Source organism: Dermacentor albipictus, chromosome 8, assembly GCF_038994185.2.
Source record: "Dermacentor albipictus isolate Rhodes 1998 colony chromosome 8, USDA_Dalb.pri_finalv2, whole genome shotgun sequence".
Taxonomy (NCBI): Eukaryota; Metazoa; Arthropoda; class Arachnida; order Ixodida; family Ixodidae; genus Dermacentor; species Dermacentor albipictus.
In genome coordinates, this window is record NC_091828.1 from 66724817 (window position 1) to 66796905 (window position 72089).

Sequence of the window (72089 nt, forward strand, 5' to 3'; positions counted from 1 at the left end):
TTGCATGTGAGCGCCACGCCAATACTGTAGAACATTGGGGAAGGCACGCGGGTCCCAGTGATTACTCTAGAACATTCGACGACTCATGTATAAACGCCGCCGCGCTTGACGCGATCATCAGATTTTCGACGATCACCGACTGTGTTCACCGCTTTTGTAGTGCTTTAAGCGTAGCCTGTTTTGTGGGCACAGGTTTTCCCAATAGCAGCTAGCTTTGTCGTTCACTTTATTGGTACTGTGTTATTTACCGTCACTACGACATGACAATATATTATAGCGTTGACAGCTTTCTTTCAGTTTTTAACTATTTTCAGTGTTCGCACTGCTCATTCTTACTCCCTTGAGTCTGATTCCAGGAAATTCGTTCCTTAATTTAAACATTGCTATTCCAATGATGCGCTTTCTCAGGCGCACAAGATGTGCTCATTCTAACGCCGCGTTAAATATGAAATTGCGTTGCACACCATGCTTTCTGTCCTGCAGCATCGACAACATCGCTACACCGCTGGCCTTCGTGTCGTACCTGCTCTCTGAACACCAAGAAGTGCAGGACAAAGTTCGAGCAGAGGTTCAAGCCCTACTCCAGAAATAGGTACCCGCTTCTTACGAGTCATACTTAATATATTCTTCGCGTAATAAAAAACACACTATGTGGCAGTGCGACCGTGAAGAGGTAGTGGGGAGTCAGGCAGCTCGTATATGTTCTGGCGATCATTCATAGAAATCTCTCCGTGCCCATAGTCTTCATTGCACTTATGTCTATCTTTGAGAGTGCACAAATTAGCCCAGTTCTCTTTATTAACTACTCACGTAATTTTCACTTTCATATGTGTAGCCGCGATGTGTATAGTAACTATACTGACATGACGACGAAATTCAATTTAAGTTATTCGACTTACAAATTACTCGCGCGCTATATACATATGTCAGGTAAGGGTATCGTCAAATTCGGCCCTCACATTTATGCTTTGTCAGTTCCGCCGAGTGCGATGGAACACAAATAAGAAATCGCTGCCGAAATGTGCAATCATTGCTGATTAATGAGGTAATTACCAAGAAAGTTACTTCAAATATTTTTCTGAGCGTGTTGTTTTGTAGCTAAGAGGCCGGCTAAAGTTAGTCATCTGATAAAATCTGTATTCACGAGTAAGTTCTCGTGCTACAACTGTTCCTCATATCAGATGATAATTAGTAGTGTTCTAGGCGTATCATTGGCGATGGTGTCTGGTCAATGACAAACAGCACTTACGTAGTAAAAACTTTGTGAATCCGGCCCCGAATTCCCTCAAGTTGAATGCGCTATTACTTATCGTTTTCAAAGCAAGAAAAGCAAAAAAAAAAATGGCAAGCTCACCAGCTCGCAGGTTTGACAGAGCGAAATTGGTCATTTAGGCGATATTCCGGCTACAGTTAGGTTGTCAGTCGGCTGCTCCTAGATTGAAACTTTGGGTCAAGTAGTTGCATCTCGTCGTAGTCGCTGGCCTCCGGGAAGATGTCTCGCAGCATACATATGCCTTGTCGACGTTTCTCGACAGACCGAACCATGTCGTGCGTCGATATGTTTGAGTCAAACCACAGTCGATCGCACACTGGGCAGGAACGTCCAAACTCCAGCGAGAGGAACTCCCTTTGAAACTGAGCGATGGCACCCCTGGTTGAAGCGCGAGCTCGGCGTCTCTCATACTAGGCCTCCGGCACTGCAAGGTCTTGGCACAATCGTCGATGCTTCGCAGCGGTCATGGCTCTCTCTCGACTGGCGTATTGTGGATCTTCCCGTAGTCGCCACGAGCACGTGATAATTAGATTTCTCCGCTATTTCTGCGCATGCGCGAGGAGCATTAGTTGCGAGAGAGAAATGGGGGGACTTTTGGTGCTTAATATATCATTTCGCGTAGGTACTACGGGGAAGAAAGTCGTTAGCTCCGTTTGTCCCTAGCCCAGCTGGCAGCACAGAATCGGCAGAATGCGTGGCCGGCAAGGCGAAGAAGCCGTGTCCGAGGTGAGTTGTTATTTTGTTAAGACGGTAGCATATTAAATTTCTTTATAGTCGCAGGGGGATACCTTTGGATATGCGGTGTCTTCTCGGATAACTTTAGCGGCAAAGCATTACATCGTGCCGGTTCATTGTTTATTAGTGTCGTTGAGCGAGGTCAGTCTACCCCACACTTCAGGAGATTCTCGGGAATAGAAACAGCTTATGAATTCGACTGCCGTTCCGATGCGAGTTTGATGCTTTTTTTCGGCAGTAGCATATTAAATTCTGATAGTCGCAGGGGAATACGTTTGGACGTGAGGCGTTTTCTCGGATGACCTTAATGGCAAAGCATTGCGTCGTGCCGATGCATTGCTCATTAGTGTCGTTGAGCGTACCTCAGACTTCAGGGGGATCGTGGGAACGGAAACAGTTTATGAATTCAACTGCAGTGCATCTGCATGAGTTCTTAATGCAACTGAGCATACAACAGGCTTGGAGATTCGTGGGAATGGAACATTTTGTACTCTGTATCTGAACGTCAGGCACGTACACGGGGGGGAGGGCCTAGGAAGCCCGACCCCCCCCCCCCCGCTTACTCCACCACTCCTCACACACATTCCTAAAGCGCTGACAAATCCATCTATTCGGCAGTCAACATTTTGCTGCCTGTTACAGCGAGAGCCGTATATGATTAACCTTACATAGTTTTTTTCGCCATCCGTCAACAGAAAAAAAACATCATGTGGGCGCATGCTGGTGATGCCGCGAGAAGGGACCAAGCTCAATGGCACATAACCCTGTGGGCTCGGGAACTTGTAACGTGCCCTTCGAAATCTTGGGGATGGACCGACGTATGGGGAGCACTCAACGCCAGCTTCACCTCCGCCGCGGGCCTACCCAGCATTTCACTATCTTCGGTATCGGCCCACGTAGGGGGAGTGCTTAATGCCTGCCTCATCTTCATGGCGGGTCGGCCCGGCACTGAAGTGTATACCATCGGGCGGACCCGCGGAGGAGGTGAAGCACTTTGCTTTTCGTTTGAGAGCGTTGACTGTCGTAAGCTCTCGCTGCCATTCCATCTTTACAGAGTGAAATGGTTGTCAGTTTTTTCACTCCTTTTGAATGGCGGTAGTTATCGTCATCTCCTGGGGTTTGAAGGCCAGTTTCTCATCTATTCGGTGCCCGCGCGATTAACATGATATGAGTTCAGTTGTCATCATCTATTCAACGATCACGCCCATCGCTGCTGTTTTGTTAGTCCAAGCTCTGTTTAGAGTGATCCAAGTACCAAGGAAAGGATCCGGTTCGTAGTCAGGTGGTTTCTGTGCTAGTGTAACGAGTTGCGGCCGGGGAAAACGTCAATTGCATTAAAAGTTTCTGTTTGCTTCATTATTTCCTCGAGTGACTGCTCGCCATGACGCTGACAGACCCTTGGAAGCATATGCCCGCGATATGGTTTGGATAAGGTGGAAAATAAAATAATGCGATACAGGGTCCATCTTCAGACCCTGCAATAACCGTTAAAAGCATACGCAATATGATTGTCACCCATTACTTCGTCTGGCTTTTCCCTACTTGAACGGCACTTTTCGTGCAAAATTGGCAACAGGAAAAAAGTGCCGCAAGCAGTTGAGAAATTAAGCGATCAACTAACGGAGAGAGCCAAGACAACAGCCAAACAGGAAGGAAACGCGAAAATTAACCAGGCTAACGATTGTTTCTGAAAAATATTTATGGATCAACATCTCTTTATTGAAAAAGGAAGTAGAGAAAACGCCGCAGGAAGTGGAAAATAATTCCATGTGTTTTGAATCACGCTTCTACAGTTATCGGTAGAGCCGCCTGACAGCCACTTTTCTGCTGTGCTAATGTGAGCGTTTTCCTAAGCTTCTGGCGGTGGGCGAAGGACTTATAGAACCACAGTGTCCTGCGCTCAACGTGGTTGTACTAGACTGGGGACCATGCATCGTTACGCAGTGCCCCACATGACAACACGAGTTGGCTTTGCACTTAAATTGGTGTAGCAATAAACGAGGGATATAAGATAACTGTGATAGTTCCGCAAGCGTATATATTGACCTATTATCCTTCCAGGACTAATTTAAATACCGCTACTAGAAATCTTTATAGTTTCGCTTGTTTACTTGTTCCTGGTAGCGTTGTTCCTGCGCTTCTGTCATGCGCGAGTCCATTTGATGTTGTTCTTTGTTTGCTAAATAAAGGAGAGCTGTATCTCACAGGCGTACCTATGAGGAGCACCTTATATCAATTCTCTTTTGCGGGTTTACGCATCATTATGGTGAATGGTGGCCATTATTCAAATCTTTACTAGTAAAGCACCTGCCCCCCCTCATTTGATTAGAAAGAGTTACCTTCAGTTAGCACCCAACCCTCCGCAAAAATATTCTGGGTACGTGCCTGGTGAAAGCACTAAAACTTGGGTCGCCATGCAATCTGAGCTGTAAATCGTTGTGAGAGCTGTACAGTCACACTGACAAAACTCTATGCCCTGCGGATGAATACGGATGTATGCTAAAGCAAAATGCTCGTCATGCGATTTCTTAGCAGTAGACCCTTGTGAAAGGTGTACAGTAAAACTGATTTTGGCTGCGTGGTGCAGATTCGTAGCGATTCTGAGGTGCTTGTGCGCTATGGTAATTAATGAAGGAGCGCGTATTACTAATCCCGGCTGTTACGATGTCTAGCTCATATACAGGCTGCTCTATGTGGGCCAAACAAGGGCTCAGATCGCTAAAACCGCGTGCGAAATACACTTGTCAGTACACTTGTTCGGCGTCTCCATGCTTGTATTGCGACCGGAGACGTGATGGCAGGCGGGCACGTATATCACACTATATCCTCCGACAGTGGCCACTTTCCACTCTTGGTATACTTGCCGCAATACACGGCGCATGCTTGAGTGCGCAACAATGGTGCCTTGTGGCAAAGCTGATTTTAGGCAAACGACATTATGCAACGCTCGAGTCATCTTCTCCATCACTGCGGATAGAAAACACATACACGTTCAAGCTATTTGAGCTGCATCATTTTGTCGATGTTTACATCTCTTTAATAAATAAAGAGGATAACGTACGCACGTGTGGGTGATATAAAAGATTGATAAAAAGCCTCGTAACCTATGTGCAATTATTCAAAAAACACTATTTATGCAGTTGTCAACGCTCCCGTAAAAAAAAATCAATTCAGTGATGACCCTCTGGACGTGGATCCGCTCCTTTGTAAGCACAGCCGGCTCATCAGTGACAAAATAGTAGCTCAAGAGAACATTTTAATGCTCATTATGCGACATTGATAGCGATTAATTTGTGGTCAGTGTAACGGTTACAAGCGCATGAGAGAGCAATCCGGACCGATACACCAAACACATATATAATATATCACACCGATAAGTTCTAGTCACATTGACATACTTCCGCAACAATGGTTACACTGAGTTTGATCTCTCTCCTTCACACTAATATTTGTCCACAGTTCTAAAATCGTCTCACAAGTCCTCACGTCCTAATAAGTAACGTGCGGTGTGGCGCATACATGTCCGAGTCGGTGCAGCTCCTCCGCGTTGCTGGGTACACGACTGGCATCTCTGCTGAGGGCCTTATCCACTGAACAGGTCGGGCTTGAGCGTTGTCATCGGTGGGGTCGAGGTTGTACCCGTAGCATAGGACGGGAGCGTTGTCGTCGGACGAAGCATTATCTGGCGACCACGGTGCACAGCAGCGGGCGTGGAGGATCAAACCCGGCTGGTGCAGGGCCACCGGTGTCCTCCTCTAGCTCAACTCTTCGATCTCGACGTCCTTGGTTTAGCGCCTTCTACGCCCGGTGCTTTAGCTGACTTCTTATTTCTCGATTTTGGCGGCTAGCTCCCCACGCTATGCGTGCGGCCCTCGCAGCTTTTTAAGCTTTTCCTAGACGCTAGAGCTATACTATTGTGCCCTCGCAACCTTGAGCGATCGGAAAGCGCGTTTCCCCCTCTGGGCCGGCGGAGAAGGGAGGCTTCGTTCCGGCCGCGAAGTTCCCCCAGATCTCAGTAAGGTGCCTGGTGGTGGTCCCGTGCTGACGATGCCTTCTCGGTGAGCGCATATTTCCCACCTCATCTCTTAAGAGGTTCAATACTTACAGGCATTTGTCTCGCAAACCATATTTATTTCAAGGGAATTTTCCATGTCTCAATAATTTCTCTCGTCGTATTCGAGTGCTGATTGCCGTGTTATAGTTTGTTACCGAAGCTTTCCCCTCAAGTCTAAATATTTTAACGCAGTGTGTCGTGTGCGTATCATGGCCACGCACGCTTATATCGCCTTAAACTGGCTCTTTTAACTACTACACGCAGAGACAAAGCAACAGCGCGCGCATTAGATCCCATAGATGAGATGAATATTTAAAATTATTATTAGGGCTATAATTATATTCGAATGCTGATTGCTGTGCTATCGTTTGTTAACGAAGATTTCCCTCAAGTCTAACTATTTTGAGGCAGTTTTTTGTGTGCGTATCATAGCCACGCACGCTTATATCGCCTTCCGTTTCTCTACCACGGGTGCGCTTTAAAACCACGGCGCTGCAATTTTGCTTTCCTTTCCTTGATTCTTAGAGACAAAGCAACACCGCGCGCATGCGATCCCATAGATGAGATGAATACATGTATATATAGAAAATTATCAGTCATAGCTCTCGTAGTATAGCCCTCTGGGCCGTTTCCTTTCTTTTTTTTGTTCTTTCGAAAGCAGTCCTATTAGGGTTATAATTACACGAAGGTATTTCGCCCTCGTCAGCAGCAGTACTTGAGATAGCTATTCTGGCGGCTAGCTTCCCACGCTATGCGTGCCACCCTCGTACCTTTTTAAGCTTTTCCTAGACGCTAGAGCTATACTATTGTGCCCTCGCAACCTTGAGCGATCGGAAAGCGCGTTTCCCCCTCTGGGCCGGCGGAGAAGGGAGGCTTCGTTCCGGCCGCGAAGTTCCCCCAGATCTCTGTAAGGTGCCTGGTGGTGGTCGCGTGCTGACGATGCCTTCTCGGTTAGCGCATATTGCCCCCCCTCATCTTCCCCCCCCCCTTTTTCCTAAGAAATAATGAAAAGAAACCACGGCGCTGCAAGTTTGCTTCAGAGACTTTCCTTTCCTTCCTTCTTCTCCGCCCTTAAACTGGCTCTCTTAACTACTACACGCACAGACAAAGCAACAGCGCGCGCATTAGATCCTATACATGAGATCGACTGTCGCGGACATCAGTTTCTTTCCACGTAAGTATGAGGCTCGCAGCAGGAGCTATGGCGCTTGAAAGTAACATGGGGCCTGACGAACCAACCGACTGAGCTATCTTTCCGGGCAACATCCAAGGGTCATGAGTTCAAATCACCTGTCATGTTCCTTTTTTTCCCCCTTTTTTCAATTTTTTTTCTTTCTTTTTAATGTCTTTTCCTTTATTTTATGACTGTACGGGAACCCTCTTAACATATATATATATATATATATATATATATATATATATATATATATATATATATATATATATATATATATATCCTCAATTAGGTATGACGACACATGTGCAAGTCATAAATACCAGGTTCTCTAGTCGAGTGCCATCGGTGCGGTATAACCGATCTCAGGTTGGTCAACCTTGACTGATCAAATAGGGCACCGCTGTAGATTAAATGAGGCGTACAACTCCTACGGGACCCGCCGTGGTTGCTCAGTGGCTATGGTGTTAGACTGCTGAGCACGAGGGCGCGGGATCGGATCCCGGCCACGGCGACCGCATTTCGATGGGGGCGAAATGCGAAAACACCCGTGTACTTAGAATTAGGGGCACGTTAAAGAACCCCAGGTGGTTGAAATTTCCGGAGTCCCCCACTACGGCGTGCCGTATAATCAGAAAGTGGTATTGTCACGTAAAACCCCATAACTTAATTTTTTAATTTTACTACTGCGGGGATGGTAGAGTATCTGTCTCCCGTGGAAGAGGACCGTGGTTAAAATCCCGGTGCCGCGCTATTCTCCACCGGAAAATAAAAAAAAAACCGTGTGTTGAGAAAATCGCACAAACAGGCCTGGAGTGCGGCCTGATCCCGGCGACCAGAACCGGTAACGCACTCTCTCACCAGAGCAGGATTGGCCACCCTGGTGCAGTACTTGGCCACAACCTCCCATATGAATACAACAACCAAACCCCGGCCCTCAGTCCCCAGCAGCCGCGAAGCAACTGACCACGGCGGCGGTCGGATCTGTGACGCTGCAGAGGGTGCAAAGAATACCTGGCCCCCGGACAGGCCGCCATTGGAATCTGAACCTGGCAACGTTTAACGTTAGAACGTTATCTAGTGAGGCAAGTCTAGCAGTGTTATTGGAGGAATTAGAGGGTAGTAAATGGGATATAATAGGGCTCAGTGAGCTTAGGAGGACAAAAGAAGCATATACAGTGCTAAAAAGCGGGCACGTACTGTGCTACCGGGGCTTAGCTGAGAGACGAGAACTAGGAGTCGGATTCCTGATTAATAAAGAAATAGCTGGTAACATACAGGAATTTTATAGCATTAACGAGAGTGTAGCAGGTCTTGTTGTGAAACTTAATAAGAGGCACAAATTGAAGGTGGTACAAGTCTATGCCCCTACATGCAGTCATGATGACCAGGAAGTCGAAAGCTTTTATGAAGACGTGGAATTGGCGATGGGTAAAGTCAAAACAAAATACACTATACTGATGGGCGACTTCAATGCCAGGGTAGGCAAGAAGCAGGCTGGAGACAAGTGAGGGGGGGAATATGGCATAGGCTCTAGGAATAGCAGAGGAGAGTTATTAGTAGAGTTTGCAGAACAGAATAATATGCGGATAATGAATACCTTTTTCCGCAAGCGGGTTAGTCGAAACTGGACGCGGAGGAGCCCGAATGGTGAGACTAAAAATGAAATCGACTTCATACTCTGCGCGAACCCTGGCATCATACAAGATGTAGACGTGCTCGGCAAGGTACGCTGCAGTGACCATAGGATGGTAAGAACTCCAATTAGCCTAGACTTGAGGAGGCAACGGAAGAAACTGGTACACAAGAAGCCAATCAATGAGTTAGCGGTAAGAGGAAAACTAGAGGAATTCCGCATCAAGCTACAGAACAGGTATTCGGCTTTAACTCAGGAAGAGGACCTTAGCGTTGAAGCAATGAACGACAATCTCATGGGCATCATTAAGGAGTGCGCAATAGAAGTCGGTGATAAAGCCTTTAGACAGGAAACCAGTAAGCTATCGCAGGAGACAAAAGATCTGATCAAGAAACGCCAATGTATGAAAGCCTCTAACCCTACAGCTAGAATAGAACTGGCAGAACTTTCTAAGTTAATCAACAAGCGTAAGACAGCGGACATCAGGAACTACAATATGGATAGAATTGCACAGGCTCTCAGGAACGGAGGAAGCCTAAAAACAGTGAAGAAGAAACTAGGAATAGGCAAGAATCAGATGTGTGCGTTGAGAGACAAAGCCGGCAATATCGTTACTAATATGGATGAGATAGTTCAAGTGGCTGAGGAGTTCTGCAGAGATTTATATAGTACCAGTGGCACCCACGACGATCGTGGAAGCGAAAATAGCCTAGAGGAATAATTCCCGCAGGTAACGCCAGATGAAGTAAAGAAAGCCTTAGGTGCTATGCAAAGGGGGAAGGTAGCTGGGGAGGATCAGGTAACAGAAGATTTGTTGAAGGATGGTGGTCAGATTGTTCTAGAGAAACTGGCCACCCTGTATACGCAATGCCTCATAACCTCGAGCGTACCGGAATCTTGGAAGAACGCTAACATAATCCTAATCCATAAGAAAGGGGACGCCAAAGACTTGAAAAATTATAGACCGATCAGCTTACTGTCCGTCGCCTACAAAGTATTTACTAAGGTAATCGCAAATAGAATCAGGAACACCTTAGACTTCTGTTAACCAAAGGATCAGGCAGGATTCCGTAAAAGCTACTCAACAATAGACCATATTCACACTATCAATCAGGTGATAGAGAAATGTGCACAATATAACCAACCCTTATATATAGCTTTCATTGATTACGAGAAAGCGTTTGATTCAGTCGAAACCTCAGCAGTCATGGAGGCATTACGGAATCAGGGTGTAGATGAGCCATACGTAAAAATACTGGAAGATATCTATAGCGGCTCGACAGCCACCGTAGTCCTCCACAAAGAAAGCAACAAAATCCCAATAAAGAAAGGTGTCAGACAGGGAGATACGATCTCTCCAATGCTATTCACCGCATGTTTACAGGAGGTATTCAGAGACCTGGAGTGGGAAGAATGGGGCATAAAAGTTGATGGAGAATACCTTAGCAACTTGCGATTCGCTGATGATATTGCATTGCTTAGTAACTCAGGAGACTAATTGCAATGCATGCTCACTCACCTGGAGAGGCAAAGCAGAAGGGTGGGTCTGAAAATTAATCTGCAGAAAACTAAAGTAATGTTTAACAGTCTCGGAAGAGAACAGCAGTTTACGATAGGTAGCGAGGCACTGGAAGTGGTAAGGGAATACATCTACTTAGGGCAGGTAATGACCACGGATCCGGATCATGAGAGTGAAATAACCAGAAGAATAAGAATGGGCTGGGGTGCGTTTGGCAGGAATTCTCAAATCATGAAAAGCAGGTTGCCACTATCCCTCAAAAGGAAAGTGTATAACAGCTGTGTGTTACCAGTACTCACATATGGGGCAGAAACCTGGAGGCTTACGAAAAGGGTTCTGCTGAAATTGAGGACGACGCAACGAGCTATGGAAAGAAGAATGATCGGTGTAACGTTAAGGGATAAGAAAAGAGCAGATTGGGTGAGGCAACAAACGCGGGTAAATGACATCTTAGTTGAAATAAAGAAAAGGAAATGGAGATGGGCCGGACATGTAATGAGGAGGGGAGATAACCGATGGTCATTAAGGGTTACGGACTGGATTCCAAGGGAAGGGAAGCGTAGCAGGGGGCGGCAGAAAGTTAGGTGGGCGGATGACATTAAGACGTTTGCAGGGACAACGTGGCCACAATTAGTACATGACCGGGGTAGTTGGAGAAGTATGGGAGAGGCCTTTGCCCTGCAGTGGGCGTAACTAGGCTGATGATGATGATGGTGATGATGATGATGAGGGGTGTTCTGCCATTTGGCACCTCGCTCCTTGTGGGCCTCGTCAGCCTTCTTCCTCTTCCTTCTTCTCTCTCTTCTTTTTCTTCTTCTACTTCAGCTCGTGACCGTCAAACAGTGAAAAATGCAATACACTAAACAGTGAGTCTTCGTCTTAATCCGCAATGCTTATGTGGCGAACAGGAGAGCAAAAGGTGAAAAAAAGTTTTCATACTAGGCAAGTGACCCATGTAGAGAAATTGCGCTTATTATTGGTTTATATGTTGACGCGCTTACTTTCTGAAGTCCAAATTTTACTGCAACTTAGATTCTGTTGGCGCAGGTGCTTCTATTGCAAACATCCAAACTATGATTCATCAAATCAGGTGGCCGTCTTGTAGCTTTAGAAATGTTTCTCTGGTCCTAAGTCTTTTTTTGAATCTGGAAGAGCTGGATGATCGCACAAACCATGTAGCCAATATCAGTGTTATTGTACAGCTTTCTCAAAGGTCTACTGCTATGAAATTACATGACGACCATTTTTCTTTAGCATACGTTTCTTCCGTATTCATCCGCAGGGCGTAGTGCTTTGCCGGTGTGGCTGTAAAGCTCTGACAACGATCTACGGCTCAGATTGCATGGCGACGCAAGTTTTATTACTTTCACAAGCAGAGTACAAAATGTTCCATTCCCAGGAATCTCTACATTAAGAACTAATGCATCGGCACGGCAGTTGAAGTCATTAACTGTTTCCTTTCCCGCGATTCCCCTGAAGTATGTGGAATGCTCAACGACACTAATGAACAATGCAGCGGCACGACGTAATGCTTTGCCACTTAAATCATCCAAGAAAGCGCCTCACTTCCGAACATATCCTGCTGCAACTATAAAAAATTGGAGGACGCTTAAGCTTCGCCTTCAAGAGTGGAACGTGACAGCGTTCCCGTCGACCCGCCAAGGGGTGTAAGACAATGGGCTACAGGGCAGCTATCACTTACGAGGCGCCCCGCAACGGACGCGGTGTGCGTCGAGCCATATGGTCGAGCAACGCGGCGTTCCGCGCAGCAACGAAACGTGCGCCTGAGGAAGCGGAACGAACCGAAGAACTCGGTATCTCGGAGGGGGAAATGATGCACGCCAGCCAAACGTCGTGATCGGCACGGGCAGAGAGATAGACAGATAGCGATCTAAAGAAAGGAAGGACGCTTGATTCTGCAGAGGGAGCAAGGCGAAGCGTTGTCAGGGGAGAGAGAGTCCGGGCCGCGAACCGCCTCGGACCGGTCCTCGCAGCTCCAATGCGCGCGTGGCGCGCCATCTGTCCGGGCAGCGCCGTACATGGAAAGGAGGGGGTCTTCTGTGTTTGCCGCAAGATGGCTCTCCGTGTGCGGAAAGCGCAGAAGAAATGCAGCGGAAACACACTTCGCTACTCGTGTAATTGCGACTTCTGTAAGTTACATGTTCATAATTACCGATATACACCGCAGTATAACTTTCCACGGCTAGTTTCGAAGGCATTCACCGCATTCACCGCATTCACTAGAGGCGCGTTTGTACCGCTTGGAAGCATCGAACTCGTGGCTGAGTGGTAGCGTCTCCGTCTCACCCTCCGGAGACCCTGGTTCGATTCCCGCCCAGCACATCTTGGAAGTTGCTTTTTATTTATGAAGTGCCTGCCGTGATTTATCGCTCACGGTCAACGCCGCGGACGCCGACACCGACGCCGACGACACCGGCTTTTCTGCGACACGAGATCCTTAACGCTATCGCGTTAAAATATAATATGCTACCGTCGCAACAAAATGGCAACGAATTCACCTTAGACGCAGCTTCTTCGCCCTGCCGGCAACGCATTTTCTCAACTTTGCTTCCAGCTCGGCTAGGGATGAATGGAGCTAACAACTTTGTTCCCCGTAGTACCTAGGCGAAGAGAAATCTAGGAGACCGAAAGTCCCCACGCTTCTCTCTCGCAACCACAGGACCTCGGGCATGCGCAGGAAGAGCGGAGAAATGCAATTATGATGCGCTCGTGTAGTCGCGATCTCTTGGCTTTGGCATCTCTGGCCAAGTAGGTCGGATCAGCCCGTCGTTGCCATTGTTTCTCTCGCACCGCCGCAAGTCTAGCTTCTCGAGGCACAACCTCTTCTTCGGCAGTACGAACTTTCCTAGGCGGTCCCCATCGCAACCTGACCGAGCGCCGCGGAGCACACGCTTTATTATTAAGCGCATGCGCACTCCTAACCGTTATCACCGCGCATACGCAGATCTCAGTGAAGCGGCGAAACCGGCTGCACGCAGTGTCTCCGTCGGTGGCCATCGGTTCGCGTTATCACGACCACTTGGCTTCGGCCTCTCTCGCCAAGTAGGTCCAATCGGCCCATCGTTGCCGTTGTTTCTCCCGTATCGCAGGAAGTCTAGCTTCGCGATGCACAGCCTAATCTTCGGCAGTACGAACTTTCCTAACCCATAACTGAGGTTTCTTACCGCACGAAAAGGGACGAAGGACAGTGGCAAGACGCGGACACAGCGCTGTGTCCGCGTCTTGCCTTTGTCCTTTGCGCTTTTTCCTGCGCTGAAAAAACCTCATTTATGGAATAACAACACGCCCTGACCTACGCTCTTTCCTAACCCGCCATGGTTGCTCGGTGGTTATGGTGTTGGACTACTGAGCACAAGGTCACGGGATCGAATGCCGGCCATGGCGGCCGCATCTCGATGGTGGCGCAATTCGAAAACAGCCATGTACTTAGATTTAGGCGCACGTTAAAGAGTCCCAGGTGGTCTAGATTTCCGAAGTCGTCAACTACGGCGTGCCTCGTAATTATAAAGTTGTTTTGGCACGAACAACCTTATATTTTTTTAACTTCCCTAGGCCACCCCATGGCGTTAACTGACCGTGCGCCGCGGAGCACAGACTTTTTTATCAACCGCACACTCATTCCTAACCGTTATCCCGGCACATAAGCAGATCTCAGTACGGCGGCTGAACCGGCTGCGCCAAGTGTCTCCCTCAGTGCAATTTTGTGATACGTGGTCCATTTTACCCCCACCAAGAACAGTTCGCTGTTAAAAAATCCTAAGAGCGCAGTCACAGGTCTAGACGAGGTTCCCGTTAAGCTGATTAATGTACTCGGACCAACAAGAGGGAAAGTTCTGTTGAAAGCAGTTCGAAAATATCAGCGCCAAGCCCTCCGTACAGACGCTCGACCAACGAAGCTGAAACGTGCGGCCCCGATATTTATGAACTTTGGTCTTTAGATTTGTCCTGTTGCTCTCCTTTCCTTTTTCCTTTTTCCTCCCCTCCTTCCTATCTTCCATTTCTGTGTTGCTGTCGCCTCCCTTCAGAAGAGTAGGCAGGCGTTGTGCCCCTTCCGGTGGCAGTTGCCAGCCTGCTCCTCGCTTTCCCTTTCCTGTTACCTGTGTATATGTGTATATGTGTGCAAAACAAATAATAATAAATAATAATAATATTTATGACTGGGTGAATTCTGAGGGTTCATGAAATGAAGGCTTGGCAGGCTGCCGGATCGTCGGTACGCAGTTGCTCCTTGTGCTCCGCTCCACGAGCCTGTTCTTGCGCAAGGGCTGCAACATCGGCACCGCGCAGACAAGCTCGTTCCCGGTTCTGCTCGCGGCGTTCCTGATCGAAAATTGCCTGCTCCTAAGGAGTAGGTATGACCCGCGACCAACCCATTTCGGAGCCGGAGAGAAACTGCTGCAGGCGCTTTTATGTTTGACGGAGAGCAACGACGTCACTATTCGCGCAGCTAATCCAACAACACCTAGAGAGCACATGGCATTCTCACTATGGTCCATGTTGGGCCTGGCCGAAATGCCTGGAATCAAATCGTGATGCTCCCGAGTAGGCAGCAGGGATTTTGACGTCACCGCTTTCATCAAGGCAGCCTTGTCAACAGAAATTTTCGGCCAGGTCGCGGGACGTCATGGATCGGAGTAAACAGGCATTGCGCTATCTAGGCGGTGTTGGTTAATCATAGCGCCCGTCTTTCTTCTTCTTTATTGCGCATGTGTCTTCGGTAGCGCGGGAAGAGGTTTCGGCGTGCAGGCGACTGACAGACGGATGGACGGATGGACGAACGAATCGGCTAGCCACAGAAGCTTCGCTGTAATAAAGATGCGCGACAAAAACCACATGCTCAAACAATGCCTGCACTTCATGGGCATACATGAACGCTGATGCAGGCGTTGTTTCCGCACAGATTCTATTTTGTCGCTCCAACCTTTTCTGTTTTTCTGTTTCCCTACTGTGTCCTCACTTTTACACTCACGTAATGCATTTTCCTAGCTACTGCACCTTCTCATAGAACTTAGCAAGACGCTGATACATTCATAACTGTGATATTTAAGATATTCAGGAAAGTTACAAATGATTATCCGGTATTGTTTGTGAGTTGTATGCGCATAAATACTATGGCTTGAGATTCTTATGCACGACAGCAGGTCTGCAACACTGTGAAGCATGGCTGCGAGTGTAATGAAAAAAAGAGGAATTTTAAACTAAACGTAGCGACCGAGAGGTGTGAGTACCGGTGTGATGAGAGGCAATTCCTTTGTGGCAAAAGTCAATTAAAGAAGCTGCAGCCCACCCTTGCTCTGAACCAAATCTTGAAGCCTCTCTTTTCATTTTATTTTATTTATGTCATTTATTTATCACCTCATAGCTAACAAGCCTTCGGAAAAAACACAACCCGAAACACTTCTATCATTACTTAAAATTTTGTTCTGTGAAACACTTATGCGATTTTACAGACTACGTGTTTGCTTGTTCGCATATGAGAGCTCTGATTTGTGTAAATCAAGTTCATGAGGATATACGCCTCCGCATGGAAATCAATCAAATATGCGGGCATTTGCATGGCGCAGAATATTGAGTAATGCTTCCCTTAGCAAATATTGAGCGCAACCGAAATATTGCCCTCAATTGTGACTTTTGCGTGCGATGTAGCCTCGACAGGGTTCATGCGAGTGCTTACATCGCGTTCGACTGGATGGAACGTTCTCAAAACACGTTTTATTTAAAACAACAGCAGCCTAGTACCTTCTCCAAGGGAGAATTCTCGCTAGTAGAAAATGCAAAGTTCCTGGCATTTGTGTTAGCCAGGATTTCTCACCTAGCACCCGAATAGCCCGTAAAAGTATGATATAATTAAAATATCACAGCTTTTGCATCAAAGATTCGTCATGGTAGACCTCCTGCTGTTAAAGACACATACGCATTTGACCACGCTAAACACGAAGTTCTAAAACAAACATAGCAAGTGAAGCAACCGACCCGCTCCATTTAGAGAAAGCCTTATCATTCCTGTGTACTCACATTAGGAGGGTAATGTCTAAGCGTGAAAAATTAGGCAGTGTCAAAACTACTAGAATCCCAAACACTAACCCCACCCACATTAGTATACGCTTCTTCAATATGAGTTCCTCCTGAACGCACTCAAGAAATATCACTGACTGAATACATAAACACGCCATTTCATTCGTACATTCTTATTACTCATATACTCATACACTACTATCGTAAGTAGCCTAAAAACCAGCATTTCTGCCTAGTCTTCAGTGTTTCCGTAAAATTGCAAGTCGTTCAGTGTACCAGATATTTTTTCATGTTTCTCTTCATTGTTCTTCCATCAATCCAACTCATCGCATCTGTCAACGCATTAGTCATGTTAAAGCTGTACACTCACCCCCCCCCCCTTACCCGCACCGTCACGCACCTTCAGTCGTTTTTTGTGAAGACAGCCATCGAATGGAACAATATTCGCTCAAACATCGTCCTTTCTGTCAACACTGTTCTCTTCAAAGCCGCCGTTTAGCATGTAAACTTAAACTAATTTTGTAAGTGTCAACTCTGCCCACCCCTTATGTAAAACCCTGCGTGCTAGGCCCTTGACGTATTTTGGATAGGTAAATAAATAAACAAATCAATAAATAACTATCTTACCTACTTCGAATTCGCAAGGTCTTAGCCCGCGTGTAAGTGTTTCGTAATAATGAAATATATGTAGAATTCTCTACGCCTCAATTTTGATGCTTGCGAGGAATTGCGAGTCATTCTCCGACACTAAGGGAACATTGCTTGAGTTTTCGCGCGAGAAAATGCTTTTCACTGTCCTTTGTCATACACAGACCTTAATTAAGCATTGGTGGAATTATTTGTAGCTTGTATTCCTTTTACTAGAAGCTGTAAATTTTGTACTTTATTCTTTTCTATCAGGGCTCTTACGTGTTATATATTATTTTATCACACTTTCCTATTTCGTTAATAAAGCAATTCATGGGGAGTAACATTTCATTTACCCATTCCAATCAGTCTATTCATGTAGAATCACGTAACTCCCTTTGTAACATGTCCAGCTTTTATTAATGGTGTGTTCTTTTCTTTCACTTTATCCCTCTTTCGTCCGCTACCATTTGGCAAGCAGTCAGCTTACTTTATTTAACACATCTCATGACTTCATTTTGAGCATGGGTATTACGTACTGCTACCGGCCACTGTGCAGGGGCAGCTCACATACGACGGCCTCGGTGAACTCACGTACTTGGGCCAAGTGGTGTCAGAAACACTGAGACTCTATCCTGCGTTTCCTAGGTAAGATGCTGCTTCCCGCTTTTTCAATTCTTTCTGTCACTTTGAATATGTTCCCAGCGTAAATATTTCATCATTGCCTAACTTGCATTGTTCTTAATGATAAATTATTAGTTCTGTCATTGCGAGCGCACTTTACGCGGCGAACACTTACCAGTCTCGCTATCATTCAAGGAAGGACGCAGTGAGTGCAACACATTAGGAATTGCAACGCTTTTGCAATTAACCGTTTGTTCGACTTATTGAGCTCTATATCGACATGTCTTCAACTTGAGTTAAAGTCAGCGCCTGTTTTGTGTCGTATCTACTGTCCTCGCCTTTGCACTGTGCAGACATGTTGATGTTCAATCAGCCACTCGCCCAAGCTTCCGCTCAATTAGGGCATGAGTTCTACTATCTAGTCCTGCCCATAAATATGGAACCTACAGCGCCATTTTTCCATGGAAATTCATTTAGCTGCTTCGAAGGTATTCCCATTTTTGGGTGCCAAATCGAAGTTGGTCGCCTCACGCATGCTCTGCGTAAGCAGAGACACAAGAGAAAGAGCCCTATGTGAACCAGTACAAAATTTAACCTGTCACCCATTCATTGGAATAACATGCAGTAGGAATATTCTGTAGCGACTGACGCTCTAAGTGATCTAATGCTTACATTTAATTTTGATATGATTGTAAGACCTTAGACCCGTGTAAATGCAATTCTGGATCTCCTGTTTATTTCTGAAAAATTTGGCTCGGGAACAGTAGATGTTGAACCTATGATTTCTGACTATACCCTGTTATATTTCTGATGCACTAGATATGCGGAGCTGCAAAAGGAAAAAATTCATCCAGCCACAGTAAAAGACTATAATAGAGCCGATGCCATAGCAGTAGAGAGAGAGAGAGAGAGAGAGAGAGAAGGGAAGACGGAAAGGCAGGGAGGTTAACCAGACTGAGTCCAGTTTGCTACCCTACGCGTGGGGAGGGGAATGGGGAGTGAAAGAGGAAGAGAGAGAACTTAAGTGTAGGATGTCTATAGTCGGGCACTCAAGTCCGTTGCCTTCAGGTAGCGAAAAAGCGCTCTAACTGCTTTCTGGGCCAATGAACTGTGAGGCCAGGCTCCCAAGATCTTCGCTTCCGTGAATGGCCTGTCATCCAGCCTATTTAAGGCACACTGGAGAGTCTCACGTTGATTATCGAAGCGAGAACAGTGGCACAGAAGGTGACTGATGGTCTCTTCACACTTGCACGTAGCGCACATTGGTGAATCCGCCATTCCAATGCGGTAGCTGTAGGAGTTGGTGAATGCTACTCCTACCCACAGCCGACACAGCAGTGTTGCGTCACGTCGTGGAAGGTTCGCTGGTAATGTAAGTTTTAGTGATGGGTCGAGGCTGTGTAAACGACGCTGAGAGTTCTGTGGTGTATGCCAGCAACCTAACGTGATTGCACGAGCAAGACTGCGAAGCTCTCTTGCAGCGTCGACTCTGGATAAAGGTATAAGGAGTGTCGGTGAGCCAGCCTGGGCACGTCGGGCAGCGTCATCGGCGAGGTGATTACCAACGATGCCACAGTGTCCCGGCAGCCACTGAAATATGATATGATGTCCTCGTTCAGATGCGCGATGGCAAGTTTCGTTGATTTGTGACACCAGCTGTTCATAATTGCCACGTCGTAAACTTCGCAAGCTCTGGAGGGCTCCTTTCGAGTCACAAAATATTGCCCATTTGTTGGGCGGTTCTTTTTCAATGTATTCGACAGCAGCGCGAAGAGCGGCCAGTTCAGAACCTGTAGATGTCGTTACGTGTGAAGTTTTGAACTTGATGACGACCGATTGAGATGGTAGAACAACGGCGCCCGTAGAATTTTCCGAGACGGAACCATCCGTGTAAACATGAATTCGGTTAGCATATGAAAAATGCAGAAGTTCCAATGTGATCTGCTTGAGAGCCGCGGTGGTCAGGCTAGCTTTCTTCACTATTCCTGGAACAGCAAGGTACACAGGAGGCTTCTTCAAGCACCACATAGGGGATGGCGTTCTTGTTGCGGGTGAGTGCCTCAAAGACAAAGAGTGCCGGTTAGCCGCAATCGATCTGGAGAACGCTACCTTGGGTCTTTTCTCAGGCAAGTGAGCGAGATGGTGGTCAGGGACTCTGGAAATATGGCGAACATGCGCCCGGAGTGTGTCGATATCTATATAGGTCCTTATTAGGTTGTCTCTCGCGATGGCAATTGTTGCCACGGTTGAAGCATTTCGAGGTAGCCCCAGCCATAGCAGTAATCGATTATTTAGAAGACGATCTTGTTGTTAGCACAAACCACGTTGAATGTCTGTGGCAACAGTTTAATTCTGCAGTCACTTTCTGCATTCAACATTTCATACCGTCAGAAAGACTGCAAAAGCACCGTAAAAACCCCTGGATTAGTCGGAGGATGATACAAACGAAAAGGTATGCGCCTGTGAAAGAAGCACAAAATATTCACTCCACAATTTATGGAGCTAAAGTATGCTCTGCAAAGTAAAGTAAAACAAGCAAGAAGCACTTTTTTAGCAACACTATTGCCGACTTCAATAAAAGTGATCCTAGAAAGTTCTGGCCCTACCTCAGTCTAAGTAAAAAGAAATTAAGAAAGTCAAAGTTGACCATAAAATTCTGGATCTACCAACTTCAATTCAAGAGATGGTTAATCAGTACTTTCAATCTGTTTTTTCAATACATGACGAATATAACCTGCGGAATGTTTCTCCTCTATTAGAAAATGAGTTGATATAACTAGAGATGGGGTTCTTGTCATGCGATTGATGCTAGATAACAAGAAATTCTATGGCCCTGATGGACTGTCAAATACATCTTTAAGGCGTCACGCTCAATAAATTACAAATATTTTTACCACAATGTTTACCTTTTCTATTACTTCTGGTGTCGTATCAGCTGACTGGCGTACAGCCCATGTGGCGCCTGTCCATACAGCCGGTGACCGGCTACTCCCTAAAAATTACCCTCCTGGTTTTGTTACTAGTAGTTTTTGCAAGCTTTTGGAACACATAATCGTGTGTTTTATTCAGGAATTCGTTATTAAAAACAGCACGGCTTTCGAAAGGGTCTCTCTACAACCACACAGCTTATTTCGATGGTACACGGGATATAGACTGTGCTTTACCAGTCCTGTTAAATTGTCATTCGGTTTTTATACTGATCAAAAGCCTTCGATAGAGTGCCCCATGGAAAACTATTCTATAAATTAGAGTGCACAGGGTTACCTTTGTACATTATTGTGTGGATTGCCTCGTACCTATACGATAAAAAGCAGTTTGTGGAAATTGATTATTGTCCGTCTAGTGAGCTGTGTGTTACCTGAGGTGTTCCACAGGGGAGTGTTTTATGTCCTCTACTGTTTCTTTGTTATGTTAGTAATTTGGTGGACTTAGTGCCTCATGATGTATCAATACGAATGTTTGCTGATGATTGTGCTGTTTCTTTAAGGAAATATCACCCGCAAATGATCATTTCTTGTTGCAAAAACTCTTTTGGCAATCGATGCTGGCTTTATGCGCTGTGGTATCAGGCTGAATTCGCAGATAACTGTGCGTTTACGCGTAACAAAGAAAAAATGGGTGAATATTCTTACTGTCTTCGTGTTTAAAAGATATTGTGTGACATAAAAATGACACGGACATGAGAGAAGACGACACACCATGTGGTTCTCGTCGTCGCTCACGTCCGTGTCGTTTGTATGTCGCGCAATATCTTTTAAGCATGGATTACCAACTTGCCCGGAATACTGCTCTCATTAAGTCTTCGTGTTCTGTTGATTTTTGTTCTTGTTGACCTTCGCTATATTGTATGTATCATTTGTAACCCCTCCTGCTACGCCCATATTACTGGCCTGCCGGATTGTGTAAATAACTAAATTAATTAATTAAACTTCAACTGTTCAATAATGTTTGCGTATGTTTACCAAACGGTTAAGAGCCGAACATTGTTCTTCCCTAACAAGTTCACAATAACCACAATGAATTCTTGGTGTATGCGTATTTTTCTTTGACAGCCATGCTTTCTATTAAAAGAACCTTAACTGTTTTTCTTTGTAACTTCGGGGATATACTCAGTAGACGCCAACATTTAATTTCATAGAGTTTCAGCAACATTAATTTGCTTATGCATCTTTTCAGCTGTCTGCTTGTTGTCGATTCCGCTCTTGTCTAATCCAGCGAGAGACCGGTACAAAAAGCATAAAATCAGACGGAGCTGAATGAGGAACCAGTTTAGTTGTAGCAACCGATAAAGCTCGCTTCCTTGCCTAAATAAGGCTCCCCAGCCATGCTAAATCACATAAGGGCCCCGCTATTACCCATTCTCATCGTTTCCAATATGTCAAGCTCAATTTTTTTTATTTCCATCCCTGACGAACACCGCATTCTGCAGTTACTTATGACAACCGCCACTTTTTCAGTGCGAAGCTAGTTTCTGGCCTTAATTCTCGTGTTTTCGAACTCTTAAAGTGCGTTCGTATAATAGTCCTGTCCATATCGCATTCCTTTAGTCACCGTTCTTGTGCTTTGTCGATGCGAAATAAATTTGGGTGAAGGGCAGGGTTCCAATTGAAGAAAAAATCATAAGTAGCGTGTTTTCGTGTGCCAGAGACCAATGAAGTTTCAGTCACTGAAGCCGAAAAACGGGAGAATTGCGTTGTGCTTCCATTATGCTAGGTGCCTCTTCGCTGACTTGGCTGTCAGTAACTTCACGGATATTTCATTCATCGTCCCGTGTACTGCATGCACAATATCTGTCTTTACAGCTGGGTGCCCAGGACATGTATGGAGGACTACGAGTACAACGGGGTTCGCATCCTGAAAGGCATGAACGTTTCCTTTTACGCTCTCGATGTGCACTACGATCCCGTGCTGTGGCCGGAGCCGAAAAAGTTTGACCCGTAACGGTAATTTATTTTACCTCTACCATATTATGTGGTATAACTCTCGTATGAAATTCAAATAAAATGCTTTTTCTAGTCCGACATGCCGAAAGCAAAGGCAGCTGGACACGAAATACACAAAAAAAACGACGAAGTTGTTGTCACGTAATTTTCATTCGAATACGTATGGTAATGCATACAAGACGCCGATAGCGATGTGTTCACACAAAATCACAATGCTGTTAAGTTGCTTGGCTGGCACGCTGTAAGGAAGCGTGCAGTAGCAAACGGACTAAAAACAAAAAATATCAAAACTCTCTATTCACGTATCGGTTTTCCCGGCATCTATTATCTTCGACACGTCAAACGAAGCCTCACTATCACTAATATGGCAGGTTTCTATTACATTTCAGTGTCAGAATAAGAGAAAAGTTGCTATGCTAATTTCATTGTCCGCTAACACAAGTCTGAATGCTCCAGGTAATGGATGCTTCGTGTCATACTCATCTTCTTTATACGTCCAATAATTATCTATTATACGAAGCATATTACGAGAGCTCAACCCAGCTCCTCAGGCGCGGCGGTGTCGCCTTGAAACCACGTGACACCGTGACGTCACGACAGAGGAGAAGTGGCTTTGGCTCAACTCTTGCAAGACGGGCTGGGTGGGAATCGAACCAGGGTCTCCGGAGTGTGGGACGGAGACGCTACCCTGAGCCACGAGTACGATGCTTCAAAGCGGTACAAAAGCGCCTCTAGTGAATGCGGTGTTGCCTTAGAAACGAGCTGTTTCTAAGGCGTGCGTCTCTTGCTCAGGCGCACATTTCGTTGCCGCGCCGAACGCTGCTTTGCTCGACGCTCACCGCGTCCAATGCGGGGCGCGTAGTCGCTGCCCTGTAGCCCATTGTCTTACACCCCTTGGCGGGTCGACGGGAACGCTGTCGCGTTCCACTCTTGAAGGCGAAGCAGTAATGCATGAGTTGTTTCTTCGTCTAGCCGAACCAAATATAGCCAAGCAACAGCAGTTCACCAGGCTAAACAATGGTTCAACAACTAAAATAAAGGCTAGTATGCTTCGCATCCTGGGCTTAACCTTACCTAAGCCACAGCCATTTTTGTATTATACATCTGCATTTCTGTTTCTTCCCCTCGCCTGCGTAATTGACGTTCTGTTTGTGTCGTCGAACCATTTAAACTATTTGTATTTCTTAATGCACTTGTGCTTCTTTATAGCTATTGTTCACGGCTTCCTAGGCTATAGCGCAGAACGTTGTGTGTGAGACGATTGACTGTAAGCAATATTCTATGGGGTTTTTTGGAACTGTATTCTGTTTGCCATGCGACAAGGAGCAGCAAGTTCCTCCTAAGCGCGCCAATCTCTCCTACTACATCTGAAACAAAGTATCCATGGAAACCTAGCACTTTTTCTGAGTTCTGAATGCGAAAGCATTCATGTCAAATTGAGCATCGCTGAGCGCTACTTCCAGTCTTGCTCTCCGAGTAACGCACCATACCGGTGCGCGCTCCAGGGCCAGTAAGCAACTGCAGCTTCGGCGCTTTTGTCCAGTAGGCCGCTTGATGAAACCTTAAGGCAGCTCGAAGAAGAAGAGAAAACAACAGGAAGAGCGCAGTTTGTGTACTGGAGTGCTGTGTTTTTTTTTTTTATTACTGTCCTCGTCTTTTCGATGCTTCAAGCTTTAGTCAAAATGAACCAACTCACCCAAATGAAGTTTTTGCGGCCACTTGATGCTTTTGTATCAAACAAGAGCCCACGTTGGAGCCAGAATGAGGTTCTAGCATTCATACACCAGCTTCGCAGGCCTACGCAGGCCGCCATATGCAAGGTTGCTAAGTAGGCTAGCGTAGCGAGTACACGCGAGGCCCTTAAAGGGTGAGTTCCAGCATTGTCCTTAAATTTGTGCTGAGGGATGCAGTGGATGGGACAACGTCAACTGGGGCAATCGACCGGGAAGGGCCATGGAGGCTACTGTCGTAGTCATTCCAGCTGAGCATATGACTCGTCATGCCGTACTCCTGACGTCTTCTACGCTGACACAGTGTTTTAAGCTCTCTTATGCCTTGGTTCACTAGGGATGTGCTCACGGACGGGATACTCACGCAGTCGTTTCATTGTCCTCATTTCACCTTTGGCATCTGACTCGCATCACGCCGTCGCCGTCGTACATTCCTCAGGCATTCATTGTCATAACACCAACGTGATAATGTTGCTGTCGTTTGATTTCAGTCAAAGTACACTTTCCATGCCGTCATTACACAATCATCGTCAACACAACATCGTCGTGCACTTGTCACCACGCATTGGTTGTCATACCGTTGTGATGGGGTCGCGGGCGTTTCATCGTGGTCCTTCTATCTTCGTCAGCCGAGTCTGCAACCGTCGTCGTCTTACCATACTCGTCATGTCGTCATCATCACGTTGTCATTAGACGAATTTCGTGCATTCAGACTTGTCAACTCATTCTCGTCATGCCGTCGTCATTATACTGTCTACATCATTCTAGCGACATCATTCTGCCCACGTAATGTTATGCTAATCATGCCGTCTTCATTTATTCGTGATAGAGCCGCTATCGACTTGGCATCGTCGCCATCGCACTGTCGTCAGGCAGTTGCTCACAAAAACCCAATCTCGTTCCACTGCCGGCAATCCATCGTGGTCGAGCCAGCGTCGTTATTTCAGCCTTTTCATTCCGTTCTCGTGAAACACTTGTAGTCACGCCATTGTAGTCATGCATTCGACGTCATCCCATTCTCTTCATGCCGTCGTCTCGCTGTCCTTGTTAAGTCATCGTCGTTTAAAGATAGTCATCTCGTTGTCGTCAAACCGTCGTCATCATACTGCCTTTGCTTTTCCACAGACACCATTCAGTCTTCGCCATTCCATCGTCAGTGCTGCGTCGTCGTCCTGCACTTGTCGTCGCGTCGTGGTGCTTACTGCCATATTTGGAAAGCCAGTTTCGCAGGAAATTGGGCCGCTACCTGAGCGAGTCTATATCGTATATAGCCGAGGCAATGAAACTCTCAAAAACGTGACTTTGTTAGTAGGTCAGTATACCTTCTTAGGCCCCCTGGTGTCCTTTGTTTTCGTTCCTCTCTCTGTGATCTTTCATTTACGACTTTTTGCACTACCAAGATTAGGCGGACTAATACGGTGCTTCGCTACATTGCTTCAAGAACAATCCCATTACCATGGACTGTCACCGCAAGATGAGGGCTGCCGAATTTTTATTATTATAATTGTAAACGAACCTTTCAGTGACCCGCGTTTAGGCCGACCCTCAGCGTGAGGCACGAACTCTCAATAAGAGCGGCATTCACGAGCACAAGCGCTGAAGAGGACGACCCACTATATCGTACCATTCCTGCTTTACATGTACCCTCAGGAACGAAAAGGGAGCCACCTGGCGACCTAACAGCTTGTCACTGTCAGTGGGTCATAGTAGGTCTTCAGGCGGTTGACATTAATGTCTCGTCCACGACGGCGCATGTCCGAAGGCGGATCACGTAGTAGACCGGAAATGTGAGTTCGACGACTGGGTGGGGGCCATCATATTTGGGCAGCAGTTCCGACAAGAGCTGATGTGCAGTGGAAAAGACCGAGAGCCGCACAAGCGCTCCGGTGAGGAACGGGGGTGCAAAAGCCGTGCCACCGCAAACCCTGTTTTCGCGCTCTAGGCCATTTGAAGTAAAGGCCCGCACGACATCGCAGCAGTCATCGACACGTCTCGCTGTGGCAGCAACAGGCGCACACTTAGATGCGTCCGTCTAGTAGGAAAGGATTTTGTCGATTGTGTGCGATCTGTGCCGGCCCTACGGTAAGGAAAAAGGCGAAGAGCCAGCGGTGCTCTGAGTGCCAGCATTGTAAGCGTTGGTTACGAGTGGCACAATAGAATCTCAATTTGTGCGGTCGGAAGCTACGTACATTACAAACATGTCACCAAACGTACAGTTAAAGCGTTCAGTGAGGGCATTGGTCTGCGGATCGTAAGCAGTAGTTGTGCGGTGCACAATGGGGCGCTCTTTGGGGCTGGCTTCGACAACTTCGAACAACAAAACACGTCTGCGATCGCTGAGCAGCTCAGGTGGTGGACGCAGGGAGGAGGCAACATCGCTGTAGCAATAGGAAGGGGGCCAGTTTTGGCGTACCGCAAGAAATGGTCAACAGCCACAATGGCCAATCAGTTACCAGCAGATGTCAGACGACGTGGCCTGTACAAATCAGTGGGTATGCGTCCGAATGGCCGGGTAGGGCAATGCAGTGGTTGCAGACCAGCTGACAATCCTGGCACGAGCGAACGAACTTCTGAACGTACCTGAAAATCCCGTGCCAGTAGTACCACTGTCGAACGCGCAAGTAAGTTTTGAATGCTCACGAGTGCGCACGCTGTGATTCAGAGTAGAATGACGGGCATATTTCACAACGCAGACTGCGTGGAGACTAGCATCCACTCGCGGCAATCGGCGGTTGAAGAACGGCGGTGGAGTAGGTCGTCGCGAAGGGCGAAATGATGGGGTTGACGACGTAACGCGCGACTGGTTGTTTGTGGCAATGGATTTGAGAGCATGTCTATCACCGAGGCAATCCAGGTGGGGCTGTAGCAGAAGCGACGGTGCGAAGGTCGGTGGAACCAACGGCAATCTGGGATACGGGAGCAATGGGCATTGGGAGATCGCCAGAGTGCGACAACGTCAGAGTGCTGGCTGCCGCTACGGCAAAGCACGCGAATATCGTAGTCCTGAAGGCGAAGTGCCCAACTGGCAAGGCAACGTGAGGGCTCCTTCAGTGATGACCACATACAAAGTTCGAAATTCGTGGTGGTAAGTGACGACGTCAAATGGGTGATCATACAAATATGCCAGGAACTTATTAAGAGCCCAGATGATCACCAAAACATTCTTCTTTCATCACGATGGGGTTACTTTCGGCTTTCGCAAGCGTGCAACTGGTATAATCTATAACGTATTCAGAAAACCGGTATTTGCGCAGAGTGAGGAGTGCGCCGGGGCCAATACTGCTGACATCATTGTGCACCTCTGTCAGGGCCGTCGGGTCGTAGTGACGCAAGATTGGAAGTGACGTCAGCAAACGGCGCAGGATTGCGAACGCCTCGTCACACTCTGAAGACCATGAAGTGAGGGGCCCGCTGCTTCCAAGGAGCTTCATTACGGGCGATGTGATGGCGGTGAAGTTTCGAATTAAGCCTTAAAATAGGAGCACAACGCTACTAACAGGCGCAGGTCTTTGTGACGGATGTTGGTTTATGGAGTTTGCTAACGGCCCGAATTTTGGCTGGATCGGGGAAAATTCCATCCTTGGAGACGACGTAACTTAGAATTTTCAGCAGCCGAGCAGCAAATCGGTACATCTCATTTTTTTGTTGTATCCCAGCGTTTGTTAAACATCTTCAAAAAGACCAGAGCCATTGAAGCTTAGTGGGGAAGTCAGGCGCAAGAGCAACAACGTCGTCAAGATACCACAAGTTCATGTACCATTTCAAGCCGCGCATAACTGTGTCCATATGACACGCTCAAACGTTGCGGACACATTACAAAGTCCTAAAGGCATTACGGTAGATTAGTATAATCCGTCGGGTACGACAGAAGCTGCCTTTGGCGGATTGGCGTTTGCCATGAGTACCCTCCAATACCCTGTGCGCAAGTCTAGCGATGCAAAATAATTCTCTGTCTTGTAGGCTGTCGATTGCGTCGTCAATGCATGGGAGAGGGCAGACGTCCTTTTGAGTCATTATTTAGGCGGCGGTAGTGCATACAAAGTCATGTTTCTTCGTAACTAGTAGGACAAGGGATGCGCATGGCCTGCCGCAAGGTCATGTCACCTCGAGGCGAAACATGTCGTCGACTTGTTTGTTGATTACACGACGTTCTGCAGGACACACAGGACCACGGGTTGCCGCAATAGCGGTTGCACGCCAGTATTGACGCGATGTGTAACAGTTGGCATCCGGCCCAGAGAAGATTGCCCTACATCTAATGAAGAACAAAATTATTCTAGAAGACGCAAAAGCTGAGAACGCTTGACCGGTGTAAGGGCATCGTCAATAGAAGAACCGAGCACATCACTGGGTGATCTCTCACGCGTACAAACGGCACTGTGCGTACGGGGACAAGCACAGTAATTATCATTGAGCACGTGCCTAACTTGTACGTTTTCAATCGCTTCTACAGTCCTAAGACACTCCCCTCGCAGCCGCAACACAGGGTACGGAAATGGGTTGCGAACGAAAATGATGCTGTAGCCCTGTGCGATGTCCTCTGTCGCACAAGGAAGCAGCTGACCTGTCCGAGTGGTGAAGCAGGCAGATGGAGACACTAGTGCAACAGCACCTGAAATTCCACTGCAGGACACGGGCATGGCCATTGAGGCGTTCGTAGGAATGTAGGTGTCGGCTTGGACAACTTCCTCGAAGGCGTAGAATTGTCGGTGAGCGGCAATCCTAACAGCGACGAGGGTTCCATTTTGCCCCGTGAGCAATTACTAATGGCATTGTGGCACTACAGAAAGTCCCCGCCGAGGATAACGTCATGAGAGAACGAGGAAAGGAGAATGAATTCTATCGCGTATAGAACGTCGGCAATGACAACACGAGCATTGCAAGCCGCCAAGGGCTGAACATGCTGAGCACTGGCTGTACGGAGGGAGAGTCCACAAAGGGGCGTCGTGGCTTTCCGAAGCGGCAATAACAGACACCGTGGCTCCAATGCCCACGAGTGGAGATGCGCGAACCCCATGAACACATCGATTAGGTTCGAGGGACAGCGGGGAGGACTTTCGTATTTCGACGTTTTGGCAGCCCTCGCATCTTGCACTAAGACGATTAGTTTTTCTCGTCCCAGATTACGGGATGAGGTCGCATCGGCGACAGCGAGTGACGGCTCGGAGAAGGTGAATGGCGGGTAGTCGCTCTTGGACGCGATGCCGGCAATATAGACTACGGGAGGTGGCGTAATATGGGCAGTTGTACTGGTTTGTCCAGGGCCGTGCGGCGCTAGGCGGCTGCGCAAGGTTACAAATACGTGCGACTTGACCGGCGTAGCCGCACGCAAAGTATAATGGCCGGTTGCGGGAGTATACCACCGCCTCGCCGGGGCAGCTCCCATCCATGTAACAGGACGCATCGTACGGTGCGGCTGCTCACATGACTGCATGACGGCCGGTAGTCGCGGTCTAAGCACGAAGTCGGTAGAACCGAGAGGCAGACATAAAGACAATGGCTGGGTCCTTGCAACGACTTCAGCGCAGCTGAGTGGGTGAAGCCGCCGGACCCTGTTGGGATGGCGCAACGAAGCGAACGTAGCTTAGTGAGTGGTGCAGCCGCAAGAAGGTGCTGCCTCTAGCCTAGCAAGACATTGGGGATTTGCTGCTCAATCGCCCGACGGAGCTGAGCCCCGAAATTCGATGGAGACTGTTCGAGATGCGGCGGCTGAGCGTGTAAAAAATTGTGGCAATTTTTCTTGCGCGTCTTTTCTGTTTTCTTCTGTTTGCTGTTCTCTTCCTGCGGTCTCGCAAAAATAATCGCGTCTTTTTCTTGTCATATTTCTACTTAAAAGAATGCTTAGACTGTTTATTTCACCAAGCGTGTAACCTCTGCTGCCCTTATAGATTCAGCTGTCGTGTGGTAGGAAAGAGTCACATGCTGATATTTCATTGTCACAGATGATACAAGTAAAAGCAAGCACGCTATGCGTTCAACATGTGACATCTGAACTTCGACAATACCAGCGACTACGCGACACATCTAACCATCTACTGCACTTGTTTACATAGCTGCGTTCTGAGCAGTATAATACGCCTTGACTTCAACTGCATCTTACTCAGACCTAGAGACAGATAGAACTGAAGATAGTGCAAAGAGCCCACCGTGTTGGTCGATATAACAAAAACTTTAAACAACCGATTGTTGTTAGTTGCTCCTCTGACATGGAAGAAATGGATATCTTCAAGAACGCTAGAATATTTAAGGGGTCTCAATATAGTGTTGACGAGGATTATGTACCAGAAACGCATAATATCCGGGAACAATTATGAAACTATGCTAAAACAAAAATAACAGACGCCATCAGTAAGGTTAACCTAAGCTTTGACAAGCTTATTGTTAACGGTCAGGCCTTCATACGGGACAAAGAAAAAAGAAAGTCGTCACAGTTCTAAAGAAGCGACACCCTGTCCGGAAGACGGCCCCTGCATCATACAATGTAAGAGCGGTTGTAGTAAACTGCATTGTGAACAAAGTAGATAAATTTGCGGGCTTCATTGAATCCTTGAAAGCTGACTTTGTATTTCGGACAGAATCGTGGCTGATCCGGCCCATCGGTGATAATGACGTGTTTCTTAACCACTTTACCGCTTATCGAAACGATAGGGCACGAACGGGCGAAGGGGTGTTCGTGTTAGTTCGTTCTTCTTTACGGTCAACTTTGCTTCATATTGGAGATGATGACATAGAATCAGTCTGGAGCAAAGTGACCCTTGCTACCTCATTTATTACCGGTGCATTTTATCGCCCGCCAAGTTCTGATGTGACTACGCTGCAGCAACTGGATGAGATTGTCTCTAAAACATTGGACCAAATAATTTATGCCGGCGATGTCAACCTTCCAGACTTGAACTGGTCTCATGGAGATTGTATTACTATGACTGGCTGTCGTAAAAATTTGGAAATGAAACACTTTATTGATATATTTGGCATTACTCAATATGTGAGTGTGACTACACGCAACAATAACATTTTAGACCTGTTGCTCTGTAACTCACCTAAAGTTGTAGAATCGGTCACTTGTACGCCAGGTATCAGTGACCATCCCGTTGTCGTGGCTAACATTAAACACGCAATCAAACGACCCAAGCCACGTGAATCTAGGAAGGTATTTCTTTTTGATAAAGGTGATTATTTTGCCATTTCACAGGAATTATTTGTTAATTTGTCTGTTTTCGACTGTCTTTGCGAGAATTCTGATGTTGTACAAATGTGGTCTCCTTTTAAAACAAAAGTTACTGAACTGAAGGCAAAATACATAGCGAGTGTCCATTTATTGGGCTGAAAAACTGTAAGAAACCATGGGTGAAGCCTATTATTCTGTAAAGCAGTGATTTGGGCTTGTTGGTAAGACATCGTGAGGATTATAGCGCATTAAAAAGACAAGGACGAAGGTGAGACGTGACACACACAGGCGCTAACTTGCAACAATCTTTATATCGAGCAAGGGACCCATACATATATACAACTTTTTCGCGTACATCATACATGCGCTGTTTACAAAATACCTTTACACACTATTGCGCAGGTACGATAACTCTTTTTGGGAAAGGGCAATGGATGGTTTGGACACACAGTTATCGCCAAGCGTATCAATCAATTCCGCTTCTATAATTTCGCGAGTTAACCTACCTCGGGCTTTTCCCACAATGGAGCAGTCTTTGTATGCTGGAGCACACGTCGAATGGTCGCCATCATCCACCCCGGCAACAGTGTAGCTGCAATGCCTGCAGTGGGCATCAAGAAACCCGCCCCGCTTTTCTGCTACATTGTACCGGTGCTCCTTTAAACGCTCGTTGAGGCACCTTCCGCTTTGCCCGACGTAGTTTTTCCCACACTTTAAAGGAAGGTTATAAACCACTTCTTCCACACATTCAACAAACGGTTCCTGGTGTTTCTTTTTGCACGTGCGCTTGTCAGAGAGGCCTGGTCTGGTCAATCTGCACAGGCATTGCAATTTTGTAGCAGCTGAAACACAACCTTGACATTCGCACGTTGGCCTATTTTCTTTAAACGATGCGATAAGTCGTGGATATATGGGATGACAGCAACGCTCCTCTTATCTACACAAGGCACGCTAGCCGAATTATTTGATAGCTTCGACCTCAGCAGACCCTCAGCAACGCTAATAAGTACGTGTGTAGGGAAACCTGCCAATTGAAGACGGAGGATCTGATCCTTGATGCTTTCGGTCATCAGCACCGGGTATGACTTACACAATGCGTTTGACAAGCATGTCTTTGCTATTCCCCTCTTAACCAACTTAGAGTGCGCCGACTGATATGGGAGCAGTGGCTTGTTCGCGCGAGGCTGCAAGTTAGCGCCTGTGTGTGTCACGTCTCACCTTCGTCCTTGTCTTTTTAACGCGCTATAATCCTCACGATGCCTATTATTCTGACGTTATTAAGGAAAAGAAGACGAGTGTATAACGCATTTAAAGGAACACGAAGCAATTATCAATTTAACAAAGTGGTCAAAGTAACTAATGGCTATAAAACTAAAGTTCACATTCCAAAGGATCAGTACTTCAATCGACAAATCCAAAACGTTTTTTGTAAATACGTAAAAGGATGCGGATCTGACTCAACGGTAATAAATGAAATTGTTCACCATAATCAGGTGGTATGCGATGATACAGCTAAGGCAGCTTGCGTCAATGATTTCTTTCATTCTGTTTTCTTTCCCAAAACAACCTTTAGAAAATTTCATGGGAGAGCTGAGCCATTAATGCAACATGTCGCACTCAGTGTTGGTGGTATCCAATCCTTGTTACAAAGTATATCTGAGACTAAGGGCCCCGGCCCATATTTTATTTCTCCCCGCCTATTGAAGCGCTGTGCCTGGCCAATCGCATCCTACCTCTATCTAATCTACACTAAATTTCTTTCCTCTGGAGTGCTGCTGGAGGACTGGAAAATGGCACATGTACTTCCGGTTCATAAGGATGGTCCAAAAAAATTCGTAAACAATTATAGGCCTATCTCTTTAACATCCATTTCCTGTAAAATATTAGACCATATGTCGTGCAAAGAAATAATGAAACATTTATTACAACACAGATTATTAATTAATAATCAACATGGTTTTCGCAAGGGACTGTCCTGTACAAAACAGCTAATCGAATTCTATTACGACCTGGTGGCTGTGGTGGATGAGAACGGGCAACCAGATTGTGTCTTCTCAGATCTTCGAAAGGCGTGTCACGCGGTTTGCTACTCATTGCTTCTTCAAAAATTCATGAGGATAATGTCAATCAAGAAGTGTGTAACTGGATTGCCAATTACTTGTCGCTGCGTCGGCAATGCGCAATACTGAACGGCGCTACTTCTCCTTGGGTCGAGGTCACATCGGGTGTTCCTCAAGGGTCTGTTATATGGCCTCTATTGTTTTTAGTTTATATCAATGATATTGCTGCCGGGATATCTTCGCGTTTACGCTTGCTTGCCGACGACTGCGTAGTGTATAGAAAAATAAAAATTGAACAGGACTCAAGTGATATGCAGGCTGATCTTACTAACATCGTCCCATGGTGTGAGAAGAGGAAAATGCAAATAAATACAAAAGCTGTGTTCATGTGTCTTTCACGCAAAAAAAGAAAATAATAGAAACCCGTTATTTTTTTAACACTGATATTATTGACCAGAAATCTATGTATAAATATTTGGGTGTGACGTCTTCAAGTGATTGTTCTTGCAATGCAAATGTGAGTAATGTGGTTGCAAATTCTGCCAGATCGCCAAATTTCATTCGGCGAAATTTGATATCTTCTCCTTTTGCTCTAAAGAATATTGCTTGTATTTCATTCGTTCGTCCGATCTTGGAGTATGCGTGTTGTGCTTGGGACCCTCGGCAGAAAACCCTGATCGACCAAATCGAGAAAATACAAAACAGACGTTCTTGGGCGATACAAGAGAGAGGAGAGCTGCACTGCAAGACAAGTGAGCTCGGATGGGAAGCGCACTCATCTCCCCCAAGAAAAACTGGATCAAAAATTGCTCTTTAGCATAGATGGTAACAAAACCGGAATTAATAGAGACACTTACCTAAACCACATCTCTATGTATCTAAGAGAACAGATCATGACTTAAAACCCGAGAAATACTGAACTAGAACAAACCTTTATGCTAATTCATTTTTTGCACAAACTATAGCAGAGTCCAATTCACTGTCTTGTGACCAAGCGTGCTGTATGAATGAAGATGTGTTTTCTTCGAAGTTGTAACCACCCTGCTTGCCCGCCCCCGGGCAAGGCGGAGTATCTCTGAATAAAAAATAAAGCTAGGGCCATTTGGCTTACGGATACTATATATTCCTTCCTATAATTGCTTGCTGGAGGACCATACCACAAATGCTGATAAGGATGGCAAAGAGACGAACAAATATAATTTCCCTCCCATTATTAACGAGAAATCTTTTACTTTAGCATGTGGGGTCCTATAAAGTATCCTGTTAAAACACCGATCGTGTTAAAGTAGGCAAAAAGTCTGTTTTGAACCTAAACTTAAACAGAAAATAATGTGGCTTTCATTGAGCTAAAGGTCCTGTAAAAATACAAATTCTTCTTTTCCCCTTTCATGTTTATTGTGATAGTGTATTTATGAGATTTCGTTCTCTACACTACACGCTGCCACAGATTCAGCAAGGCAAACAAGGAGCGCATACATCCCTTCTCGTACTTGCCCTACGGAGCTGGACCACGCATATGCATGGCAGCCACGCTGGCCCGGGTGGAATTCATGGTCGCGCTTGCCCTGCTCGTGTTGCGGTACAGGTTACTGCCTAGTGGCAAGTACAAAGACGTAAGTACCACTAAGCCACCGCTGTTTCCCTGATTCTTCAAACAAAATTATTGAAGCCCCGCAACCTGCCATTCCTTCAGGTAGAGCAGCAGGCGCCAGAGACATGGTTGGTGGCCCATACCGGGCAGACTGTGTTTCTGCAGCGATATCACGCGCCGTGATGCATGTTGGGAACAAACGAGGCTTTATCATTAGGACGCAGGTTTAGAGTGGGAGTTTCTGTCGAATTAAAATAAAGCGGGTGAATCTTTCTTGCTCTGGAGCCAGTGCACTTTATTTCATGACTTTTGTTGCGCTGCAAGGCAGGAGGTATAGTGCAGTGATCGTAGCGAGAATCTTTTCAATTCACCTGAACAATTTTCTACAAGTCTTGCAAGTGTACACAATTCTCAAGATTTGGGTGACGGGTGTACAATTCAGTAACTTAGCAATAAAAAAAGATATGTCATTTATCTTAAGGTTACCTGGTATTACGCCAATTGATATATAATACATCTCGTTGAAATACACAAAAATATTGTGAGTAAGACCTTTGCATCGCCATCGTAAACATTGTAGTATTTAATGTGAGCTTGTAACTTCATATGCATATCAAGTTTTTGCGCTATATCAAGTTTTCCGCTTTCAAGTGGTTAACGCTGTACTAGATTCCGATGACAGAACTGCGATATCTCTTATTCCCTGGTCCTAGTGTCAATGTCGTACCACATACTACCATTCCGTCCCCTATATCTGGGGACAATTCATCCGCAGAATATGGGGACAAAAGTAGACAGCAACAAGATGGTGGGCTCAAATGGATCTTTTCGCATTTGGCAATGGAACTGCAGGGGCTTTCTTAAGAAGAAAGCGCCTCTGCAGCAGTACATTCACAGCAATTCCGAAAAACCACATGTAATCCTTATTCAAGAAACCCTATCTGCTGAAGTCAATTGGTCGGGATATCAATCGATTCTTGGTCAAACTGGGAGGAGAGGTGTATGCACCCTTGTAAGTCATAAGCTCACATATATCACTCACGACCTGCAGATGGCCACCCGTAAGGCAGAGCATGTGATGATAGAAATCATACCAGGCCGATTAAAACGCCAGAGCGTTTTCATTCTTAACGTGTATAGTAGCCCCAATGACCTTCACCAGCCTTTCAAAGCTCTTCTAAGGAGGGCAATCAACCTCGCCGGGACTTATCCTTTGGTGATAGCCGGGGACTTCAATGCCCCGCACTACGCGTGGGGCTACATGTACAACATGGTCAAGGGAAAGGAGTTATAGCAGAATGCTACAGACTTGGACCTTACGCACGTCACTGATAAGTCTTTTCCGACCAGAATGGGAACATCTTCGTGCAGGGACTCGACTCCGGATTTAACGTTCGTCAAGAATTTTTCAAAGGCGCAATGGACTAACACTGCTGTTGATCTTGGCAGCGATCATTATATCCTCGCTACACACTTTCCAACAACACCTAAGAGGCCGAAGGAGTTCTTCTTCACGGATTGGGACAAGTTCCGCAAGATAAGGAATGAGCGCCAACCTCCAACCACCAGACTGAGCCTTGAACAGTGGATGGACCAGATCAGGGAAGATATCAAGAGTAACACTCACAGAATATGCACGGACCTTCCCGTGGAAAAGATGGATAGTCGCCTAGCCCATCTACTAGAGGCTAAGCAGTCACTCCTCAATCGATCGAAGGGCCAACGGCTAAATCGCAGACTACGCAAAAAAATTGCTGAACCCAATAGAACCACAGAGGAGTACTGCCACACCCTCTCAAAGCAACAATGGGACGAGGTGTGCAACTCAGTTCATGGTCAAATGCGGAATGGTCGAAACTAGAATCTTTTGAAGCATCTTCTGGACGACGCCAACACAAGGTCCAACCAGCAGCATGTGATAGCAAAGCTTCTGCATACAGTCACACGAACCAAGACCACGCAGGAAGTCCTGCAGAGACTGGTGGAGAAGTACCTCCCTGTTGGTCCCCGGCAAGGGACATCGGTACCTACGCAGACTACCTTGGGCCACCCAACTCCGAGCTGGATGCAGACATCAGCACGGAAGAGGTTAGGAGGGCGCTGCATGAGCTTAATAGCAAGTCCGCTCCTGGTCCCGACGGCATCACAAATAGGACCCTCCGTAACCTGGATAATCACTCGATAGAATACCTGACAGAAGTCATCAACGAGACATGGAAGGAAGGCAAGGTCCCTGAAGCATGGAAGCGTGCACTTACAGTACTGATCCCCAAACCTGGCAAATCATCAAGCCTGGACAACTTACGACCAATATCGCTCACATCCTGCGTTGGCAAGGTCGCGGAACATGTCATACTCAACAGGCTCACGAGGTTCATCGAACACAAGGAACTCTACCCCCACACGATGATTGGCTTCAGGGCAGGTCTGTCCACACAGGACGCCATGAAGCTCATCAAGAGTCAGATAATCGACAATGACACGCGGGACACTCGGGCCATCCTTGGATTAGATTTGGAGAAGGCTTTGGATAAGATAGCCTATCAATTTATACTGCAATCGATATCCGAGCTTCGTCTGGGCGTAAGATTCCATTATTACGTCAGGTCATTTTTGCACCGAAGAAGAGCGAGTCTCCGCGCAGGAGACATGATCGCGGAAGAGGTGGAGCTTGGAACAAGGGGCGCTCCACAGCGCTGGGCGATCTCGCCCACTTTGTTTACCCTGGCCATGATCGGCCTTTCCAGAACACTATCACGAGTCGAGGGCATCAGGCATACCATCTATGCGGATGACATTACCATTTGGTGTGTTGGATGAAGTGATGGACAGGTTGAGAGTGCGTTACAGGAGGCCATCGAGGTCACGGAGGGCTATCTTCGACCCACGGGATTAAACTGTTCGGCTAAGAAGTCAGAGCATTTACTATACCGCCCCTTAAGAAGAGGTCGTAAGCCCATGGGCTGAAGACCACTGTCTGACAGCACCATTTGTCATCACGCGAGCAAGGAAGACAAGATTTCTAGCGTCGACGCAATAAGAATAATTGGCATGGTAGTCGAATCTACTGGCTCTAACGCGCAAACGATAATCAAGCTAGGTGTGCGTAACACTCTGGAGGAGATTGCAGAGGCTCAGGAAAGAGCGCAACTTGCCAGACTCTCCACGACCACCGCCGGTAGGAGGATATTACAAGAGCTCGGCTACCCACCATCTGCAGAAGCACCAAGAAAATGCCAGTTACCACGGGGCATACGAGATTTGATCTCCGTATCGCCGATACCAAGAAATGTACACCCTGAATATAACAAGGGTAGAAGAAAAGCAAGAGCTTCAGCCATACTCAAACAGATCTAGACAGAGGGGCGTAGAGCCTGCTCTGTTGACGCGGCCACACATTGGAACGGGTGCTCCTTTTCTGCAGTAGTGGTGGATTCCAAACAGCGACTCACGAACTGTGCATCTGTACGAACCGGAGATCCGGCGATAGCCGAGCAGGTGGCCATTGCCTTGGCGATGCTTGATGACAGCAGCGACGTCATCTACAGTGATTCACGGTCGGCCATTAGGGCATTTCAGTGTGGAGTTATCTCAGAACAGGCTTTTGGGCTGCTTCGTAAGGCAGGTCCGGATAGAATCAAGTATCACATGCTTACTTGGTTCCCAGCCCACGTTGGGCACATGGCGGCTGTCCCCACGAACCTCAATGAGATGGCCCACGCTGCTGCGCGCGCACTGACTGACCGCGCTGGCACTGTAACGGCCGAAGAGAGAGTTACGCATGGTAGGGACGCGCCTTCCACTTATAATGAACTTCTTAAACACTTCTATCTCTCGCGGCGACAATACGCTCCTCCTCACCTCAAGCTCACTAGGCCTCAGGCACTGACATTCAGACTGTTGCAGACAGAAACCTATCCCAACCTCTTCACGTTACATGCGATATGTCCGGAGATTTACACTGATGACGCGTGCCCTGCTTGCGGGGATAGATCAACACTTTCGCACATGCTCTGGGGATGTATCTCTATAGCAAGCCCTGACCTCAGCTCAGCTAGGTGGGAGGTGGCCCTCCGCAACCCACTCCTGGCTGAGCAACGTTGGTCTGTCCAGCAGGCCCACGATGCGGCTGGCAGGCTAGGCCTGTCGGTCCCGACGTGCGAGCGGCCCGCGACGTGCTAATACGCGTTCTGCAGGACTGCAAAATAAAAGTTACTCAATCAATCAATAAACTTTTCTGATACTTATCATTTTCAGCAGTTCTTAACAAACATAAGGCGCAAAATACAAATTGCGTTTGCTTCATTTCTTTAGCTAAGCTTTCGCTTTCGAGTGCAACAAAAGTTATTAATATTGCTGTAATGGTTGCCTCAGAACCACTGCTATGTTGCATGTGTATTTGAATAGGGAAACCAGAGTTTAACCGACCTAACGCTTCTTCTGAAATCGACGGCAGCCACATCAGGGGCGTCGCTCTCAGCGAATCATACTTCCGATATGATGTACCAATGGATCACTCGCTGGATGTCGAAAATGATATCATGCACTTCTTCAACTATTAGGTGTCAGCTATTTGCCATGCGCGCCTTTGTGAGCTTATGCTTTCACCGTGTGTGACGTGATTCAGTATGCTTCGTGATTCCGTGAGGGTGTACATAACGCCATGAAAAGGAAGTATTCAACTTCTACTTTATCGCTCATATTTGTAAATCATACAAATCTCAAAGCTTACGATGTTGGGCATCAGGAAAGTAGAATAATCTATAACCCGCTAGTATAAGAGCTTGAAGAGCTCTTTCATGAAATAATTATGGGTGAAAATCATTACTCAATATTGCGATATCATCAGCTATTTGTTGTAGCATTTTTGACATTTGGACTGGTTGATGGTGGACCACATAAAGTGAATGTTATGCGAGACAATAAAAACGTGCAATTATGGACACCAGAGGAGCTTTTTAAGCAATTATAAGTTTATTCAAACAGCAAAATATATTTGAAAGCGAGCATTATACACTGCCCAATATGCAGAACTTATCAAAAGCCTGTTCATATGAACGAAAATCAGAAAGAAATTACAAATTCAAACAGAAACAAAAATTAGATGCAGCGTAGGCTTCAGAATTGGAGAAATGAAGATCATATGACTCAGACACGGCTCATCGCACATCTACATAAATTACCTCGTTCCGCGGTACAGCTACTGAAGCTACTCCAATACTTGTGTCACCAGCTTTCTGCATGCAAAACATTTCCATGATTTTTCGGGCCAAGTTATCCTTGTGTGGGTACAAAACGAACTAGTTCCTCAAACGATCGCAAGCAAATGCAAGACTTGCAGGGTGCAACTAAATGTGAGCTATAATTTTAACGTAAATTATGCTTATGCTCCCTTAGCCTTATATTTAAAAATCGCCCTGTCTGACCTACGCATTACTGCCGGCATTATGTGGGTTTTTTGCAAACGACTCCACTTCGACACTCAGTCAATTCTGAGATGCTTTGTTATTAGTGGTTAGATTTTTATTTCATGGGTACTAAAGCTTCTTCTGAAGTTGTGAACTTAGGATCGTACATGGCCAAACGTATTCGGTGCACCATAGATCACTTTTACGCTGAAATGAGAGCATTTATTTTGCAGACCATGAGACACTTCGGGAACGTAAGGTATAACTGGAATGGTCATTTTCCTGGACAATTATACTGACATGCTGCAATCAATATCACCGCATCGTTAGGTGGTGTTAAAATCTCCAGTTACCCTAAGGAAGAAGTATCACTAAGCACTTTCTACGCAACGTACGACGGCATCTTCAGCTATAAAACAAATACATGAATGCAACCTGCGTTGAGGTGTCTCATAATTTGGGTCATACGAATCCAACAGTTTTTAGGGATTTCTTTCGGTGGTTCACGCCCATCGAGAACATCAAACTGCATTAGTGGCCATAGCAGACATCTAATGTAAGGAATAGCAAGACATCACCAGGTCCCCATGCCAAAGAACTCACCACGAAGCCTACTCTGACCAAACTCTAGCTTTCGTTCAGGACAGCTTAGGCACAATATGAAACGAGCTAATCTCAAGGTTTTCGAATCTCAATGTTCCAAATAATGCTTGGTTTTGCTCGATGCTCATACGATTGTCTCTTGTTTTCTATATTTCTTTTGTTTCAGGAGCCACCGAAACATTTGAAAGCAAAGTTGGAGGATTTTCCCCAAGAATCTATATTCATAAAACTACAGAAGCTTTAAAATCCAGAAACAAACTTAGAAGAATAGACAGAACACACGTCATGTTCATTATAACTGGCAACTTTTTTTCATGCAATAATTAAAGAATTGATTCTCTTGAACAGCAAGATGCGCTCATAAATTACCGCAATCACTCGCCAATAAAGTATTTCGAGTTTCTTCCGTTTCTTCAATTCCACATTTTTATTCATGTCCATTCTTTTATTACTCGTTATGGTTGTGTAATTAGCAACAAACAGCTACATACTTTGAAACATCTGTGCCAAAGATACCAAGAAACCAAACATAAAAGGAATTTGGCTGGAACTCAGAGCAAACGAGTAGAACTTATTGAGCAACGATGGTGTAAAAAATTTTTTTAAAAGAAGACAGACAATACAAATAACAATTTTTATCCGCATCATTACTGGGTGGGATTGATCATGGGCCCACGAGAGCATTGCGTTATGTGTATTTGAATAGAGAAATCAGTGTTGACCCGAAGTAAATTGATCTTTGTGTTACATTCCTTCTCATTGGTTAAAATTGTACTGACGGTTCATTTGTACATTTACTCTTCACTTTTGTTTTGGGAATTGTTTGGTTACAAGACCGAGTGTTCTTTTTACCCATTTGGTTCTCGCAGCTGGTGGACTCCATTGCTATTGCGCACAGTAATTTGGTCCTTTTGTTCTTACGTCTGCAAATGCAATTATTCTGTATTTTGTATGCCCCTCCTGCCTGGGCCTCAATGAGGCCTGCAGTATTCTATAAATAAATAAATAAAAGTACAGCTTGCTCCTGAACTTTGATAGTACGCAACAAGAACATGGGTCCCATTCCCAGTGAATGAATAGTGGTGCCATGTTTAGTTCTCAGAACACCGGGCAAAAGGAGCACGCGCATCAAATCAGGAAACTAAGCCTGAGAAAATGAATATTTGATACCTATCTACAAAGCCCACAACAAACCATATTTTCAGATTTCTCTACACGTCAACCTGAACAGGCCCCACGCTCTCCAAACGAATAGTTCCTGGCACAGTTCGCCCACCCAGGACGCCGCGCATGCTTTCTACGAGTTGTATATAACGCCTCCAAACAGAGTAACAATGCAAGTACAGCACTTCTTACTTAGCTCTTTATTAACGAGCTCACGTCAACCTTTGCCTACTCATAACCTCTGAAATACTCTCCATCACTTCCGCATTTAAACATCGTGCATCGCTTGGGACTTTCCGGATCCAAAGAAAACATGTGCTCAAGGTTCTCGAGTGCTTCTGATAGAACCACTAACAGCTCTGCTATAAAGGAAAGTGTCGCTATATTCAGGTACGAGTATCACTCTCTCAGCGCTATCGCCAATGGAGAGTTGTGCATACAATGTAAAAATTTTTGTTCTCATTAGTACCAGCAGCCTATTTTTTATGTCCACTGAAGGTTGAAAACCATCCGACCTCCAATTATTCATATCTTGCCTAGCCCTTTCGAACGTGCACCTAGACATTTGCTAATTTAATCACCCCACCTAACTTTCTGCCATCCTTGACTGCGCTTGCCTTTCCTTGGCACCCATTCTGAAACTCTAATGGCCTGCAGGATATATCTACTCGAAGCATTACATTGCCTGTCTATCTGTACATTTTATCGACTATAGCCGTTTTCTCTCTGATCCACACAACTCTCTTTCTGTCTCTTAACGTTACCCCTAACATTTTAGTTCCATTGCACTTTGCGTTGTGTTTAACCTGTTCTCCAGCTTATTTGTATCAGCAGGAGAATGCGATGATTGTACACTTTTCTATTCAGCGACAGGACAAGCTCCCAGTCAGGATTTAGTATTGCCTGTCGTGTGCCCGCCAACCTATTCTTACTATTCTCTAAATTTTTTTTGCTTGCTGGCCATGGTCTCCTGCGAGTAATTCACCAAGAGAAGCATATTCCAGATCGTTACTGGTTATCATGGAATCTTGTTCCGTTGCGAGGCCATGGAACATTATCTTTGTTTTCCGCGAATTAATCTTCAATCCCCCTGCTCTGCATCCGGACAGGCAGCTATTGAAAACTGAACCTGGCGACGCATAACTCGCGAAACCTCTCGAGTAAGCCTAACATAGCAGGATTCTTGGAGGAAATAACCATCATTGCCTGGGATAATATTGGCCTTAGTGAGGTTAGAAAAACTGGTGAGGCTAGTAGGGTGCTGACTAACCACCACAGATTCAAAGGTCTTGCGGTATTCTGTAAGTGTTCACATAGTGGTAACATCGACTTCGTTTGCTGCTTAAGTTCCGAATACTTGGCCCACTGTGCGCGTCAGAGAGAGACAGGCGCCAAGAACCAATCAGCATTTCAGCGGTAAGCAAAATGAGCCTGTCCACTAGGTGGACACTTCTTGAATACACCCCAAATAATAGCGGCAACCCGGTATTCACGACGAAGATGATGATGATGATGATTTATTGTCATCCGCTTGCAAACGATGCGGTGATAACCATTGTACGCCTGCATGGTTTAGCTTTTTAAGCAATCTATAATTGCTTACCAGTGTAGCATTTTTGTTATTATCTCTTATATCATTTCTCCATTCCTTAAAACTTCTATATCTGCCGTGTATGGTTACTGATGTTAGCCTGCAACATACTCCGCCCTATAAATCTCTTTCGTCCTTTTTTTCCTTACTACACAAACGCGGCACCGCGACCGCGATCCTAATTTTTCTATCAGCGATACATGCGAGCAAATTTCAAATCTACTGTGTCTGCTGCGCACATCGGTCGCATGTTACGGTATCTTTGAAAGGTGTCGTCAAAATAACGCCGTAAAACGAGATCACGAGGCCATTGTTCTGTGCTATTCTGGATATCAACTGGATGGAAGAGTTGTGAGGCGTCATTCTATCGTATACCTAGTGCCAATGAGATGGAGAAGAGGCTTATACTATCAATGGGCAAGCACATAAAGGGATCAATGTTTGTATCTTCGTTTCCATCCAAGCCAGGTGAATACTTTTTGCAAGGTATAATAATTAACTTGCATGACTTAGTCTTCTTCCTCGGGGACAAAGCGCTTTGACTAAACTGCTGTGCAGCTTAAGCTCGTAACTGTTTTGCTTCGTACACAGACCTCCAACATTCAACTAATAAATATGCAATAACGTTCCCTTAAAACGTCAAATGCGAGCAGACATGGTTGTCGGGTGGTTGGCCTACTTTCGCGCTGGGTTAATTAGCGAGTTCTAGCCTATCAGGCATGGTACCCGGCACATAACTCGTTCCACATGTAATGCGAGTGGTAGAACATATTTTAGCATTGACATATCTTGAATTATGCTGTAAGGTTGCACCGGACTTGTAGCACACTTCGTTAAGACGTTCATTAGTATGTTTTTCATGTTCTTTCTCACATTGCCGACGAACCTCGCTAACCACATGTATGGTTCATACCAAGATCGCATAAGCATGTTACGACCAGCTCGGTTGAAGTCCACTGCACGCAGGTGGCTAATTTGAGCTGCCTCAATAATAAAACAGTGAGGCCTAGCACAGAACAGGAAATGGGCGGGGTGGAGGAGGGGGGTACTTTTCTACTGTGTACTAAGTGTACTGTCCATTTCACCACTCACTGATTGGATAGCAGAGGTAGCTGGATCATATCGACACGTGTACTTGTTTCTTTATCTAGCGACACGCTTCACCGCCTAACGAATGTTATCGCACAGCGCAGGACGCGCCTGCATGTATCGGAGGTTTATGGAATCTTATCGATGGTTCCATGCGCTGTCTGTGACCGAACATTGTGTAATCTCATTGCTTGTGTGCGCGACGTGAATCACGTAGAACTTTGTCGAAGGCACGCGGGTCCGAACGATTGCTCTAGAACATTCGATGACTAATGTATAAAAGCCGACGCGCTTTCCCACTGATCACATTTTCCACGATCGCCGACCGTGTTCGCCGCTATCGTTGTGCTATAAGTGTAGCCTGTATTTGTGGGCATGGGTTCGCCCAATAAAAGTTAGTTTTGTCTTTCACAGTATTACTACTGTGTTCTTCAACGTCACCACCATGTGACAATATCAACAAAACTGTTGGTCATGCTCTGTCTATTCAGCAAGCGCTGAAATGGAGAGTCCGTTCAGTGGACACTTACAAAATATTCCTCCTCCTCCCTGAATTCCTGACAAGGGTGCACGAAGCAGTGCAGATAGCAGCTATTCAGTTTGACCCAGCCACCTGTTTATGGTGTCCACAAGTCGTAAAGTTACTCCTATAAGTAATCGTTCTATGCATGCAGCCTTCGACACGCAGAATAACCACCAGCGCGAGCATAACATCTCTCGATGCCATGTGTCAAAGCATTATGAGACGTCCGCGTGGCGCTTTCGCTAAGCAAGCGTGTGCTCCTTTACTTTGTAACACGTTTTCCAAACTGGTTATTTGTGAGCACTCGTTTTTCGCTATATCGCGAGCGCTGTAATGCTCGTTTGGATCTCTGCACGGAAAAGCAGACGAGTCACCGCAATGAATAATATCAGTTGACTACCTCGCGTATCACGCAAAAGTGCAATTCAAGCCCTTTTCACCTCTAGCAGTAAATTGGCCCGGCGCTCACGTCTCTCAATTACTCTGATATTCCCACTGCGGAGGAACATTCATCGGCTCTGACACTTACTTCACTGAATCCTTTACAGAACCACACCGAGATTTCTGTGGCTCCGCTTGCATTGCGGGCTTTTGTAGGCACATGCTGACGATTTCCATTGCGCTGTCACTTATATAGACACCCCAGGCACACTCCCGCAGCCGTCAAAGTCATCGTCGACGGCGTAATGATGCTCCGAATCATCTCCAAGTGCGACAACATCGTGGCCGCACGCCGTATGGTGGTGGTGTGTGTGTGTGTGTGTGTGTGTGTGCGTGCGCGCGCGCGTGTGTGCGTGTGTGCGTTTGTGCGTGTGTGCGTTTGTGCGTGTGTGTGTGTGTGCGCGCGTGTACGTGCGCACGTGCGTGTGTGTGTGTGTGTGCGTGTGTGTGTTTGAAAGCGGGCGAGAGTAAGCCGAGAGTCGGGCTCGATCTCGCGCGCGAATAGCGCGAAGGGCGCCGTCTTCCGCCATGCGAAAACCGCCGAGGTAGTGAAGGGGGCGTTCTACTTCAGCGGTGGTTACGCATCACGTGGCTGAGCGCGTGCGTGCGGGCTCAATCTTGAAAGCTATCTGCGATGAGGACATATTCTAGGTGCGCCGAGGGCTGACAACTTCGTTGTATTCTCACCGTTTACTTCGCATTGAATCAACAGGCAGCACAAAGATCTATTCGCTCGCTGCTGCTGCTGTGCTTCCTCACGCCATAGTTTTGACAGCAATTGGTGGCCGTGGCCATCGAGTGAGATGTGTTCATGTTTCCCTGCGCGTGCGACACACCAGGCTTGTCAGTTTAGTTAGTAAGCGAATGCTAACATGTTTAAAAAACCGATACAACTGCTATGTTAACTTCGTACAGCTCTCCAGTAATCGGTTATCTTTATCGATCTTTCACCCTTCCGGGTGAAATAGCGACTTTATTCTGTTACGACGAAAGTCGCAGACTGCTTTCTCAACGCAAGATGCTGACCTTCAATGACCTAGCATGATTTAAATTGCGGGGCCGCTCGATACCTGTGATAACGCTCGATACGATTGGCGCAGTCAGGGATTCAGCAGCCTCTGGATGGATAGAGCAACGGGAGAATGAATGACAACAGCTAGTCCTCATACACTGCGCTGTTTCTCCTCGTGCCGTTGACCGAAGCCACGGACGATGATGTATGGGGTTTTATGGCGCAAGGGCCAGGTATGGCCAAAGAGCGCCATGACTGTGGCAATGAGTTTGCAGTGTAATTATTATTACTGTGTTGGTGTGACATGGCTGTAAAATGGCCTTAAAATATACGCTCTAAAGTGCGTAAAATCTATATAATACAATTATGGCGATGACGTATGACTTGTACTATGTACATTTAGATGCATTTAAAAAGTGTGATACGTTAGGTAAAATATATCAGATTATAAGAAATGCTAGAGCACTACTGCCTCCTTAGAGCCCTTGAGACACAATGGCCTGGAGGCATGTGCTATATAAAACAACTATCACAGCGGCATCCTTTGGAAAGAGGATGCGCTACGAATTTGTTGGGCTCATAACATGTAGGACAACCTCATTTAAAAAATTGAGCACTATTTTGGTGTTGAAAAATGGTTCCTTACCACGAAAAATAGCTGGGTGAAGAGGTATGCAATAACGATATGCAAGAGGAAAATGTTTCTTTCTTTCAGATTCGGCTTTGCGACACTCCAAGAGGACGTGGAGGACTGTCAGCCTCTCACCACATCGACCACAGGTTGGCGGTTCATTTCCAGTAAGCAGAAAATTGTGTGTACTAAATATGTGCCCTATTCTGAGGCGGCAGAATAGGACATCTGTTCGCCGTGATTTTGTTGGGGAGGGCCAAAAACCTAGCTGTGGCTTTATAAAGTGTAGTTTATTGTTTATTTCTGAGTTCCACATGCGTTGCCAGTGTTGTAGTTTCATAGGCAAGAAGGGTTTCACATCTGTGACAGGGGCAGCAGCTGTAGGAAAAGTGTTTAGTGATGTAAGTGATGTGGCCATTTTATCAGCCAGTACATTACCCTCGATACCTCTATGACCAGGCACCCAGCATATTACTACGTGTATATGTGACATGTAAATACTGCATAAGCGGTAGTAAAGTTCGACAAAAACAAGATTTTTAAGCCTTTGTAATGAAATTAGGGCTTTTTCGAGACTTAGCGAGTCTGTGTATACAATTGCTCTGCCGAGTTTTAATTTCTGTATATGTTTTACTGCAGACACTACTGCATAGGTTTCTGTAGTAAAGATGCTTGTTTGCGGGTTCGATAAGTCAGATATAGAAAGAGAGGGACCAACAGCAGCATAAAATACACCAGCATGTGATTTTTACGTGTCTGTGTAGTATTCGGAGCAGCTGTACTTCAATTGAAGTCCACGAAAATGCATAGTGATTTCGAAGTCAGGTGCGTGTTTTGTGACCTCTACAAAGGATACGTCACAGTCTATCACCTGCCACTCCCAGGGCGGTAATAGCTGAGCTGGAGGCATTAGGCGATGTTCGAGAACAGGGACATTCATTTCCGTGCTAAGCACTCTTGCACGCAGGGAGAAAGGAAGACTAATGGAGGGTTTATTATGAAAAAGTGTTTCACGCATCAAGTCATTCACAGTTTTGAAACAGGAATGTTCTTTATTGGAGCGCACATTGAGAAAATAGGTAAAGTTGATGTACGTTCTCTGAAAATGCAGTGACCACTCGTCTGACTCTGCATATAGACTTTCCACCGGGCTTGTTCTAAATGTGCCAGTGGCCAGGCGCATACCCAGATGATGAACGGGGTCTAACATCTTTAGCGCACTCGGTGCAGCAGAGTGATACACTACGGCACCATAGTCCAATTGTGATCTAACTAGGCTTTTAATTTAGGAGGCACATCCTGTCGCTATCCCATGTAGTGTGGGATAGAACTTTAAGTAAGTTCATGGTTTTTAGACATTTTTCTTTAAGATGTTTTATGTGTGAAATTAAAGTGAGCCTGGAGTCGAGAATAACACCTAGAAATTTCTGTTCTTTCTTGAAGAAAATTTGTTGTCCACCCAGTTCTACACAGGGATCAGATACCAGGCCTCTCTTTCTTGTGAAGAGAACACAGGAGCTTTTGTGCGGGTTGATTTTAAATCCATTTTGGTCTGCCCACTTGGACACCTTTTTTAAGCCCTGCTGTGCCTGTCTTTCACACACTGTAATGCTGCAAGATTTGAAACCTATCTGTATATCCTCTACGTAGACGGAATAAAAAATTTCCGGTGGCAGTGAAGGACGAAGTGTGTTCATTTTAACGATAAAGAGAGTGCAATTGAGTACTCCTCCCTGGGGTACACCTGTTTCCTGTATAAAAGGTCACGACAATACGCTGCCGATTGTCACGCGGAAGCTACGATCCGACAAATAGCTTTCAATTATGTTCAGCATATTTCCACGGACGCCCATCTCCGACAAGTCTCGCAATATCCCGTAACGCCATGCCGTGTCATACGCTTTTTCCATGTCAAGGAATATCGATAGGAATTACTGTCCATGTATAAATGCATCGCGGATATTTCCTTCAATTCGCACCAGATGATCGGTTGTCGACCGCCCTTCCCTGAATCCACACTGATAAGGATCGAGCATATTGTTGAGGGCAAGGAAATGTATAAGTCTGCAATTTATCATTTTTTCAAAAATCTTACACATACAATTTGTTAGTGCTATCGGATGATAACTTGATGCCAAGGAAGGGTCTTTTCCCTGCTTTAGAACAGGAACTACAATCGCTTCTTTCCATGTGGATGGTAGGTATCCCGAAGCCCACATAGTATTGAATAGTGTAAGAAGTGTAACTTGTGCGTCAGTATGTAGGTTTCTGATCATGTCATACATGAATCTGTCAGGTCCCGGTGCAGTTATTTTACATGTGTTCAAGGCAGTTCTCAACTCGGCAATACCGAAAGGCCGGTTATACGGTTCATTCTGCCTGGACTTTCGTATGATTGGCTTACGCTCTACTATTTCTTTATGTTTAAGAAAGAATTGGGAATAGTACGTTGAGCTCGACGCTTGCTCAAAGTGCTCGAGTGGGCATGGGAACAACGCTACAATGCGGCTGACAAACATCTTCCGCTTCTGCCTGTTTCAGCTCGTGACAGCATCCAGCCCAAGCACCGCTGCGGCGCCTTATCGGTGCTGCAATGGCGCTTTGCCACACGTGTTGCACACTGAAAACCCAGCGCCAAGTGACGCATCCTCCGGCGATCCACGAGTTGCCACGCCAGCGCCAGTTCCTGTGACTCTCCCTGGACGGTCTACTGCATCACCATCGACATCAACGCCCCCGCTCTACTTAAACTACTGGCACCGTCCGCAGCAGTTCAGTGGGCATGGGAACAACGCTACAATGCGGCTGACAAACATCTTCCGCTTCTGCCTGTTTCAGCTCGTGACAGCATCCAGCCCAAGCACCGCTGCGGCGCCTTATCGGTGCTGCAATGGCGCTTTGCCACACGTGTTGCACACTGAAAACCCAGCGCCAAGTGACGCATCCTCCGGCGATCCACGAGTTGCCACGCCAGCGCCAGTTCCTGTGACTCTCCCTGGACGGTCTACTGCATCACCATCGACATCAACGCCCCCGCTCTACTTAAACTACTGGCACCGTCCGCAGCAGTTCAGTGGGCATGGGAACAACGCTACAATGCGGCTGACAAACATCTTCCGCTTCTGCCTGTTTCAGGTTTGTTACACATCTTCTAAACGCTCAGATAACGCGTTCCTTGTCGTGTTCCCATGCCCACAGCTGCTTTTGAACCATGTGCATGAGTGTTTTTGCGTGATGAAAACGTTGCTGTCCGGGGATGTCGAGCTGAATCCCGGGCCGAATTCTAATAAATCCGCGAAAGCTTCAGGTGATGACAGTTCTGTTTTGACACTGCTTCATGATCTTCGGGACCGTTCCGCCAACATAGAACAAGGACAGGCGCGCATAATTGATTCCCTGCAAAGCCTTACAGCAAATCAGAAGGAACTAAGTAAAAACATTACAGAAATCTCCGCCCGCCTTAACGCTGTTGAAAATAAATTGCAGTTGCTCGACGCAGTTCGGGAGGACATGACCACAGTGAACGAAAGTGCTGAAAGAGCATTAGCTCAAAATGAGATACTAAAAATCCGTTTAAATGACCTTGAGGATAGGTCTCGTAGAAACAATATTGTATTTTATAATGTTCCAGAGGGACCCAATGAAACATGGGCAGAATCCGAGGAAAAAATAAGAGGTATTGTTCAAAAGAACATGTCCTTAACCTTAGCCGAACTGGACATTGAACGCGCGCACAGGATCGGTAAGGCTGTAACGGGGAAAAAGCGACCAATAATTGTGAAATTCACGCACTACAAAACTAAAGAACAGGTCATGGGCGCAAAAAGCAAGCTAAAAGAGTCCGATTTCTCGATTAATGAAGATTTTGCTCCGGACACCAGGCATGCACGGAAAAAGCTTGCTGAATTCGCAAAGCAAACTGAGCCCGGTGAACCGTTTAGTCTTCGTTTTAATAAGCTTATTCTGAAGAAAAAATGCTATACCTACTGCCCTATAACTGATAGCGTTCGAGAAAAAGATGAAAAACTTGTTGTAACTAACTCTGGTCCTTTGTCTCCTAGATAGCTCAACGAACATGAGCACCGACCTGCGCAAGCACCACATAACGTCTCAGTTCTTTTTACTAATATACGCAGTGTCATTGCCAATCGTGATAGTTTATCTTGCACGGCCGATACTACTGCAGCCGACATCATTGTACTGACAGAAACTTGGCTCAATGAAACTGTAGATAATAATGAAATATTTTCAACGGAAAAGTGTTACCGTGTATTTCGCTGTGACCGTTCTTTTGGTCGCGGCGGTGGTGTATTAATCGCTGTGTCCGACAATCTAGAATGCTTTGAAGTTAGTGTTGGTACTACACTGGAGTTCAAATGTCTACAGGTAACAATTAACCATAAAGCTCTATTATTTTGTGCATGCTACCGCGCACCATCTACGCCCGTCGGCTTTTCTAACGACCTTCATGATATTCTGAACATAATTCAAACAAAGTTTCCTGGTCGTCCTATCTTTATTTTTGGTGATTTCAACTTCCCGAACATTAACTGGTCTAGCCCTGCAGTGGACGGTGACGGATCTTCCGAGTCGGCAAGTTTTTCAGCCCTCTGCTCCTTCTTCTCGCTAACACAAATGGTTACTCAGCCGACAAGGACGACAGCTACCAGTTCTAACGTATTAGACCTTTTGCTAACGAGCGCCCCAGATTTTGTTTCCGAGGTAAAATACTTGCCAGGCTTAAGTGATCATTGTTTACTGCACGTCACGTTGAATTTACCGTCGAATAAAACGCCAAATAAAACGAAAACCATTTACAATTATGCTAAAGCAAATTTTTCTGCAATTAATGATGGCCTCCAGTTCTTTCTCGACGATTTCGTCCTGGCATTTGCCGAACGATCTGTTAACGACAACTGGTGCATGTTTAAAGAAAACCTGCATGATTTAATCGAATTGCACGTCCCTCGTAAAATAATCACGACTAATCGTAGGTCCCCATGGTTCACTCGTTCCTTAAAACGCCTCGGGAACAGAAAAAGGCGGTTATATGTCAGGGCGCGGTCGTCCGGAAGATCGGAGCATTGGTCAGCTCTAAGAGCCGCAGTTGGCACTTATAAAAAATCGTTAAAAGATGCTAAACAACATTTCTTTAATGTCACACTGCCATCATTTCTTTTAACTGACACTAAAAAATTCTGGAACGTTGTTAATGGGTCAGATCAGCCATCAATCTCTCTCCTGGATTCTCATTCAAATCCCATCCCTAACAGTGATAGCGCTAATGTACTTAACGAGACTTTTGCTAATGCATTTTCTGTCCCTTCTAGTGCATCACCACCTGACTATACTCCCGATATCATATTTCCTATGGATCCCATTCGTTTTGACTTTGAAGGCATTATAAGTATCATAGATCGTTTAAAGTTATCCTCTTCATGTGGTCCCGATAATATCAGCACTAAAATCCTGAAAAACACTAAAGTATATTCTTCCATCATACTATCGAAAATATTTGAGCAATCCCTTCAAACTTGTGACGTCCCAGACGACTGGAAATTGGCTAAGGTAGTTCCACTCCATAAATCAGGCGACAAGCACCTATCACTCAACTATCGGCCAGTATCACTAACCAGCATTCCTTGCAAGATAATGGAACATGTAATCTTGTCATCCCTAGCAAACTTTCTTGAGTCATCATCCTTTTTTACTCATGCGCAGCATGGATTTAGAAAACACTTTTCTTGTGAAACACAGCTAATAAATTTTACAAATGATATTAACTTCATACTTGATCGTGGCAGTGAGGTTGACTGCATCTATTTAGATTTTTCCAAAGCATTCGACAAAGTCTCTCACAGCTTGCTTCTTCACAAACTAAGTAAACTTAACATCGACCAAAATGTACTACGATGGATTGAATGCTTTTTGTCTAACAGGTTCCAATACGTGCACGCTAACGGCATTAACTCATCACCGGTATCTGTGACCTCAGGCGTCCCACAAGGTTCTGTTATCGGTCCCTTGCTCTTTCTGGTATATATTAATGACTTACCTAACAACGTAACATCCACAGTGCGACTTTTTGCGGATGACTGTGTGGTTTATCGGGAAATAAAAAATACTAATGACACTGTACTACTCCAGGAAGACTTAGCTACTATATCTAACTGGTGTTCACAATGGAAGATGACACTTAACGATACTAAATGCAAAGTAATGCGTTTTTCGCGTCGCGTCAATCCGTGCCCCGCTCCCTACACTATTTGTTCCTCCCTGCTAACACCGGTAACATCTTACAAATACCTCGGTGTCATCATAACGTCAAACCTAGCTTGGAAGGCACATATCATTTCTATCATCGCGTCCGCTAACCGCATGCTTGGATATCTGAAACGGAATTTTTCCTTAGCCCCGACACCTATTAAACTTCTTCTGTACAAATCGCTTGTCCGCTCCAAATTAGAATACGCTAATTCAGTATGGGACCCTTTCACTAACTCTCTTATCGACGCCCTCGAAGCCGTACAGAACAGAGCAGCCCGTTTCATCTTTCGTAACTATGATCGTTTGTCCAGCGTCACAGAAATGAAAAACACATTGTCACTAACCCCTCTCTCAACGCGCAGAAAAATATCACGTCTGTGTCTGTTTTTTAAAATTTCCCACATGAATTCCACCCTTAAAGATACATTACTCACGCCGCCAACATATGTTTCATCCCGCTTAGATCATCCATGCAAAGTTGGTGTTTCACAGTGCCGTACAACATCCTGCAGGGATTCTTTCATTCCAAAAACATCATTGGACTGGAATCAGCTACCACGTGATATTGCACTTTCGAAAGATTTTGATGAATTTAAGAAGAAATTATCAACATATTATTGCTTGCCATAGCTTTGGTTCCATTTGCATTTTTCTCGTTATCATGCGCATCCTTCTGTATTTTCCCCCCAGATTTGCTGTGTTCATGTTTGTGCTAATGGTGGCGTTTTTCAATTTTTGCGATTTTCGACTTTTCTGTGCGTGACTTAGCGTTTTTTGGTAATTGTATAAATTTTGAACTCGCTTCATGTTCTGGGTAGTGAATTATGTATTTGTTCCGGTATATATATATATGTTTTATATATATGCGTTGTCTCCTTTTGTACAAATTTATTGAAATGTGTGTACCACTCCCCTCAATAATGCCCTCTGGGCCATGAGGGTATCTGCAATAAATAAATAAATAAATATAAAGTGAGTCTGACTGATCTTGCAGTGTATTGCCCTGTGTATTTACCAGAGGGAGTGAATACGCTTGTCGCCCTCTAATTCTATTTACCTTGTTCCATACTTTCGCCTCATCTGTATAAGAGTTTATACCCGATAAAAACTTCTCCCAACTTTCTCTTCTAGCCTGTCGGTGGGTTCTCCTGTCTTCGGACTTTACTTTCTTAATGTTGACAAGATTTTCTGCTGTGGGCGAAGCGCGTAGCAACCCCCACGCTTTCTTCTGATTCCTACGTGCGATTCTGCATTCATCGTTCCACCACGGGACATGCCGTTTGCACTTACTTCACGTATGCATTTACATGTGGCATCTATTATGAAGGCTGTGAAGTACTCCACAGAAGCATCGATTTCTAAAGAAGACATGTCATCCCATGATATACTAGTTAAGTTTAGGAATTTCTCCCAGTCTGCTATATCAATCTTCCACCTAGGAGCCTGTCGTGGATATTCATTTTCTTTAAGTGTTCCTAATAGTATGGGGAAGTGGTCGCTTCCGTAAAGATTGTTCGTATCTTCCCATTCGAGTTCAGGCAGTATGGACGGGGAAACTATGCTCAGATCAATTGAAGAAAAGGTATTGTTTGCCAGACAGTAATAAGTGGGTTTCTTCTTATTCAGAAGGCACGCACCAGAAGAATAAAGGAACTGTGCAACAAGACGACCTCGTGCATCTATACGAAAGTCGCCCCACAGGGAGCTGTGCGCATTGGAATCGCCAAGAACAACATAAGGTTCTGGGAATTGATCTATAAAGGATTGTAATTCATGTTTCGTTAATTTGTAGTGTGGGGGTACATAAAGCGAGCAAATGGTGACTAGTTTATTTAAAAGAGCAGCTCGAACCGCCACTGCTTCAAGGGGCGTTTGTAGCTGTAAACGCTGAGAGGAAATACTTTTATGAGTAAAAATGGCAACACCGCCTGATGATACGACAGCATCATCGCGATCTTTGCGGAACTTGACATACGGTCGGAGAAAGTTTTTGCGTTGTGGTTTTAAGTGTTTTTCCTGTAGACACAGCACTTTTGGACTGTGTTTTTGGATAAGCTCTTGCAAGTCATCAAGGTTCCTAAGAAGACCTCTAACGTTCCATTGAATAATTTGTGTATCCATATTGAAATTAAATAAGTGCTGTGTGTATGGAAACGGAGCTGATGCCTTAGGCTACAGAGCTCTTTCGAGGGCCTGTAACTGGGGTTCTCCCCTTTCTGGAGCGTTCGAGGGAGCCTCGCCGCTCCTTCGGCGTTTGGTGCACCTTGAGGACAGGTGTAGTGTCCATTGCCTCTTGTGAGGCGCCGGACACGTGCTCTTGCGAGCGAGAAGTTACAAGAGAGAGTCCTGCCTTGGAGGGCAAGACCCCTGCGACCACCAGCCCGGAGGTCGATAGGGTTCCCTGAGGGATTTGGCTGCGCCGGCCGTTGCCGGCGCTCGAAGGGGCCGGGGAGGTTGGAGCAGCCTCGGCTGCGCCAACCTTCGGGGTCGACGGACCCATTTGCTGGTTTGGCGTAGCAGCGCAAGCTGCAGCCGCCGACGGGGCGGATGACGTCACTGCCGCCTCACTGGGTGTGGGTCGGATAGCCGCCGGAGACCGTTGTGGCGCTGCCCCCTGACGCGCCACTTCGGCAAAGCTGGTGTATGGAAGGTATGCTACCCGCCTGCGTGCCTCTTTGGAGGATATGTTTTCCTTTACTTTGATAGTAACTATTTCTTTTATGCGAAGCATATTACGAGAGCTCAACCCAGCTCCTCAGGCGCGGCGGTGTCGCCTTGAATACCACGTGACACCGTGACGTGACGACAGAGGAGAAGTGGCTTTGGCTCAACTCTTGCAAGATGGGCTGGGTGGGAATCGAACCAGGGTCTCCGGAGTGTGAGACGGAGACGCTACCACTGAGCCACGAGTGCGATGCTTCAAAGCGGTACAAAAGCGCCTCTAGTGAATGCGGTGTTGCCTTAGAAACGAGCTGTTTCTAAGGCTCAGGCGTGCGTCGCTTGCTCAGGCGCACATTTCGTTGCCGCGCCGAACGCTGCGTTGCTCGACGCTCACCGCGTCCAATGCGGGGCGTCCAAGGCGAAGCAGAGTAACGCATGAGTTGTTTCTTCGTCTAGCCGAACCAAATATAGCCAAGCAACAGCAGTTCACCAAGCTAAACAGTGGTTCAACAACTAAAATAAAGGCTAGTATGCTTCGCATCCTGGGCTTAACCTTACCTAAGCCACAGCCATTTTTTCGTTCTTGCAAGACGGGCATGACCGTGAGTATGCCGCATGCTCGCCATCACAGTTCACGCAGTGTGGAGCGTTTTCGCATGTTTCGGTGGCATGGTCACGGGAACTACATTTTGCACATGTCGGCCAGCCTCGGCAGTTCAGGGAACTGTGGCCGAAACGCCGGCATATGAAGCAGCGGAGGGGATTTAGAACATACGGCCTGACTAGTAGCTTTACATAGCCGGTGTCGAGTGTCTCAGGCAGAATGCTTGAGGAGAAAATCAGTAGAAGATGCTTGGTTTTTATTTCCTTCCCGTCACTCATTAGCATGATTCTTTTGACATTGATCACGTTTTGCTCATTCCAGCCTTCAAGCAGTTCTACTTCTGTTAACTCCATCAAATCGTCGTCAGAAACAACACCACGGCTGGTGTTCATAGTTCGGTGTGGGGTTATTGTTACTGGGATTTCCCCAAATGACTGAACTTTAGGAAGATGTTCAAGCTGTTTCGGATCGGGGAGTTCCAGAAGATCGCCGCTAGCCATTTTTGTTGCTTTATAGCCTGCACCAAGAGTTTCAGTGAGATTCTTAGACACTAACAAAAAATAAATCATTCTCATGGTCTTTTCAGGTTTTTTTGAATGAACTACATGGAATAGGGGGAAGTTTGGCAGTTTGTTTCCAAGAAATTGGAAAATATCTTCGGTGCGCCCTCGTTTGTGAAGGCGATCAGGTAGTCGGGGAAAAGAAGTGGCCATTAGTAGAATGGCGTTTTCGGCAGGGATGGCCGCCACCCACCATGGAGCCCAACCAGGGGACGACACAGGACGGAAAATATTCAGTTCTGCGCACGCCAGCGGTACAACCCCGCTATAAGCGAATACATATACCCAAGACTGGATATAATGCACAAGATTAACGCTTGCTGCCTACGAAGCCGGAAGTAACACGAAAATAAAGAGAGGACCGGAAAGTTTGAAAGTGAGAAAAAGACGAATATTGGAGGGAGAAAGAGACAGGAAAAGGCAACTACCGATTTCCCCCGGGTGGGTCAGTCAGGTGGTGCCGTCTACGTGAAGCAGAGACCAAAGAGGTGTGTTGCCTCCGCCGGGGGGCCTTAAAGGTCCAAACACCCAGCATCGGCTCAACCGCCAGGATCCCCCTTTCCCCGGACACGGCTAAGCCGCGCATGGTTACACGCGGGAAGGTCCAACCCTCATGTGCTCAGGTACGTGGTGTCGCAACACACCAAACGCCTGCTTACGCAGACGCCCCTGCGGGGCGAAGCCGCGGAACCAGTATTGTCTTCTAAATTTAGAAAACGTAAATAATTCGAAGTTTATGCACGGTGTATTTAGTTATATTCCACACACTACAATGCCTTATCGTGAGAAAATTTTGTGAGATTTTAAAGGTGGAATACGATGAGCCGGGCACTCCACGTGCATAATATGAAGTCAACGCTACCCAAAAAAACGCACGTCACTTATGCTATAGCAAAAGTACTTCATTGATTTTGCGTGATTGCTACGGCTCCAAGGATAAAGCGTAATAAATTGAAGCGATGTATCGCAGAAACGGTCGCGTTAAGCGACAGTGAGGCTAGTGTGCTTTGTCATCATATGTGTCCTTTTCCGCTACACATAATTCAAGTATGTGTCCGAGGTATATATGCTCTGAGAGTAATCGGATCGCTTTTTTGGAACTCGCCAATGGTTGCAAGCACATGCATTGCCAGAATCTGCATGTATATCCCTAGCCTATCCCAGCATCGTCCATCATGAATTTTATGCTGGGCATGATGATAAATGTGTTGGGCATGTTGGAAAACATTATGGGTATCCTGGAATTCATCGTGCGTATATTGAATGGATGGTGGGTGGAGTGGTAGAATGGTGGGATGTACTGATAGGGTGCATACTTGGTGACTTGTCTCAATAGTGTGCGTGCTAGGTGAATGGTGGGTGTGGTGGGTGGATGGTGGGGTACATACTTGGGGAATTGTGTAAATGGTGGATCAATGCTGGGTGTGCTGGGAGGATAATGGGTACATACTGGGTTGGCTGTGGAAATGGCTGGTGCATGACAGATGTGCTGGGTGAATGGTGGGTGAACGTAAGGTCCCTCTATAATTTCCAAGGTAGCGCCATCTGCCGCGCGCGCCACCTAGGAAGTTCCTGTAGCAGATGGCACCCACGCTAAATCGCGGCGCCGCGGCATTCGTGAGGTGAAGAAATATCTCCAAACGCGCGGAAATAAACCCTTCTGGTGCCTGACTGTGGCGAAAAATGAAAGAAGGACCCGAACTGCTAAATTTAGTCCTTTAATTTTAAATAAGTGCTCTGAGAAAATAGCTCAAGACAGCGTAATGAGGGTTTGATCGCCTCGATTCCGCGTGTTTACATTTCGTTCGCTTGCGCTCAATCACCGCGCGAGCCTCGGTGATTGCTTACGCTTAATCCAGTATGCTCTGTGAAATCTTTTGCATGTGACTGTGCTGCGTACACATAGCGGTTGCATTGAACGAAGAAGTCGTGTAAAAATGAAGGCTGACAGTCGCTTCGACCGGAAAACTTTCGACATAACGTCGCTCAAACGTGCGATTCTCAAAGCGCGCTGCCCTCACGGCAACTAAACAACATCCTGTGTGTTTGTGGAAACGAGTGCGCCAACAGTCTTCTTGTCGCTGAGTGTGTCTGTCGTGTAGCGATTACACGACAACTGCTGTGTCTTGTGGTTCAATGCTACGAGCAAGTGCAACTGTCGTGACATGATGAAGAGGCGGTATGGATCGTGTCAGCGTGTCTCCTCGATCGTGTTCGGGCTGCCAGCGCGATCTGATCTCGCGGCACACCAACATCGAGCGTAGTGTGTGCGCGTGTGTGAATGTGGTTGACTGTTCTCGTGAACCGTGCGACGTCGCCGCGTAAACTCGAATCATGACGCGCATTGTTGTGTTTATGCCTTTTCGCCTCCGTGCACCACTCAATCCCAGTAAGAATTAGAGGGCCCTTATACGAAACGCACGCGGATTGACCCAGCTATTACTGCACTGTGTTTTGCTGGCAATCCATGTATCGCTTGTGGCGTTTTTCTTATGTTCATTTGCAGTTGTGTGTTTTTCATCAGTAAAATGGCATTGCCCATTGCTGAAACATCTTCGAATGTAAGGGAAACTTGGAACGAGCTCGCAGCTGCCTGTAATGTACTTCGATATACTGTATTACGCTTTATTATTTGACGGCCAGTAGCTGTGCCTATGCAGTATTCGTTTTTAAAAACAGAATAATGCAGGCACTTAGCAGTATATTTATTCACATATGCCATGCACAAAATACAATTAGGATATTGGAAATTACTTTTTGGACATGTTGTAAAGCGCAGTTAACAACGCGCGCACAAACACAGGAAAGTGTGAAAGTAGAATTCGCTGCTGAATTTTATTTTTTATCGCACGTAACGCGATGCAGACATTTGTCAGCGAGTTAATGCGTTTCTGCCCCACTATTTACTCGCATGCTAGGTCATACTGCACTTGCTAAGTTAATGGGCTCGTAATGCACTAAAATCAGTAATCTCCACAAACTTCGGCCATCAACATTCATGCGCGCGAATGAAATAATACTGCAGCTCTGCACACACAGGTGCATACTTTCTCTCGCACTTTCGTATCGCTCTACGTTACTTTCCTCGCATAGTCGTGCGGTTACCGGCGGTTCAGTGTTTCCGTCCATTTCTATGCAACCAGAAGTACCTTCTGGTTAGGTTCTGTTTGCTGCGCAGGATGCGAAATAACTTCTTGTCGTCCTCCGTCTGATCTCGGCACCCATCCGCACAGCAACAAGGCATTTCGGTCCTTCGCATCCTAGGTCATACCGATCTATTCAGCGGGCTCACAGCGAACTAAAATAAATACTCACCACAAACTTCGGCCCTCAACACTCATGCACGTGAGTGAAATACTATCACCGCTCGACACACGCGCATGTATACTTTCTATCGCACCTTTGTATCGTTGTGTGTTACTTGCCTCGCATAGTCGTGCTGTTACCGACGGTTCAAAGTCCGTCCGTGCAATTCTGTGTAACCATAGTTTTCGTCTGGTTAGGTTCTGGGTGCAGCACGGGATGCGAAATAACTTATTGCCATCCTTAGTCTGGTCTCGGCACCCAACCGCACAGCAACAAGGCATTTCGGCCCTCCCGGAACGAAATTATCGCAGCGATGTGCATAGAATAACAGGCGAAACGCGCGCACTTCGCCCGGCGCGCAGGAACTTTCATGGCGGCAAAGGGGCGGAGCAAGGTCACATGTCACCGATCAGCCAATCGCAGGCGTTGTCGGCTAGACCAAAGCCTGGCGGTACTTTTGAATGATTGAGGGACTTTAGGTGAACGTACTGGGTGACATGTAAATGGTGGCTAAATGGTGTGCGTGCTGGTTGCATGGTGGGTGCACTCGTTCGATCATGGCACACACAGGGGAAGAAAAACGAGTGAATATATGTGACAGCGAGAACATAACAGGTGTGTCAATGGTAGTCACATGTGCAGGGATGATGGCGGTTGCCTAATGTGTACATGGTTGTTTGATTTGCCAAATGATACCACTGGATGTACTCCCATTTTTTACTTAAACGTACATGCACATTGGCTTTTTTGTTATGGCATTTATTCAAGTATTTCAGTATATTATTTCATGGTCCATGCCTAATTATTAACTATTGTATCCTGATAAATTTCTGTCTAGTATTCATAATGTTGATTTTACTATTGTAACAATTTGAGTTTAAAGTGATGTTCAGTTTAATTCAACTTGAACTTTGATGGAGATGGTAAACAATGATGTCTGTGCTACGATACTATACTGGCTATGGTAAATTGCATATACCCGTCAGCATACTGGCAAACACTTTGTCTTCATGACTTTTGGGAGAACAATAGCAAGCACAGAATCCTGATGGCAAACAGAAATTTTATTCTTATCTAATTTGTGTGTAATGGGTACAAATTTCATTTATTGTACACTCAGGGCGGAAGCATTACAGAGGGGAGTGGCGAAAAAAAACATTTCTCTGAAAAGATACACTTATACATGGAGTTATATAATGTACCCATACTAATACAAATACTCTAATTAACAAGCAAATCAATACAAATCACCAAACTACTAATGACAATCATACAAATGTGGCACATAAAAAATGCGACATTGAAGTTTCCAGAGTGGTAACACATATAATTCCAAACTAAATTCCTAAAATAGCTGAAGGACAACGTTCTTCAAGGCAGCCACTATTGTGAAAACTCTGTGGTTAAATGGTTCTCAGGCTGTAGATGAGCAAACTTGCATAAATTAGGTTATTTACAATATTCTTTCTTTCAATGCGCTGTCTGAGCCTCTACATGTGTGTGGTTTAGGAGGAGGAAAGAGAAAAGAAGAAGGCAGGGAGGTTAACCAGAATAACGTCCGGTTGGCTACCCTACACCGGGGGAATGGGAAAGGGGAAAGCAAAGATCACAGGGAGAGAGAGGAGGGAAGGAAAGAAGGAAATTGCGGCAAGTTCGCTGACGCGTGTGGTTTTAAAGAAGTTGCCTTAATAGTCACAGGTGGTCGCACAAACCTGTCGTCCTTAAGAAACACAAAAGTGCCTTCACCGCTCTATGGGCCGACGGGCGATGGGGGCGGTGTTCCAGCAGCACCTGCACAGAAAGCGGCCGATTGTCCAGTTTTTCGAAAGCTTTGGCAAGTTTTTCTCTCTCTAGGGCATATCTTGGACAGTGGCACAGCAGGTGGTCGATGTTTTCTTCGGTGCCACAGACCTCGCATGCTGCACTGTCAGTCACTCCAATTAATGTAGAGTATGCCTTTGTGAAGGCCACTCCTAACCAAAGGCGACAGAGAAGCGTAGCTTCACGTCGAGGAAGTCCGGGTGGAGGTCGGAGCTGCAGGGAGGGGTTTAGTCGATGTAGTCGTGTCAGTCGTAAGTTTTGCGAGTTCCACTCGGTCACTGTGAGGCTACGTGCCAGGTGTTGAAGCTGCCTTGCAGCGTCAGTCCTCGAAAGCGGAATCGGAACGCTGTGCTCTTCTTGATGAGCTGTGCGAGCAGCGTTATCGGCGGAATCATTGCCACTGATTCCACAGTGGCCAGGTACCCACTGAAAAACGACTTCGTGGCCTTTTTGTTGGACGTCATGGTGAAGTTTCACGACTTCGTATGTCAATTGGTCATGACATCCGTGTCGGAGAACTGACTGCGTGCACTGTAATGCCGGTTTTGAATCACAGAACACAGCCCATTTTCTGGGTCTTTCCGAATCAATGAATTCCAGTGCTCGACGCAGGGCCGTTAGTTTTGCCGCCGTTGAAGTCGTGACATGCGATGTCTTGAACCACAGTGTCATTCCTCGCGTTGGTATAACCACGGCACCACCAGAACTGCACGACGTAGTCGATCCGTCGGTATAGATGTGCACGTGGTTGCTGTACTTTTCATGCCGAAGAAGTAGGCTCAGCTGTTTTAGAGCAGAGGCCGGTAGATCTGTCTTCTTCTGTAGTCCTGGAATCATTATCTCAACTTGTGGACGGCTCAAACACCATGGAGGAAGCGCTGGCTTGGCCGCAGGTGTGTACCCTGAGGTAAACGACGCACGATGTGCACTGACAATACCGCTAAATGTAGAGCAGGGCCTTGCAGCAGTGAGGCTCGCCAAGTGGTGGGAAGGGGTCCTAGCATAATTCCTGAGATGCATACGCATTGTCTCAACGGCAATGTGCGTCGTGATCGGGTAATCCTGCGCTAGGGCAATGGTTTCAGCCGTTGATGCACTGCGTGGTAAGCCAAGACATATCTTAAGGGCTTGGGCTTGAATACGCTGAATCGTACGCAGGTTATTCTTGCAGGTGTTGGATATTGCAGGCAGACTGTATCGCAGGAATCCAACGAACAACGCCATGTACAACTGTAACATAGCGTGTATAGATGCTCCCCAACTTTTTCCTGCAAGGCACCTGAACAGGTGACAGATAGCAGTCAGCCGCTTTTTCACGTAATTGACGTGCGGAGTCCAAGACAGGTCTCTGTCAATTACGACTCCCAAGAACCTGTGACTTCTGCTGTATGGTATAAGTTGTCCGTTAATAGTTACGCCGTAACCAGACATTGGTTTCCTCGTGAGTGCCACCATTGCGCACTTTCCGCATGAAAGTTCAAGTCCTTGTTGACGAAGGTAGCACGATGTCTTTGTGGCTGCCTTCTGAAGCCGAGCACGAAGCTGAAGTCCTGTCACACCTGATGCCCAAATGCAGATGTCCGCATAGATGGAAAGTCGCACGGTGCTTGGCAGGTTGTAAACTAATCCACTGAAGGTGAGATTGAAAAGACTCGGGCTATGCACTCCTCCTTTAGGGACTCCTCGGCTACCGTAATGCTCGGACGTCGGGCCATTTTCTGTGTGCATGTAGAATGATCTCCTCTGTAAGTAGTTGCACACCCACGTATACATCTTACCACCACGTCCGACGGCTTCTAACGTGCTAAGGATTGCTTCCTGGGGGACATTATCATAAGCTCCTTTAATGTCTTTAAACAGAGCTTACAGGCCTTTTGGTGTTGCACAAAGGTTATCAAGTCAACAACGCTGTCTGTTGACGAACGGCCCCGTCTGAATCCAGCCATAGCTTGTGGATAGATTTCATAGTACTCTAAGTACCATTCCAGACGTGTTAAAACCATTCGTTCTATTGTTTTTCCGACACAGCTCGCAAGTGCGATCGGACGGTATGAGGAAATGTCCAAAGGCTACTTGCCAGCTTTGAGAAGTGGAATGACGCGAGTTGACTTCCACTCTTGCGTAACCGTACCCGTCTGCCAGGAGTCGTTGTACAGGAGCAAGAGTGCCTTCCGAGCTTGGTCTCCTAGGTTACACAGGGCACGGTATGTAATGCCATCAGGTCCTGGCGCTGAAGAACGCCTGCACAAAGCCAGCGCAGCTTCTAGTTCTTCCATAGAAAAAAGGCATTCCATGCGGGGAACGCGTGAGAACGGTGGGTGGTCGAGGGTTCCCGTACCCGTTCCATCGGAATTCGCCTCACCAGCAATCTTTCTGCAGAAAGATTCAGTGACGTCAATATCTCTACATTATAGATAAAGTGCCAATGATTTAAACGGGTGGCGCTGACCAGAGGTTATGCGAAGGCCACGAACAGTCCTCCATATAAGCGACAAAGGTTTTCGCGGATCCAGGGACTCGCAAAGGGATGCCCATTGTCGCGAAGCCAGCTTGTTCATGTAACGCTGTATTTTCTTTTGTGTTCGTCTAGCCAATCTCAAATCATGATTTGACTTCATGCGTCTATATCTTCGCTCCGCACGACGGCGAATGGCTCGAAGTTTTGCTAGTTCAATGTCGAAATCGGTGCGGGAAGAACTCCTCGAAAACAGATGCGTGGTTGTTTGTATGGCATCCTTTATCGCACCCTGTAGGTTATAAGAGGTGCCGTCACGACAACAGTCTTCCATTATTATTTCGTATTTAGGCCAATCGGTGCACTGGACGGTTCTGGAAGACTTGGAACTAGTCAAATCTTGACTCTTCAAATAGGTTGGGATGTGGTCGCTACCCCGTGTTTCTAAATCGGAAAACCAGTGCACTCTTCTCGAAAGCGACCGTGACACGAAGGTGAGGTCCAAGCAGCTGCCATACGCTGATCCACGCAGATAAGTAGGGCTACCATCATTTGTCAAGCAAAATTCCCGTTCAGAGGCAAAGGACACCAACGTTCTGCCTCTAGAGTTAACTTTGGAGCTTCCCCATAGGTAATGGTGGGCGTTAAAGTCACCAGTGAGCACCCACGGCTCTGGAGTAGATGTCAAAATTCCCCGTAGGCGCTCACAATCTAGACGGCTTGCTGGAGATAAATAGTCTCCAAGAATTGTAAACGTGAGCTTTTTCTTCTTCACTGTTAAGCAAACGTATTGATTTGCTTCGTCAGGAGGCACTGGGTGATGTACATAAGTCAAGTCACGGCGTATAAACACAACCTTGCTGCACTCTCCGTGGGTAGAGGACATAAAGCACTCATACCCGGACAGTCTGATGGGAGCTGACAGGTGGGGCTCGCAAATCACGATAATGGGGAACTGGTGCGTAAAAACAAACTGTCTAAAGTCGGACATGCGTGACTTAAGCCCTCTGGCGTTCCACTGCAAGACAGATGCATGCTTGACTTCCTCTTGAAACAACGGCATCGCTCGGGCCATGGTTTTACCATAGAGCAGCAAGCACCGGACTCAAGGTGTCCAGCACCTGCAGTGCGCTCTGTGCCGACGGGGTTTTCATGCTGCTCAGTAGAATGCGCATGGCGTCCATAAGTGACTTCAGCATCACTATGACTTGGCGATCCTCAGTCGTCGTCCCATCCGCGGTTCGTGAAGTCGTTGTGGGCGGCGCACATTGGTGTGACTCCGAAGCAGGTTGTGCTCTTGAAAATGTAGGCCACTCTTCAGGAAGTGAGCGTGTTGCCGCAGTCTTCGTTTTCGCAGTATCTGTTTTTGTGGAAGTCGGCGTTGATACGGTAACCGCTTTGCCGGAAGATGGTGTATATCTTTCAGTAGACGTAACTCTTGGTGCTGCTCTTCGGGGCCGATGTCGTCGTCGCCTGAGAGTAGCGGCAGCCTCTTTGTGTGTCGAATGGTCCCGTACCATACGTTTGAGTACTGCTCGCTCGTTCCTCACCCGCGGGCAATCATTGGATGAGGCCTCATGAGTACCATGGCAGTTAGGGCACTTTAACACAGTTGCGCGGCAGGCATCTGCTGAATGAGATTCGGCGCACCATGGGCACACGACGTTATTCCTACAGACACCTTTTACGTGTCCCATCTTGCAGCATTTGTCGCATTGCAGGGGCTTCGGTACGTATGGGCGGACTGGATGGCGTACGTGGCCAACTTTGACATGTGAGGGAAGGCTGTCTCCATCAAACCACAGCTTCAGGCAACGGGTGTTGCCAAGTCTTGTGATGTGCGTGATAAGAGTGCCTTCTGTAGTTGGCTTTATTAATATCGGTAAGTCGTCGGTTGGTATAGAAATATCGACATCATAAATGACGCCGATATTCCCATTGCAGCCGGTAGGTATCATAGATCGCACCTGTACTTTGTCGATCTCCGTTACGTGCCGCAGGCTTTGCAGTGCACTACGGTGTAGAACATCGACTGCAAGGACATTCTTCCGTGCGTTTATTCTCACGTCCTTTATCTCATTTGGCGCGACTCCCTCAAGAAACGCAGAAAGGACTTGCCTGTTTAGGAGTCGCAGATTTGACACTGGGTCCACAGGCATGAAGAGCATAGTGTGCGGCCAGCGCTGTGATGTTGTCTTCACGGTAGAGACACTTGGCGACGATGACCTCCGCAGTAGCCTTCTTTTTGTGGTTCGGCTCATGACAAGCGTGAAATCGTCGTCCGACTAGTCGACGCTGTCCGAGTACAACTCGGTTGCGTCGCTGTCCGTGTCACTTGACGCATTTCCACGTTTCCTGGACGCGACCGCACGTGATGGCTTGGCTCCAGGAAGGTCTTCGAGGGCTTCTTCGTCCATTGCCACAACACGGGAGTGGCAGCTCCCAAAGTTTGGAAAGAAACAAAGCGAGACAAAGGTACAAGCGTTCTATGATAGAAACACTTCGTCGTCGTCCTCGTGTGCGGTTTAAGGTGTCAAAAGAACAAAGTGCTGGCAAGGATGTTTATTTTCAGACATATACTGTGAAGTATTGAAGCTCTTAAGTGCTTTATTTTGTACAGTAATTATACAAAATTCAAGTATGCTACAATATAAATGAATAAATCTTGCTCTTCCCGGTGAAATGAAGGATGGCCCAGATGTTGCAGCGCTTATTCCTATGTAGCAGGAATATAACTGTCAATCAACAAGCTATTCAACATACATTATAGAAGACGAAGCAGTACGCTCCAATTCTTATGAAGTAATACATTGTTTTGAGAGATTAAGCGTGTGCTATTCCAGTAAGCACTACATTGCAATGTATTTGTAATGGATTGCTTTAATTAAAAAAGAACATCAGAATGTACCGAAGAAACATATCTTTATAAAAGTACACATTAAAACAAATCCACCACCTTGTTTTGTGTAGCATGCTAAATATGAAACCAGACTTTATGAAAGAACATGGAATGCTAATAGGCCTTGTAGAGTGAGAATTGCACGTATCGTATGATATCTTGTGAAATATAAGCCATTTAATTCTAAGAGAAGATGAGTAGAAGTATTTTTAAATTAAAATTTATAGTTTTCGCAAAGCTTATTTGGGAATAACAACAAGGTGTATATGCAATACCAAATATTAGTTATTCTTCAAGTGTGACACATTTAGGGATTATAGTATTACTTTTAAAAGATAATTCTTTCCCGGCTACTGGATAATTGCTTTTGTTTCTTGTTTCCTTTTCTATTATTACCAGTGCTAGACATACCATCATGTATTTTCCAACAAAGTACCAATTAGTCTATACACTTTTGTTGGCATTTTATATGCGTCGTAATTGGGCAGAGTCCCCATACTGTATAGAGGCTTCTGGAACATCTAATTACTTTCATGCATAACCGAAACCTACACAATGGCCTCCAATTTTCTTATATCACACTGTCATAACACCATTCTGTCTAATGCTCTCACCTTTGATTGCATTTCCATCTTCTTGAAAACCAAATTCTGCTATTGCAATACACCACAAATAGTCTGTCCTACAAATAGTGTTACACGCCCATTTCATATACTGCAATAAGTCACCATTCTACGCCTCGAATGATGTGGCCCGCAGTAAAGCCAATTCTGTAGGGCTGCGCTATTTCAAAAATACTCTTTTGAAAAGCAAAGTGCCTGCCGAAAGACAAATCTTGATACTTGATGGCGAAGGACCAAGCACTGAACACACCTATCGAGCGACATTCTAATGTGAATTTTATAATCACTGAATGGGCCAAGAGTTATAAAGAATTACACTTGGTGCATTTCTTCAAAGGCTACTTTTCAATGTTAAGTTCCGCCTAAACAGTGAGTAATTGCCCAGATGTGCATGTGATGTGTTACAGTTTCTAAAGCAGAAGTTGTAGTATTAATTTTGTAGCATTACATAATTTATTGCAATTAGCTGAGATGTTTCACGAAGGATAAATAGCCCTATCAACACAAACCAGCCATGATGAAAATACAAATAAAGTGGCGGAAAGTAAACTGTTTGTATTAGACTCCACAACTCAAAACAAAGGATGTATAAGTGACTGGTAACAAGCCAGCAACTCAATAACAAAGACAAGGGACAACACAAATGTAAGCACCATATATTTTCTTAGGTTGCCCATACCAAATATGTGCAACAGCGGACCAATATAATAAAAAACAGTATATTACAGGGACATCCTGCAATCACAAATGAAGTGGTGGAAATGACCAAAATTCTCGTGGGGAAAATTTTGTAGCAAGTGACACAGAATGAACATAACACAGTAGAGTATTTCAAAGTTCTATAGTATGGACAAAACAACATTTACATATTTCGGTGCAGTGGTGAGCAGACATATTCCGACAGCATGGTGTTAAGTGGATGTGGGTCTAGGAGCTGTGATGAATCTACTGAGTAAATGAAATGGTGGCAAAACTATGCGAAAATGAAAAGAAACTGTGAACTCAAACTATGCAGTCACCGCCATCAAGATCTAGGCTTGCCGTCGTTCGTCATGTACACCGTGTCTCCCATGACATCATGAAAATTACGGCCAAGGCAGGAGTGAGGGTGGCGTGCAATGCCCCTAATAAACTGAGCGGGTTGTGCAAAATAGTCAATTGGGAGGATACTGTCGTACGCAAAAGGTGCTACAAGATGTATGTTCGCGGCTTTATTGACTGTACAATGCAAGTCGTCTATAAAATCCCGCTTGATCGTAAACTTTGCTATTTCGGGCAAACGGGGAGGTGCAATAATGATCGCCTGCGTGAGCATGCCACTTCACTGAAAGGAAACCCGTACAGTCATCTAGCTGCCCACTGTAACTCGCATCGTTGAACCCCGATCTCTAAGAAGTGCGAAATAATTGGCAGATATGCTGAAAAGCATGCGCGGGAAATCTTTGAAGCATTTTGCATATTCAAAAGTGGCGACGCCTACGTCAGTTTTGCGTCCCTGACGCACTCAACAAAAGATCTTGATTACCTTGTTGGCTGACGGTTATCCTTCTTATCCTCCTTTTTATTTTCGTTGTCACATTCATGATGTCTTCATACGCTGCTTCTGCAAATAAAGCATATGGTTGCTAGGCAGCACTCTGTCCTGTTTACTCGTTCGTCCCGTGTTGCGCTGTTCATGTCTTTATTTTAAAGATGAACCAACCAGCCCCATTGAGCACACTACTAACATGCAATCAGATTACACAAGGTTCGGTCACAGACAGCGGATGAAACCATCGACAACATTCTAGAAACTTCCGACTTATTCAGGCACGTCCCGCGCCGTGCAATGGCATTTGTTAGGCGGTGAAACGTGGTCGCCCAATAAAGATAAAGAAGTACACGTGTGATTATTTCAAAGGAAGGAGATAGTGCAAAGGAAAAATTGCATGAGACATGTGCCTGCTTCCTATGACAGAAAAAAAGAGCTGAATTATGACACCACATACAGTAAGTAACATTAAAACAAAAGTTTCAATGAACACGAATTTACGCATTGGCTTGCAAAATTGCGGGACACACGATACAGCTGAATCAAAATTAATGGTACATTTTCTCTCTCTCTGTCGCTGTATATATATATATATATATATATATATATATATATATATATATATATATATATATATTTATTTATTTATTTATTTATTTATATATATATATATATATATATCGTGGTACAAGGTAAACAGAGCAAGTATTGAATTCCGTCAGCTTCGATCGGTGGAGCGCTCTTCATCAGGGTTTACAAAAAGATGGCAGTTCGGCCCTGGTAGTGAAGACACCAGACCGGGTGCCCGGTCGTTCTCAGATGCATCAAACCGAAAGGAACAGTTGTGACAGTGATTGATTTTCGGCGCTTTGGCAGATTTACAGCTGCCTTTGGCAGCTATGCAGGGCAAGAGGAAGGCGGAGTCATATGTATGTACAGCAAGGAGGTCATTGAGGGAAAAAAAAAGAAAAAAAAGAAAAAGAAAAAAGCACACAGGAGGAGGGAGACGCAAGTTGGAGGGTGATGGGGGTGAGAAGTAGCGGCAGCTAGGTTCCCGTGCACCCGAGGCAAGGAGGGAGAAAACGGTCGCTCCGCAGCACCAGTGCGTGGGCTGCCGTTGTAACGGGAGAGAGGGCAAGTTGAATCGGTTGGCGGGGGGCACAATAGAGAAGGGGCCCAGAAGGAAGACAGAAGAGCGGCAAGTTGTGGAACGAAACACTGTGTTTCGTTCCACAAGTTGCCGCTCTTTGTTTTATCCTAGTGTGCTGCTTACGCGTGGTTGCTTTAGAAAACAAGCAGCTTTAAAATATATTAATGTAATGACTAATGGATGCGTACCATTCCTACACTTGGCAGAAAAGCATCACAGAAAGTGGTTAGTGGTTATGACAATGAAAATTTCTGCTTCTGACTTTCATTAAATCAATCTTGAGTTATGCGTTAAAAGCCGGTATGTATGCCTAAGATTTGTGTTCCGTGATGCTTGATTTTACTTACTTTACACTATACTAAACATTATATGATAACTAGATCAGAATTCCTCACTGTGATGGGAAGAAAGGCTATTTCCTAAATACAACCATTGGGGTTACAGGCGGCTTGGCAGTTCTGTAACACAGAAAAGCACAGCCACGTTCACTCACTAAACGTGTCATTTTAGCAGTAGTGTGACATAGGAGCCTATTTTTAATGACCAGATTGTTGCTTATATCGTGTTCTGTAACATTGTC

At 46.0% G+C, this 72089-nt stretch overlaps 1 long non-coding RNA gene across 1 annotated transcript; it reads left to right on the forward strand.

Moving 5' to 3' along the window:
• Positions 1 to 17619: 17619 nt before the first annotated feature.
• On the forward strand, positions 17620 to 41457 carry LOC139048465 (uncharacterized). The gene is made up of 4 exons (XR_011507719.1): positions 17620 to 17702; positions 22481 to 22621; positions 35027 to 35192; positions 41348 to 41457. It is a non-coding gene; the product is annotated as an uncharacterized lncRNA (long non-coding RNA).
• Positions 41458 to 72089: the final 30632 nt, after the last annotated feature.